Consider the following 62,861-nt stretch of genomic DNA (forward strand, 5'->3'; position numbering starts at 1 on the left):
ACGCAGAAACGGCAGCAGAACTGCAACCCGTTTTTATTACAGTGAAACGAACAAAGCAAGCGAGCAATTCAGCGGCATTTACTACATTCACAGTGTGCACCACCGCCTCCACCTAGTTCCAGAACGTCCCATCACCCCAGCACAAAGCGCCATACCCATTAGGCAGCCCCGGCAACGGCGGTCCCTGGACAGGCCTGGCCTGCGCCCCTCCCGCGGACGGCTGCTCGGTGGCGCTCCTGACGTCCACCCCCGTTGCTCCGGGGGTCAGGACCTGGCGCCTCCGCACGGCCCAGTCACCTTCCCCTGCTCAGCGCGTCCCTGCTCCGGACGTGTGGCCTGTGTCCCCCTCGGGGCTACATGGACAGGGCTGCTGCGAGCATCCGTGAAGGACCTGCTCAAGTACCTACACCTAGGGACGGAACTGCTGGTGTATATGGTAACTCTACGTTTAACTTTTTGAGGAACCTCCAAACTTTCCACAGCAGCTTGAACCATTCTACAAGGATGTCCAAGGTTCCAAGGTCTTCACATCCTCGTAATCCGACTTTTAAATCTAAACGTAAGAAACTTTATATATATATTTTACCTTAAATAGAAAATAGTAAACGAAGTACAAACCCTTAACTTTTTTTACATTTTCTCAAACCAGACATTAAAAAATCCTGCAATATACCATAAGGCACAGAATGAATATTTATTTATCGCAGAGGCCAAGCCTAAACTCATTTTATAAATACTGAAATGCAGGCCAGAAAAGTTGAAGCTGAAAGGGGCTTCCAGCCCGGTGGGGGCCAGGAGAGGAAGCACTGCAGCAGCACCCACGGCGCCAGCGCCAGCAGCGCCTGAGTCCGGAGGCCCGGGGGTTCCGCTGTCCTCTGGAGGGTGAGGGACTCCCACTTACAGAGGGAGAGCTACGGCTTTCAAGGGGGGGGCAGCACCATCCCGGCTGGAGGCCCCGCCTGCTCCCCCATAAGCCTTCCGGGCTCCACCCATGCCTGCAGGACAAAGCCCCTTAGGACAGCCCCGTCCCTTCTAGCACCTCGAGTTCTTCCTTCAAGTTCTTCCTTCAAGTACCGTCTAACACTTTATTCACGGTCTGGGAGGCAAAGGGCACTGGGGTTTCAGGGGCGGCGCTCCCCCAGTGGAGAGGAGGAAGGCCTCGGGCTGGGCTTCCTGCTTCAGCACGCCCGTCAGCAGGAACTCGGGGGAGAGGAGGGGCAGCCCAGCGCGCAGCGGCAGGGCGCATCGCCGCAAGTCCTGGGAGCACGTGATCACCACTCTCTGAGGCTGAGGAACGACAGGGAGCAAAGTCAGAGCCAGGTGGGAAAAAAGGTGTGAAAAAACCAGCCCGACAGCACCCTTAGGACTTCATTATTTTCTCTCTCCCAGGCTCAATTTCCTCATTTGTTTAAAAAGAAATTGCAGTATGTCTAACCTGATATTGGATAATTCTGTTCTATAATGGCATGTGGCACGCTGCACTGTCTAGGGAGCCAAAACAGTTAAGCCTCAATTTATTCAAGCTTTTATGTTAGCTGCGATTTCAGAAAATGGAGTCAAAAGAGGAACAAGATAAACGGCACAAGGGAGCAAACAGGAAAGCCCGGGCTGCGCAGCAGTCCAAGGACCCCGACCTCTTCCTTCTGCAGGTGTCACAGGCCCAGAAAAGGCTGGGCGGCCGGGGCTCCTCTCGGGCAGAGGAGACCTGAGAGAGAACCGGGCCAGGCGAGGACACGGGGCCCTGAACCGAACAACGCTAGAAAGACATTTTCTGACAGCTAGAGAAATTTTATTAAAGAAGTGAGTAAGAAGTAGTGACCAAAAAACGAGCATTAATCTTGTTAGGGGTCAAAAATGGCACTGTATTATGTAAGAAAATGTACGTGTTTTTAGAGATGTAATTAAGTATATAAGAGGAAAAATAGGAGGTCTGTGGTTTGCTTTAAAACACTTTAGCACAGAAAGTGAAAGGAAAAGAAAAAAGGGATAGAGTAAATGGGGAAAAATCGAAATATCTGTTGAATCTGGTATATGGGGGCTCACTGTGTTGCATTCTCTGTATTTGTGTATATTTGAAAAATTAAAAACCACAGCGCCAACACAAGCAAGCCCCCTTGGGATCCTGCACCCCTCTGCGCCCCCCTCACCCCCACTCTTCCCCTCCAGCCCTCGCCCCCCCAGCCGCACCTTGTAGGAGCACGGTGCCTCCCCAGCACCCCCCCCGAAGCACCTTGTAGGAGCGCTGCATGCTGGGCAGCACAGTGCCCCCCCCCAGCCATCCCCCCAGCCCCCCCCACGCACCTTGTAGGAGCGCAGCATGCTGGGGAGCATGGTGTCCCCCCAGCCTCGCCCCCCAGCCTCGCCCCCAGCCCCTCCAGCCCTCACCCCCCCAGCCTCGCCCCCCCAGCCTCGCTCCCAGCCCCCTGGCCCTCGCCCCCCAGCCTCGCCCCCAGCCCCTCCGACCTTGTAGGAGCGCGGCATGCTGGACAGCACGGTGCCCCCACAGCAGCTGATGATCTCCCCCATCTGCGGTGGTGGCGGCTGGACCCCGGGGGTCACATGAACCTCATAGCCCTGAGAAGAGGAAAGGGGCAGCGGTGAAGCTCCTGCGCGCAGGGCGCGCGCTTCGAGGCGCAAGAGCCTCACCTCCAACAGCCTTCGCTGCCGCGCGCGGCTCAGGGCGTCCCGCAAGCTGAAGCCGAAGGCCCGCTCCTGCTCGGGATCCGCCACCACGTACGCGTCCGGGGGCAGGAAGCAGCCGGCCTGGCGGGACTGAGAGCGGGCGGTGAGCCCCCGTGCGCCCCAGCCGGCACCCCCCCGCCCGCCCGTGCCTCACCTGGTACAGCCAGTCCAGCGAGAGGATGGGCAGGCCGCGGCCCAGCGCGCACAGGAACTTGACGGTGCGGCGCACGCGGTCGGTGACGAGGTGCGAGGCCTCGGCCACGGAGCCCGCCAGGCCGCCGCCCAGGGCCAGCACGGCCCGCTCAGCGCGGGCGTCCACCACGCCTGTGAAGAGGACCTGCGGGGGCCTGAGCGGCCAGCCCTGCCCCCGGCCCCCGCCCCGCAGCCCTCACCCCGCTCCTTACCCTGGGGGTGGCGGGCTCCAAGTCGGCTCTGGTCCTGCGCAGGCTGCGGCTCAGCGCGCCCTCGAGCTCCGGCTCTCCGTCCCCCCCGCCCCGCTTTCTCTTGCTGGGTGCCGGGACCACCGCGTCCTGCAGGGGAAGGTCCTGGCGGGCGTGTCCGAGCCCCCGCCCTAGCCCCGAGGCCCGGCCCACTCCTCACCTCTTCCCTTGGAGGCCCCTCTGTGGTCCCGTCCTCCCCGAGGGACTCTCTTTTCGGGGGGCCTGCCCTTGGGGGCCGCTTCCGAGGTCGGCCTGAATCCTCCATCTCCAGGGGCCTCTTGCGGCCCTGCGAGGCCTGAGGCTGGGGCTCTGGGGTGGACCCGGGCACGCCCACTGCCCCTGCCTCGAGAGGCCGCGCCTGGGGGGCTGCAGGCACAGTGGCAGGGGACCCCGCTGCTCTCACTGCTCGCCTCGGGCTCCTGCAGGATCGGGGCGCGGGCCCCGGGGGCGCACAGCCGGGCTCACCGGCAGGAGAGGTGGGGCGCCTGCATGCCGCAGGCGCCCTCCGGCCCCTGGCTTGACGGTCAAGCCCAGCGACACCAGGCCGGTCTGTAGGGGCAGGCGGCTGGCGTGCAGGGGCTGTGGGGGCCAGCACCGCCCTCACTGAGGAAGACCTCAGGGTCCTGCTCAGACCGACCTGAGCGGCAGACTCAGGGGTAGGCCGCTCTGTGGGGGTGGAAGGCGGGCGCTCCAGGGCTGTGGGAACGACCAGTTCAGGGGTCTTGACAGAGGACCCCCGCGTGCTGCCCCGGGCGGCCCGAGGTGCAGGCTCAGGGGCTGTAGGAACCGGTTCAGGGGTCTTGACAGAGGACCCCCGCGTGCTGCCCCGGGCGGCCCGAGGTGCAGGCTCAGGGGCTGTAGGAACCGGTTCAGGGGTCTTGACAGAGGACCCCCGCGTGCTGCCCCGGGCGGCCCGAGGTGCAGGCTCAGGGGCTGTAGGAACCGGTTCAGGGGTCTTGACAGAGGACCCCCGCGTGCTGCTCCGGGCGGCCCGAGGTGCAGGCTCAGGGGCTGTAGGAACCGGTTCAGGGGTCTTGACAGAGGACCCCCGCGTGCTGCCCCGGGCGGCCTGGGGTGCAGGCTCTGGGACTGTGGCCTCCATAGGTGCAGGGGTCTTGACAGAGGGCCTCCGTGTGCTGCCCCGGGTGGCCTGGGGTGCAGGCTCGGGGACTGTGGCCTCCACAGGTGCAGGGGTCTTGACAGAGGGCCTTCGTGTGCTGCCCCGGGCGGCCTGGGGTGCAGGCTCGGGGGCTGTGGGCTCCACAGGGGCAGGGGTCTTGACAGAGGACCCCCGCGTGCTGCCCTGGGCGGCCTGGGGTGCAGGCTCGGGGACTGTGGGCTCCACAGGGACAGGGGTCTTGACAGAGGACCTCCGTGTGCTGCCCCGGGCGGCCCGGGGTGCAGGCTCGGGGACTGTGGCCTCCATAGGTGCAGGAGTCTTGACAGAGGACCCCTGCGTGCTGCCCTGGGCGGCCTGGGGTGCAGGCTTGGGGACTGTGGGCTCCACAGGAACAGGGGTCTTGACAGAGGACCTCCGCGTGCTGCCCCGGGCGGCCTGGGGTGCAGGCTCGGGGACTGTGGGCTCCACAGGGACAGGGGTCTTGACAGAGGACCTCCGTGTGCTGCCCTGGGCGGCCTGGGGTGCAGGCTCAGGAGCTGTGGGCTCCCCGAGGGCAGGGGTCATTTCAGAGGACCTCCGCAACTGGCCCCTAGTGGCCTGAGATGCAGGCTCGGGGCTGGCAGGCTGCCGTGTGAGGGGGGTGGCAGGGCGGGGCTTGAGGGCAGAAGCGGACCCCGGAGAGGGAGTCACCCTGGAGGGACGCCGGGGCCTGACACTGGGCTCTGCCCCTGAGGGTGGGGGCCTCCCTGGGGCGCCCGGGCCCCCACCTGGCCTGGTCCTGGGAGCGGGCAGCCCTGAGGACAATGGAGGGGGAGAGGGGAGGGGCTGGGGAACAGCCTGCTCCCGGTTCTGGGAGGTGGCCCGGGGCTTGGGGCAGCCGGGGAGGGGGGCTGGGGTGTCAGGCGCTGGAGGAGGCTGAGCAGCTTCCGCAGGCTCCTGCTGCCCCTGGGAAGAGACAGAAGCCAGTGAGGGGCAGGGGCGGAGGCAGCGACCTGGCCGTGAGCAGGGGAGGGTGGGGGAGTGGGGGGTACCCCCGGCACGCGCTGCCGTCCACGGGGCGCGCAGGGCCAGGTGTGCCCCGGCACGCGCTGCCGTCCACGGGGCGCGCAGGACCAGGTATACTCCCGGCACACCCTGCTGTCCACGCTGCTCTCCCGTTAGGCTGGGACCTTCCGGGGAGAAACACGCTTTCTTCCCATGGACCTTCCCACAAGGCCAAGACAGTTCTCTTCACCGTGGATGACAGTGGTGAAGGGGAGGGCTGGGGAAGAGGGAAGAGACAAGACACTTCTTAACCAACCAATAGGCCAGTGAAGAGGTCACAAGAGGAGGGAGGAAACATCTTATGATGAATGAAAACAGAAACACAGCCTACAGGGCGCAGCCAAGGCAGTGCTTGGAGGGAAAGTTATAGCTCTAGCTGCTCACATTAAAAAAGAAGAAAGATCTCATCAGTAATGTACCCTCATCCCCTGAGGAACTAGAAAGAGGAGACTAAACTAAACCAGCAGTGAGCAGAAGGAAGCAAAGAGTAAAGATCAAAGATAAATAAAATAGAGAATTTTTAAAAAAGAGAAAAATCAATGAAACCAAAAGTTGGTTCTTTGAAAAAATGAATATAATTAACAACGCTTACTAAACTGATATCCCCTCCCCCCAAAAGAGGCAAGGAACTAAAATCAGAAACAAAAAAAAGGTGCACATTACTACTGTTCCCACAGAAATAAAAATTATAAGAGGATACTATCAAGTGGGATTTATCCTGGGAATGCAAGAGTGGTCAACATAAGAAATTCACTAGCGTAACACACACGAACAGAACAAGGGGGAAAGCCACGGTCATCTCAGGCAATGCAGAAACCGCATCTGACAAAACCCAGCACCCCTTCTTGATAAAAATATCCAGAAAGCTAGGACTAGAAGGAAACTTGTTCTTCACAATAGACAGCATGTCTGAGAAAATGACAGCTAACCATACTCAGTGGTGAAAGACTGACAGGCTTCCCCGTAAGATCAGCAACAAAAGAAGGATGTTACCACTGCTACTCCACATGGCACTGCAAGTTCTAGCCAAAGCAACTAGGCGAGACGAAGAAGTAAAAGGCATCCACACTGAAAAAGAAAAACTTTCCCTATTTGTAGGTGACATGACGCTATATAGAGAAAATCCTTAAAAATCCACAACAAAGCTTCTAGAGGTAATAAATTTAGCAAGGTAAATAGGTACAGGATCGTCCCATAAAAATCAGTATTATCTGTATATGTTATGAATGAGTAATCTAAAAAAAAAAATCAAGAAAACAATTCCATTTACACAAGCAACTAAAAGAACCAAATATCTAGGAATAAAGTCAACCAAGGATGTAAAGGAGTTGTATATGGAAAACTCTATAAAACATTGCTGGAAGAAATTTAAGAAGTCCTAAATAAACTGAAGGCCCTTCCGTGTTCACAGATTAGAAGACTAAGTATTGGTGAGGAGTCTACTCCACCCAAAGTGAATTACAGATTCATTGCAATCCCCATCAAAACTCCAACAGCCGTTTCTGCAAAAATAGAAAGGCTAATCATCAAACTCCTACGGAAGGGTAAGGGGCCCCAAGTTGCCAAAACCATCTTGAAAAAGGAGAATGAAGTTGGAAGAGTCACGTTTCCAGATTTTAGAACATCCTGCAAAGCTACAGTGATCACCCAGCACACGGCACGGGACACACACACCTACGCAGGGAAGTCCGAGGTGAGAGGAAGCCCCCACCCGGGACCAGCTGAGCCGCGAGGCTGCCGGGCCCACTCGGTGGGGAGAAGTCTCTTCAACAAGCCGTGCTGGAGACCCGGACGTCCACGTGCACAAGAGTGACGGTGGGCCCTTGCCTCACTGCATATACAAAACTAACTGAAAACGATCAAAGGCCTGAGAACCAGAAGTATAAAACTCCTAGAAGAGCCCACTGAGGAGCAGCTTTAGGACCTCATATTAAGTCATGGATTCACAGACTTTACACCAAAAGCATGACCGACAACAACAAATAACAGATAAACTGGACCTCATCAAAATTCAAAACTTTTGTACAGAAAAAGACATAATAAGAAGTGAAAAGACCACCTACAGAATGGAAGAAAATATTTGGGAACTATGTATCTCATAGTTTAGTAAGGGTTTACTACTTAGAATATATAAAAAACCGAAAAACAAAACACCTCCCACAACTCAGTAACAAAAAGACAAACAACCTAATTAAAGATGGGCGGGGAACGGAGAGGCCGTTTCTCTGAGGAGGAGGCATGGAAGGGTGCGACGCCCCTGCCACGGCGGGTGCTCCGCTTCACACTCACAGAGACCCGCAGGTGCTGATGAGGATGTGGAGGTGGGAACCCGTTTGCGTGCTGGTGGGAACGTGGAGCCGTGCGGAGCTGCCACAGACCACAGTCCCACGCTGGGTGTGGGGACCGAGGCTGGTGGCAGCGCTGGGCACAGCGGCCGGGGGTATCTGCCGAGGGGTGACCAGGTGGGCAGAACGGGGCGTGTACAGGCCATGGAAGGGGCAGAGGGACGGCTACTGTCTGGTCTCCCGTGTGCTAGAGGACGCAGGCTCGGAGAGACAGAAGGCAGATCCCAGAGCACCAGGAGGTGTGGGGTAAGGAGTGGGGAGGGAAGGCTTAACGGGCGTGGGGTTTCTGTGGGGATGCAAAGGTTTTGGTAAGGAATGGTGGTGAGGGTGGCACAACATTGGGAGTGTAATTAACACTCCTAAAATGTATACTTGAAATGGTCACAATGGGAAACATTATGGTCTACTTAGATTTCCACAATATAAATTAAAAAAAAAAAAGGAGGAGGAGAAAAAGTGACTTCCTTTCTGGTCAGGAAGAGGGAGACAAAACTTGGGGAGCAGACTTCATGGAAACCAAGGGCAATGGAGTAGAAGCAAACCAAGCAGTGGGTGGAAACAGAAGAAAACAGCCTACGCGGAGAAAGCAGCTCTCACCCTAGAAGTCTTCTTAGGAAGAGGCATCTTGCATGTTGAGCGGCCTAGACAAGAAGCAAAGACAAAGTGGCTGAGGTGTACGCAGCCAGGCCCCTCGTGTTCTTCTGCCCTTGGGCCCTCACTTACCTCTCCGCGGCTTCCTGGTGCTGACCGGGGCAGCCCTTCCTCCACCTGACCGGCTCCCAGGAGTTACCGGGGCGGAAGCCTGCCCCTGGGGGGCCCCTGGCCCCACTGCAGGCGCTGCCGGCGGGAAGGAGCCCTGCGTGGCCTGGGCCTGGCTCCGGGGCTCCGGCTCCCTGCCCTGAGTGCCTCTCTCCGCTATCGCTCTGGCGGGTTTTCCTTCTAAGCCAGCCGGCTCACTGTGGCTCTCGGGTGCTGGTCTCTCTGCTTCTCTCTCGATTATTTCTCTTCCAAGGGTCTCCTCTATTTCTTTCTCCTGTGTTTCTTTGGATGTGTCAGTTTCTGCCTTCAAACTCTCTCTGTCCCCTCCAGTATTTGCATTTTTCGTGTTTTTGTCCGACTCCTGTCGCTGAGACGCTCTGGCTAGGAGCTGTTGGTGCTCTCTTTCCTGCACTCTCCCGGCTGGTTCTCCCTCTCCTGGTGGCAGGTTCTCGGTTTCCCTCTCCAGTGACTCTCTCTCAGAGGTCGCCCTCTCTGCTGTTTTCCGTGGTGTGCCCGCATCTTTCCCTGTGGCATGCACCCCTCTGCTTTGAGACCCCAGCGGCTCTGTGTCAGCTGGGCTCTCTGGCTGTGGGTCTCGTGGCGTTGCCCTGGGTGGAGAGGAGCAGGGTCCGTGGGCCTCACGGGGGGCGGCACTGTGCTGGGCCTCAGAGGCCTCTGCCTCTCTCAGACAGAAGGGCTGCGTAGCCAAGACCTCCCATGGCTCATCCAGGGCACCTGGAAGGAGAGAGAGAGAGATGAGACAGGAGAAGGCTGAAAGACAGAACACTGAGAAAGGATGAAGACAAATTCACGAATGATCCATCTAAATGGGCTGTTTTGGTTCCTCGAGTAGTGAAGATTGAGTGTCACGGTGGGCCCTGAGGGGAGGGAGAGAGAGGCACAGCATGGATGGAAGCAGGGAACTAGGGGGCAGTGGAAGTGCTCCACAAGATCATGCAACGAAGGACATGCCAGCTTACATCCAAAGTGTGTGAAAGTCTATAAACTAAAATGTAAGCTATAATGTAAAACACTAGGAAACTAAATGGGCTGCTAAAAGGGGCTGCGAGTCAGGGTAATAGCTCTAACGTTGACTGCTGCCCTCAAGAAGTGAGACCATACCCTCCAATAAAGCCCGCACAGCAGCCCCTTAAAAAGCTACGCTAGTTGGACTCACAATGGCATTTGTTTTCCTGATGAGATGGACAAACTTTGGCAAAACAGTCAAAGAATATGAAAAAACCACGCGGAGGGAGAACACGAGAACGGAGGCCGCGCGGGGCGCAGAGGGGAGGGCTCCCTGTACCTGGGGAGTGGGAGCTGCAGGGGGAAGGACCAGCTTCTGCGGGAGGAGCGGATGGGAAGGCCTGGGTGGGCTCATCCTCCGTGTCCTGGACGGCTGCACGGGACGAGACGGCCTGAGCACAGCTCCGCCTAGAACCACGGGGTCCCACAGCCAGGCTCCCGCCCTCCCCACTCAGCCTCCACGCCCTCCGAGACCCGCCAGGAAGACCCCAGCTCCCACAGATGGCCTCACCTTCCAGGCTCCGATGCCCGCTCTCCACAAAACACTGGGTAGCTTGTAGGTCCAGATCTTCAGAATCTGGTGGGGGAGGAACGTAAGAACATAGAAAATCACCTCTGACCCTAACTCCTTACTGCATCGTGCCTGTTCTCCCCCGTCACGAGGGGTCAAGAGGGAGGAAGAAAGGCCGTCACTCACCATCACGGCTGTCTTCAGAGTCCTTGGTCCCCTGCACATGTGGCGCTCTGCCCCTTTCCAGGGGGGTCTGGGCTCCCTCTCTATGTGGCTGGATGGGCTCCCTGGGAGTGCCTGTTCCCACCACCAAACCTGTTAGGCTCTTCCTTGAGACAGGGAGAAGGTCCTGCTCCTCTTGCGCCACAGGTGACCCACCCTGGGCCCCCGCCTCAAGAGCTCTCTCCTGCTCGAGAACAGCTGCAGCCCACTCTGTCCCAGCATCCCCTTCTGCCGGACACTGGCTCTTTCTTACATCTGCCATGTCAGAGGCCGCTAAGGATGTGCCCTCCTCTGCATCCTCTCCACAGTCTGGAGGAAGCTGGGCCTCCTCTGGAGGTACCACCACAGGCAGCTTTGCTGGGCTCCCCTCTGCTCCCACATCCGTGTGACCTGTTCCGCCCTCAGGCACCTGCAGCTTCTCCAGACGTGTGCCAGCTGGCCCTGCTGGGACGTCCCCCTCCGCCTCCGTGCTGATGTCCACCATGGTGGAGGCGTGGCTTCTCTGCAGGCAGACCCCAGGCGAGCCCTGGTCTCCCACCACGTCCCCGTCACTGTCCCCAGGGGGAGGGCAGCTCCTCCCGGAATGTGCTATGGGAGCTCCAGCCTTGTCTGTGTGGCCCTTAAGGACTGACTGTCTCTTTTCTCCTGCGAGCCCTTCCTCCTCTATGTCTGTGTCACTGTCTTGCCCAGCAGAGGTCTGGCTTTGCTCCACAAGCACTCCTGGCCGGGCCCTGCCCTCTTCCACACCTGCATCTCTGCGCCCTGTGACAGCTCGGCTCTCCTTAAGGAGTGACAAAGCGAGTGCTGCTGAGACTTCCTCCTCGCCATCCGTGTCGCTGTCAATGACCACCAAGCATGGGCTTCTCTCCTGGGGGATAGCCGGCGGGGCCCCCTTCCCCGCTGCCCCACCACCAGCCAGGCTCTCCTGCGGATGTGCCAAGGGAGGTGCCCCAGGGCTCTCTGGGCCAGCTCCATGGAAGACCTGCCTCTTCTTCACAGGAACCATGGCCGGGGTTGCGGGGAGCCCCTCTTCTTCCACATCTGTATCACTGCCTGTGGAGGCAGAAGGCTCGCCCCCTTCCCAATGGACATCGGCTGGCCTTCCTGGAAGCTTGTCATCGTCCACGTCTGTGTCACTGTCCCCCTCTACAGGTTGGCCTCTCTCCAGAATCACCCCTGTAGGAGGCACCACCCTGTCTGTGGCACTTTTCATTTCTGTTTCACCGTCTGCCTCTTTCACTGAAGGCTGACTCCTTTCACGGTGGAGTTCGGCTGCGGCTCCACCAACCCCTGCAGGGGCATCTCTTCTGACAGCCGAGCTGGTGTCCCCTGATGCTGGCTGCTCGCCTTCATCTGTGTCACTTTCCAAGTCGAAGGCAAAGGGTGGCCCAGGGCCGACTGGGGCGGGGGGAGCCCCCTCGTCATCACTACGAGGGAGAGAAAGTTTCGATAGTCTGTTTCTCAGGAAGGGAGACTCCATTCACCCGAAAGCTCCTGAGGGCAGGTACTAGGTACTGTTTGCCTTTTTATCTCCAACAATTAGCATTCCACTTGGGACACCAGGGTGCTCAAAAGAAACTCAGCTGAGAGAATGAATATGTGTGATTCCCCAGGCCCAGATTCCATAATTATCTGCCAGATTCCAGTCCCAGGTTCTGCCCCCCCGCCCCAGAAGACACAGGCATCTGGCACTCACCTTTCTGGCACCACTGTTGCCAAAGGGGAGGACGGGGGCCTTGATTCTTTCACCACACACCTTTCAGAAAGAAAATCTGTCAAGAGTAGAAAGGAGCAAGCTGACAACTTTACACTCCCCATCCCTTTTCCTCACCCACCCTCCTAACATCACAAACTTACCTACTTCCTCCTCTGAGTCCTCAGCCAACAGCAGCCCCTGGGGTCGAGCTCCTGCTTGTACCCTGGGTGTCTCCTCTACAGTTAGGGGTCCTCGGGAGACAAACGGCAGGGGCACATCCAGACGATGGTACTGGCAGGGCAGGTCCGCAAAGAGAATCAGCTCCTGGTCTCTCAGACGATGACTCACCCCAGGGCTCAGGGCCTTAGGAGGCCGGAGGGTCTGAGTCCCATTGAGGCTCCCACAGTCCCGCAGGACAGGCGCCTTGTCAGAGGCCAAGATTTCAATCACTGCATGTTGCTTGGAGATGGACGGAAAAGGCAGGGCCACAGAGCAGTCAGGCATTCGGCCGACCACGTTCTTCCCGAGGTACAGCGGGAAATCTAAGGATTAGAGAGGCAGACGGGCTCCAGAGCCAGTCTTGGCCTGTCTGCTCCGAGGACAGTGTCCCCTTCAGGTTCGCCATTACTAGCTCAAGGTCCCCACTTGCACTGGGAAAATAAAAGGGTCCAGAACCTCTAGGCACAGAGAGTATCATATGTAACGTCTTATTCACATTCACTACCCCACCCACCCATACCAGGTCTTAATCCAAACCTCTTCATCTTCTCCCCCCACATAAAAACCACCCCCACTGAAGTCTATGGCACTGGACTCAACAACCAACTCAGTTAGCCCCTCTTCTCCATGCCTGGTGAAGAGTTTCAAGTCTCCCTGAACTACACATAAGCCTCCTGCAGCCCTCCAGACAGGCGGGCAGGGCCGACCCTGCAGTCCCCAGCACCCCTGACCTTTCTCTGGCCCATGGGCACTGCTGAAGACGTGCAGTCGCCCCAGGGGCTGCAGGTGACATCCCAGGGAGTCAGGGCACCGCTCTGCCTCCTCCTCTTCATCAACCTCCCAGTCTATAACCTGGGTATCTTCCATGACCTGGGGAGGAAACACATTACCACCTTCCTCATCACCGGGTCATACACACATCGGGGAAGAAACGGAGGCAAAACCGGACAGTTACGGAGATCGGTGCTTCTTTTTCTGTCAGTCATTCTCTTGTTATCTTTCTGAAGTGTTTCCCCCCAAAAATGTTTAGGAGGTACCAGGGAGTGAATCCATAACCTCATACATGGGAAGCAGGCACTCAACCACTGAGTTACACTCACTCCCCAAGAGAGCTGGCATTTGTTTGCTTGTTTTTCAGACATACTGGGGATCGAACCTGGGACCTCATACACGGGAAGCAGGTATTCAACCACTCGCGCTACATCCACTCCCCTCAAATATTTTTTATGATGACATAGAAGCAAAAATAAATAAGATGCGGTTCCCAGCACACAGATATATTTAAACATATGGACTGATCTACAGAAATAAGATTTTGAGAAACAATGCTTGACTTTATGCAACAGACCAGTATTTTTTCATCTTATTAAATTCTCTAGTTTTAAAATATTGATTTGCAACCCACTAAACTGATTTCACTATCTACTCTTGGATCACAACCCAGGATTTGAAAAACATCATTTTAAAGGGAACTAACCTTTGCAGAACATCAACTATGTGTCAGGTGTAATGGCCGTATGAGGGAGATGTTTTGGAAACGGAGGCTGACGCTATTAATAATTTGCTCGGGATAGCAAAGCGCGGAAGTAGATAGGAGAGGCATCCATGTATGCTTTCTCTACTTTACCGTACAGCTGCAGTGCGATCCACAGAACTGCACGGACCCTCACCGCGGCGGCCGCAGGAGGCCTGCTCTGAGCCAAGCACTCCTCTCCCACTTCACGCCGACGGCCCCCCTTAAGGCGGGAATCGCCTCCCAGTGCACAGACGACACGAGCCGGGGCGAGGCTGGGGCAAGGAGCTCGCCAAGACCAGCCCGACGAGGCCCCTCCGCTGCCCGGGCCTCTCCCGCTGCCTGGCCCCGCCGCCCGTTCGCGGGTCCCGCGCTCCCCGGCGCGCGCCCGTGCCACCCGGAACCACTTCCTGCCCCTTTCTGCCCTCACGCCCCCTCGGGGCAGGGCCAGGGCGCCCTCGCGGGGGTCGCGTCACTGAGCCTCGTCGGGAAAGGACACGCAGACCCAAGAAGAGGGGGCTGCTGGCGGGCCCCTCCCGAGGCGGGGGGCTGCGGCCCGCTGGGGGCCTAAGCTCGGGGCGGGGCGTCCGGCGCGGGGGGCGTCACCATCCCAGACGCCAACTTCCGAGAGCCTCCGCCCAGCGGCGCCGAGGCACGCCCTCCCGCCTCGGGGGACTCAAGATGGCCCCCGGGACGCCGCGAACGGGCCCCCACGACTCACCTACTTTGAGTCCCCCGCGCGCGCCGCCAGTAACGGCCGCCGCCCGGAGGGCGCGCGCGGGGCGGGGCGGGAGCGGCGCGCTGATTGGCTCCCGCTGCCGTCCTTCCCAGCTAGCTGCGCGCTGATTGCTGGAGCCTCCCGCGCGGAGCGGCCCCGCCCCGCCCCCGGGCGCGACGTGGACGGAAGCCGGGCGCCTGCGCGCGCAGAGCGGCGCTCCTCGATTGGGCCGCTCGAGGCACCGCCCACTCCCGCCCACCGCCCGCTTCCCGCGCAGATCTCCAGGCCGCGACCACAGAGTTTGGCGCCGGCTGCCCGCGGCGGGCAGAGGGGCCGCGGCGCCCGGCCTCGGTCCTCCCGGACATGGCGTCTGCTGACTCCTGAGAACGGGGCTCGCGCTGCAGTCGTGGCTGCGGGCTGCGCCGCGAACGGCCCGTGGGCGTGGCGTGGGGGACCGCGCTCAGCCGTGGAATTCCCGTCCTTTCGACTTGGCTCGTTGTGTCGATCTCATTTCCTCCCAGGATTTCGTCCCTGACGGACATTTTGAGGTCATTTTCCTAAAGCACGGCCCCAGGCGAACAGAGAGGACAGGGAGGCTAACCGCGCTGAAAGGTGGCCGATGCGTCCGCACCCTCCAGGGCGTGGGGCAAGGATGGTGAAGCCGTTTATTTCATTAGCTCACGCTAAGGCGCGGGAAGAATAGCAGCACTGTGAAATGCGTACGGTTTTCACAAATTTTCTCGTTTAGTTCTGACCACAGTCCAGGAAGCAGAACTTGACAAACGAGGAAACAAGCTCTGCGAAGCTCAGCGACTTCTCTAGGTTCCTGTAGCTAATGTAAGGTAGAAACAAATTGAAACAAGTCCTCCAATTCTAAGTTCTGGGCTCTCTCCTCTGCTACTAAATAGTGGTTTTCATTGTGATCATGCATGCCTTACAACACTTTAAAAAAATTCTATTTTAAGTGGATAGAGGGTTTTACACAACTTTATATCCCATTATTTAGAAGGTGACTTGAGAAATAAGTTGAGTCAAGTGTGGATTAACGATGACCTTGATATCACATCTCTTACAGTGCTTCCCACATTCTGTTGTTACTGTATCAAACTGGGAGGTCCTGGAAGTCAAGTAGCTAGCTGGCTTCTAATCATTTTTGTATCTCCTGCTTCTGGTCTGGTAGACACTTAGTGAAATGACTATCCGGGAACAAAGAGCAAGCCACTCGGACTCGGTCTCACCCAATTCCTCCTTACCAAGCAATCCCTCCTTTCTCTCCTCCCCCCACTCTCCCCAATTCTGGGGCTCTTGAAAGGCGGCAATGGCCAGCCACTTGGGTCAGCTGGCTACCAATGAGGTCAGCAAAGTGAGAAGCCACTGGGCTGCATCAAAGTATCTAGAGAAGCGGGCTGGGAAGACGCTCGGCCATGGAGCCCTATAGTTCCTTGTTTGACAAGAGAAGCAAAAAGCGTCTCCAATGCCCGCTGCGGCCCAGTCCCTCCTGGCCCGAGACTGCGGCTTCATCGGTGCCCGCTAACACCCTCCTGCCACCACCGCCCTATCCTGGAAAGTCCTCTTCGCAACGTTGTTTCTCTTTTGCAACATCATTCGAAAACTCCCCGGGAAAGGGGAGGCGGGCCATCCCCTCCTGCTCCCGGAGGCGCGGTGGCCGGGTTTGGGGTCAACAAAGGACCAGACGTTGGGTGGCGGGGAAGGGCGCCCCACTTCCTCCCAGTTTTCTGAGCCACGCGGGCATGGCTGGGGGAGCGCCCGGGCGGCGGGGAGGCTTCTGGGCGTGCCCGTCCCTCTTTGCAGCGCCTGCCACCGCCTCAGGCTCCCCAATTCCAGCCTCCTCCAAAACGCCCTTTCTGTTCCAAAACAAAACAAGACAAAACGAAACAACAAGGACTCAGGAATAAAGGAAAGCGCTGCGGCGCAAGGTCATCATTTTCCAGCCAAGGCAAAGCAGCGCCGGCCCCCGCCCCCGGGCGCCGCAGGCGGCGGCGGGGACAATAGAGGACTACATCTCCCAGGGAGGCCCGCGCCCTCCCCGCGCGCGGCGTGACCGGCCCCGGCGAATCAGGGCGCGCCGGCGGCCCCCCGCCCCCGCCCGCCGCGCGCCCCGCCCGCCCCCTCCTCCTCTCCGCCTCTCGCGCCTTCCTGCCGCCGCGTTCGGACCTCGCTGCTCCAGCCTCCGGGGCGCGCGCCATCCCGCCAGCCCGCCAGCCCGCCACCCGCCCAGAGGCGCCTTCGGCATCGCTCTTTTGCCCCGCACACCCCCCGAGGCGAGCAAACCAGTAAAAACCCATTTTAGCCATGAGGGAAATCGTGCACATCCAGGCCGGCCAGTGCGGCAACCAGATCGGTGCCAAGGTAAGGCGCCCCTGCCCCCCGGCCGCGCCCTTCCCGGGGAGGCCGCTGGGCGCCCTCGCCGCCCTCGGCGAGCCGGGACCCGGGCTGCGCGCACGCGGGCCGGGGCGCGCCTGGGCAGCTGGGGCGGCTCTTCTCGGCAGGTTCTCTTTGGGGAGGCTGTGGGAAGGGTCCTGCGGGCTCGGGGGCGGGAAGGCCGAGGGTCGTAGAGTGTTCTCCTAACGGTCCGAGGGCCGGGGAGGAGCGGCGGAAGCGGCCCGAGACAAAGCGAGGCGGGGCTGCCCCGGGCGCCGCGAGGGGCAGGGGCGCGGCCGGGCGGACCGCAGAGGGCGCCCAGCCGGGGGGCGCCGCCCGCTCCCCGAAACAAAAGGCTGGGGACCCCGCATGCCCCGAGCCCTGTTGTTCGAGGGGCGGAGGGATAGAAGGTGCGGGGTGCGTGCTCTTTCTTGCCCCTAAACGAGAGCCTTTTGCGGCGAGGACGGGTAAGGCACGAGGAGGGGTCGAAGGGGCCGTTAGGACCAGCTGGGGGGGCTCCTCGGCCACAGCCAGAGAAAGAGAAACGGGGCTGGAGCCCAATTCCAGGGCCGGGCTTTTTTTTTTTTTTTTTTTTTTTTTTTGCGCGCGGTTCCAGCGTAGCGGGGGAGGGGGCGGGAGGAAGTGCGGCTGCTACGCTGCAGCCGGAGGGCGGGCCCTGCGGGGCGGGGCGCGGGGACAATGCGGCCGCGGGGGCGCGCGAGCCCCGCCCACGCGCGACGCCTCCCGCCGTCGGGGCCCCGCGCGCTCTGCGGCTCGTTCCTCCGTCCCGCGGCCCTTTGTGCACGGCGTGGAGGGGCGGTGCCCGGCTTTGGCGGGGGTTGCCCACCCAGACAGCCCCTTGCCCAGCTCCCAGTCCCCCAGTCCCCATCTCATTGCTCGCCCCCGTTCCCCATCTCATTGCTCAGTCCCCCAGCCCCCCATCTCGTTGCCCACCCCCAACCCCATCTCACTGGCCTCCCCCAGTCCCCATCTGAATGCTCAGGCCCCCAGCCCCATCTTGCTGCCCGCCCCGGGTCCCCCAGCCCTTGTCTCATTGCCCCACTCTCAGTCCCCCAGACCCCCCCTCATTGCTCAGCCCCCAAGTCCCCCAGCCCCATCTCGTTGCCCCACCCTCAGTCCCCCAGACCCCACCTCATTGCTCAGCCCCCCCAGTCCCTCAGCCCCATCTCGTTGCCCCATCCTCAGCCCCCCAGTCCCTCAGCCCCATCTCGTTGCCCCACCCTCAGCCCCCCAGTCCCTCAGCCCCATCTCGTTGCCCCACCCTCAGCCCCCCAGTCCCTCAGCCCCATCTCGTTGCCCCACCCTCAGCCCCCCAGTCCCTCAGCCCCATCTCGTTGCCCACCCCCAGTCCCACAGCCCCCACCTCATTGCCCACCCCCAACCCCATCTCACTGGCCTCCCCCAGTCCCCATCTGAATGCTCAGGCCCCCAGCCCCATCTTGCTGCCCGCCCCGGGTCCCCCAGCCCTTGTCTCATTGCCCCACTCTCAGTCCCCCAGACCCCACCTCATTGCTCAGCCCCCAAGTCCCCCAGCCCCATCTCGTTGCCCCACCCTCAGTGCCCCAGACCCCACCTCATTGCTCAGCCCCCCACTCCCCTAGCCCCACCTCGCTGCCTGCCCTCTGTCCCCCAGCCCCTTCTCGCAGCCCACCCGGGACTCCAGCCTGCTGCTTTCCCTGTGGTGTAGTGCTGGGGGAGGGGTGGCAGGAGGGTGGGCGTCCGGCCCGGAAGCGCGACCCCGTGGCTCGGTGGGCTCACGCCGCTCCCCTGCAGTTCTGGGAGGTGATCAGCGACGAGCACGGCATCGACCCCACGGGCACCTACCACGGGGACAGTGACCTGCAGCTGGACCGCATCTCCGTGTACTACAATGAAGCCACAGGTATGGGCGAGGCCTGGGGGTCGGGCCTGGACCCTCCCACTTGGCCAGCTTCTTTCCTTCCCGGAGGAACCCCTCATCCCCCTTCCTTTCTTTTTTGGAGACCTTCCATTTGCTTTTTAATCCCCTCTGAAGCCAAAGCCCGCTTCTGCCGCCACCTGGTGGCAGGGCCCGGAATCGCAAGTCAGGCCCGGGGCCCTCCCGCCTTCCCAGCCTGCCAGTTCTCATCTCTCTTTCCCTGTAGGGGGCAAGTATGTTCCTCGTGCCATCTTGGTGGACCTCGAACCTGGGACCATGGACTCTGTTCGCTCAGGTCCTTTTGGCCAGATCTTCAGACCAGACAACTTTGTTTTTGGTGAGTTGATAGGAGGGAGCATCGTGTTCAGTTCGCTTCGGTGCAGGAGAATAAGAGGTTAGGAGGTAACTGTGGGAGAGCTTAGAGCGGGCTGTGTTTGGAAACGAGGTGTCTGGTGGCGGTGAGAGGTGCTAGCTGCCAGAGCCGGCGAAATAATTCTAAAGGGATGGTTTGCAGAGCTTGAAGGCGGTGCGCCGACCACACCTTAATCACAGTTGCTTCCCTTTCCAGGTCAGTCTGGGGCAGGCAACAACTGGGCCAAGGGCCACTACACGGAGGGGGCCGAGCTGGTGGACTCCGTCCTGGACGTGGTGCGGAAGGAGGCTGAGAGCTGCGACTGCCTGCAGGGCTTCCAGCTGACCCACTCGCTGGGCGGCGGCACGGGCTCGGGCATGGGCACGCTGCTCATCAGCAAGATCCGCGAGGAGTACCCCGACCGCATCATGAACACCTTCAGCGTGGTGCCCTCGCCCAAGGTCTCGGACACGGTGGTGGAGCCCTACAACGCCACCCTCTCCGTGCACCAGCTGGTGGAGAACACGGACGAGACCTACTGCATCGACAACGAGGCCCTCTACGACATCTGCTTCCGCACCCTCAAGCTGACCACGCCCACCTACGGGGACCTCAACCACCTGGTGTCGGCCACCATGAGCGGGGTGACCACCTGCCTGCGCTTCCCCGGCCAGCTCAACGCCGACCTGCGCAAGCTGGCCGTCAACATGGTGCCCTTCCCGCGCCTGCACTTCTTCATGCCCGGCTTCGCCCCACTGACCAGCCGGGGCAGCCAGCAGTACCGGGCGCTGACCGTGCCCGAGCTCACCCAGCAGGTCTTCGATGCCAAGAACATGATGGCCGCCTGCGACCCCCGCCACGGCCGCTACCTGACGGTGGCCGCCGTCTTCCGCGGGCGCATGTCCATGAAGGAGGTGGACGAGCAGATGCTGAACGTGCAGAACAAGAACAGCAGCTACTTCGTGGAGTGGATCCCCAACAACGTCAAGACGGCCGTGTGCGACATCCCGCCGCGCGGCCTCAAGATGGCGGTCACCTTCATTGGCAACAGCACGGCCATCCAGGAGCTGTTCAAGCGCATCTCGGAGCAGTTCACGGCCATGTTCCGGCGCAAGGCCTTCCTGCACTGGTACACGGGCGAGGGCATGGACGAGATGGAGTTCACCGAGGCGGAGAGCAACATGAACGACCTGGTGTCCGAGTACCAGCAGTATCAGGACGCCACGGCCGAAGAGGAGGAGGATTTCGGAGAAGAGGCCGAAGAGGAGGCCTAAAGCCAGCCCCGTCCCCTCGGGTTCTCCGTCTCTTCTGCCTTCTTCCTCGTCTGCCCCTTCCTCTCCCTCAGAATTTGCATTTTCTGCCTTTTTTTTTTTCCTCCCTTTTGAGGACGGGGTGGTTCTTTAATGGCGCCAGGCACGCAGTAGGCACTCAATAAATACTTGCTGTTTGTTGAATGTCTCTTCTGTCTTTCCATTCTGGGAAACCTATTTCTACCGTACTGGGTAAGCCTGTGTTTCCTTCCAGAATCATCAGCCCGGGGCGGGGAGTCGCCACAGAGGGGGTGGAGCTGACACTCGAGAAGAGTTTGGAGGAGGGGATCCAGGCCCCTTGGTGGTCTTCGGGCATTTCCTCCCTGGGCCCCCCAGCTTCAGGGAGGTGTACAGTATTATCCTCGTTTTTAGCTTCTCTCCCAGCTCTGTCCTGACCTCAGTGCCCTCCCTCAGGGAGGCTTCCTTCGCTGTGCACGGAGAGGAAGGGATTGCCCTGGGCCTCCTGAGCCTCCCCCCACAAGTTGCAGCCCCGATGTGGAAAGGTCGTCACCTGAGTGGGTTCCCCAGAAGAGGGGCCACAGCACCCCGTCATCTTTTCTGACAGCTTTCTCCTTTTGCTACTGCCTTGTTTTTTTACTATCTGTTTTTTCGTATTCTACACTTCAAACTATATTTTGTGTTAATCTTGCTTCTCTTTTTTTTTTTTTTCATATTGAAAATATGACGTTGCCCCAAGAGCCAAAAATAATAAACAGGAATTGAAAAAAGTTGCAAGAGGTGTTCTCATTTAGGGAGTGATGGTGGGGGGAGGCGCAGGTCCCTCGTTGAGCTTCGCACCCTGAGCAGCGGACCCTCGCCCCACCCCATCCTCGGTACCCAGACCTCCCCTCAGCACCAGTTCTCGTCAATCTAGGGCGGAAAATGGCAACTGAGATCAACGTCAGTCTGTCCGTCAGTGGCTCCCAGACAAGCAGTGTCCGCCTCTCCTGGGACGTGGCTGTTTCCAGGCCCCGAGCGGGGAACCCAGGTCTGCTGACCGACGTGCGCTGCACCTCCAGGGCTTCAGGCTGGCACTTCCAACCTGATCCTAACCCAGGAGCCCTTCCCTTCAGGGCCCTACCTGGTGCACTTGCCCCTAGGTGCACAAAGCTTTTCCTCAGCCCTATTCCTGGTAATTCTCAACCCTCCATTTCAGCATGTTTTCCTGACTAGTCAGATTTTGAAAAGCCAGGTCTGTGCGCAAGCAACTACTGCTTTTCTCCGGTTACAGAAAGCCAACAGGAGAGCAAGGGTGCAAGCTACATTGTAGCGTTGATCTTGCCTTGGTTCTGCTTTAGTAAGTTATGTGTTAACAAGTATCAGTACTTATTAACATTAATTTACTAGGCAAGTTGAAACTCTCCAGCCCCTGTTCCTTTCTCCATCAGGAAAGAGTTTGAGATCTCAGGCTGAGACATGTTTATTTAGGAAGTTAGGTGAGCTGGGTGGGGTAAGGGGGATAATCGGGGGGCCCCTGGGGGATGGGCAGCGGGGAGCAGGGGAAGGCAGCGACCCCCCAAGGCTGGGCACTGGCGATTTGGCAGGAGGCCTGAGGGTGCAGGCCCACGACAAGGGCACGCCCAGGCCACCGGCAGGATGCGACGGGGACCTCCAGGCCACCTGGAGCAGCGACTGGGCGCTGGTGAGAGCGGGGGACTCAGGCCGTTCTCAGAGGCTTGTGGTTCACCTGGCGGAAAACGGGGGTCAGTTCTGGGAAGCCAGGTGCTCGCAGGCCCCCGTGGGAACGCTGCGGCAAGCACACCAGGCCACGGGGTCTCCTCTTCCCAGCATGCCCACCTCCTTTTCTCAGAGCCACCAGGATCCAAGTACGACAAACAGCCCATCACCGGGGCGGGTGGAGGGGCCCCAAGCCCTGCTTGCCTCGACTCCTGGGCACCCAGTCTCCAACCGCCGGAGCCAGGGGGGCCGGGCGGCTCAAGGGGCTCAGGCGGCTCAGGGGGGCCGGGTGGCTCAGGGGCGCCGGGCGGCTCAGGGGGGCCCGGGCGGCTCAGGGGGGCCCGGGCGGCTCAGGGGGCCTGGGTGGCTCAGGGGGGCCTGGGCGGCTCAGGGGGGCCCGGGCGGCTCAGAGGGGCCGGGCAGCTCAGGGGGCCTGGGTGGCTCAGGGGGGCCCGGGCGGCTCAGGGGGCCCAGGCGGCTCAGAGGGGTTGGGCGGCTCAGGGGTGCCCGGGCGGCTCAGGGGCACCGGGCGGCTCAGGCTGCGGCCCACGAGGGCGGATGCCTGTATTTATTTAGCACCCACTTACACAGCTCTTCTCCGTGCCTGCATCACTCTCAACGCTTTGCAAACACTTACTCGGAGCCTCCTGCCAATCCAGCAGGGAAGTTACTGTTAAGAGCCTGAGTTTATGGAGAGGCTAGGTGGCTTGCCCAAGGTCACGCCGCGGGCACTGGAGCCGCATGCTCACCCAAACCGTCTGGTGTCAAGCCCGTTCTCTGAGCTCTGAAGCCCCGAGAGGCAGGGCCGTGCCCTGACTAACCGTCCACAGGGCTGGAGTTAGCTCCTCCACGGGTGGGGTGACCCCAGGCTCCAGGCAGGCTGCCAGGTTCACGGCCGGTGGCCAGGTCATCAGCTTACCTTGTAAAATACGGCATACCCCAAGGGAGTTTTGATTGAGAGAAAAATAACTAAACCATGCCTGGCACTGCGCCTGGCACACAGAAGGCGCTCGGTATTTGCTGGCCACCCAGGCCTCCTGGAGCCGTCCAGTGTTGGGCACACCGGGCCACGGCCAGGGCCCGCCCTCACCTGGGCGATGCTGACGCCCGTGAGCCGCTCCACGTTCTCCGGCAGGCGGCTCAGGATGTCCAGCACCTCCCCGGTCACTTTGGCGGCCCCCACGGCTCCGCTGCCACTGGACACCAGCGTGATCTTGTTGGCCGAGGTCAGGGGCCCACTGATCTCCTCGGCCACCTGGAGGAAGGACGCCTGCTGGGCCCCGGGTGTGGCCCTCGCCCCACCTCAGCCCGGGGACCCTGCCCCGCGCTGGTCACCGCCCCCAGCCCGCCCGCGCAGGCCCCTCGCGTCACCCCGCAGGCCCGGGCCCCCACGGCCCCCCACCTGGGGCAGCTTCTCCAGCAGCATGTCCAGCTGCGCGGCCTCCTGGTACAGCTGGAACGCTTCTGCCTTCTTGGCCATCTGCTCGGCCTCGGCCCGGGCTCGGGCCCCCACGGCGAAGGCCTCGGCCTCCCCGCGCATCTGAGGAGGGCGCGTGGCACCTGTTGCGGTCTCGGTCGGGCAGCGGAAGGTGCAGGACCAGACCCCGGCCCGGGGAAGCAGCCCTGCCCCTAGCCAGGAGCGCCACTCACCCGCACGGACTCCGCTTCTGCCTCGGCCTGCATGATCATCTGGGACCTGGGGAGGAGGGAAGCAGGAGGAGGGGAGCGGGGGGAGCGGGGGCAGGAGGGGAGCGGGGAAGGGAAGAGGGGGAGGGGGGAGGAGGGGAGCGGGGGAGGGAAGAGGGGGAGCGGGGAGGAGGGGAGCGGGAGGAGGGGGTCAACTCCCAGGCACGGGGCAGGGGCTCCCACAACTGGGTGCCTGGTCCCCAGGCCCCAGGGCTGCAGACGGGGGCGCTGGGTTGGGGGGTGCGGGAGGGGCCTCACTTCTCCGCCTCGGCCAGGCGCTCCAGCCGGTAGCGCTCCGCCTCGGCCGGCTTGCGCACGCGGGCCTCCAGCTCCTTCTCGCGGCGGGTGATCTCCTGCGCCTGCACGGCCACCTGCTGGGCCCGCTCCACCACCTGCACCTGCACCCGCTGCTCCTCGATCTGCTGCTTGGTCTTGGCCACCTGTGGGAGGCGCGGCGTCAGAGCAGAGCGGCACGGAACAGGCGGACACCGAACAGGTGGACACGGAACTGGGAGGACACGGAAAAGGCGGACAAGGAACTGAGTGGACACAACTGGGCAGACGTGGAATCGGGAGGACACGGAACAGGTGGACACGGAACTGGGTGGGGCATGGAAAAGGGTGGGCATGGTGACATAGAACAGGGTGGACATGGAACCAGGTAGACACAGAACAGGCAGGTGGACATGGGACAGGGTGGACACAGAAAAGGAGGACAAGGAATTGGGCGGACACAGAACAGGGCGGACATGGAACTGGGAGGACACAGAACAGGGCGGACACGGAATAGGGCAGACACGGAACCAGGCGGATGGAGAACCAGGCGGGACACGGAACTGGGCAGACAAGGAATCGGGAGGACGTGGAACCGGACAGACGTGAAACCAAGTAGACGTGGAACCAGGAGGACATGGAACTGGGTGGGACACAGAGCCGGGTGGGACATGGAACAGGGAGGACACAGTGACACAGAGCAGGGCGACATGGAACTGGGCAGACACGGAACCAGGTAGACAAGGAACAGGGCGGACATAGGACCGGGTAGACATGGAACTGGGAGGACATGGAACAGGGCGGACACGGAACAGGCAGACACGGAACCAGGCGGACGCAGAACCAGGCGGGACACGGAACCGGTAGACATGGAACAGGGCAAACACGGAACCAGGTAGACATGGAACCGGGAGGACATGGAACTGGGTGGGACACAGAGCCGGGTGGGACATGGAACAGGGCGGACACAGGACCGGGTAGACATGGAACTGGGAGGACATCGAAGAGGGCGGACACAGTGACACAGAGCAGGGCGACACGGAACAGGGCGGGACATGGAACAGGAGGACATGGAACTGGGTGGGCCACGGAAAGGGCAGACGTGGAACCGAGTGGACACGGAATTGGGTGGACTCGGAACAGGGTGAGGCATGAAACAGGGCGGACATGGCACTGGGCCGGGCCACAGAACAGGGGCCCACGTGCGAGGCTGGGGCCACACCGCTCAGCTGGTGCAGTGGCCGGGGGCTCGCCCGGATGCCCTGCCCAGGCCTCCAGCCCAGCGCTGTGCCCGGCAGCCGGCTTCGGGGCTGGGAGGGCTGCCCGGTGGGGCGAGGGGCCCTCTGCTGACGACCTGTTACCCCGCTCCCTCGAGGCCGGCCGGGCCACGTCCTGTCGCCTTCCACCTCGCACCCAGACCCTGCCCCACCGCTGTAACCCTGGTCCTCGCTGCTTCGACAAGCGACAGCCAGCTACTGGCCTCACCAGCTTTTGCTGGGGGGTGGAATCGGTCGTTCTCCTTTTCCTCGTTTGCAGACGGTACAAATTCAAAAGAAGTCCTCCCCAACTCTCCCCAAACCACCCAGCAACCCCAAAAGCGGCCTCTGGGCGTTCTCCGGGGACACGGCCACCTCCAGGGGCCACGGCCACCTCCAGGGGCCACACGCACTTCCTCGCACTGGGCAGATGCCGCGCCCAGGGCTCCCGCCAACACACTGGCGAGGCCGCGGGGCGAGGAGCACAACCTCCACCTCCATCCTCAGCGGGCCGCGCCGGGCCCTCAGGCACCCGCCGAGCCTGCTCCCCTGGAGGGGGGCAGCTGCACCCCGACCCCCATCTGCACACCGTCAGGACCGGAGTACCCGCCTCGCGCCGCGCACGGCCGCCATGCCGGGCGCCTTCTCCCTCCGTGACCCACCGCTCCTCTCCTCCTTATTGTGTCTGGGCCCACGTTAGGTGACGCTGGCCTCCAGCTGCTTCCTTGGAGTTCCACGCGGGCAACACGTTTTTTGAGATCTTGCTTCTCCGAGGCCTTTGTTTTGTCCTTCAACTTAATGACAATTAAGCTGTGTACATGCTGTCACGATGTTATTTTGAAGATCTAGATTTCTGCCCCCATGGTTCCCTCATCCATTTGCTTGGGTTTTTTTGGCTTATTTTCTGCTGTTGTTTTACTGTTTTTCCTTTAGGAGGCACCAGGAACCAAACCTGGGACCTTCCGTGTGGGAGGCGAGTGCTCGACTATTTGAGCCACATCTGCTCCCCTAGGTTCTTTTTTATCGCCCCCCCACCGGCCCCGCATTTTGTGTGCTGTCTGCTCTCTGTGTCCATTCGCTGTGCGTTCTTCTGTGTCTGTACAGTTACTTTATTTATTACCCCCCGCCCCTTGTGGCTTGTTTGCTGTCTGCTCTCTGCGTCCATTCACTGCACACTCGTCTGCATTTCTGCTTGTCTCCATTTTTGTTGCGTCACCTTGCTGAGTCGGCTCTCCGTGGCGCCCCGTCCGGTGGCACTCTGTGGAGTGTGGGTGAGCCTGCCTGCACAAGGAGGCCCCAGGACGTGAACCCAGGGCCTTCCACAGGGTAGATGGGGAGCCCAGCTGATTGAGCCACAGCCACTTCCCTCCCCTAGATTCTTGAGAAATCTGAAGTCATCTGATACTCGACCCTGTTTCAGGTTTGTTCTTTCTTTGGCAGCTTTCAGGTCTTCCTCTCTACCCTCAGTGTTCAGACACTTCGCAACAACACAGAGCTCTCTCACTGACGTTTCAGTCTAAAAACTTGTTAAGTCCTTCAGAACAGAAAAAAATGTTTGCTTTGTTTCACTGGTGATGTCCTCCCATTTCCTCTCTTCTGTGACATTTCCTGGACTGCTTTCTAATATTCTTTCCTAACTCTCCGTCTCTTTGTTCCATTTTCTGGGAGATTTATTGGAATTTCTATTCTGGTGTAATTTTTTTTTTTTTCATTTCTGACATCTTGTTAACTTCCAGGGCCTTTTCCTTTTCCAAGATTTATTTTTTATTTATTTCTCTCCCCTCTCCCCCCCCCCCCCCCCCCGTTGTTGGCTCTCTATGTCCATTTGCTGGGTGTTCTTCTGTGTCCACTTGCCTTCTCATCAGGAGGCACTAGGAATCTGTGTCTGGTTTTGTTGCGTCATCTTGCTGTGTCCGCTCTGTGTGTGCGGTGCCGCTCCTGGGCAGGCTGGGCTTTTTTTCGCGCTGGGCAGCTCTCCTTTTGGACTGCATTCCTTGTGGGTGGGGCTCCCCTACCTGGGGGACACCCTGCATGGCATGGCACTCCTTGTGCGCATCAGCACTGCGCATGGGCCAACTCATCACACGGGTCAGGGGGCCCTGGGTTTGAACTCTGGACCCTCTGTATGGTAGGCAGACGCTCTATCCATTGAGCCACGTTCACTTCCCTCTAGGACCTTTTTCTGTTCAGTTCTATGTTCCGGTTTACGGGATGTGAACTCTTATCTCTGAGGATATTCATGGGGTTTTTCTCTTTCATGTGTCCTTCTCTGCATAGCACGTGTCCTCTGAGTCGCTCTGCGTGGTGCGGTTTGGTTTCCATCTTCCTTGGTTGTCCACTCGGTCAGACAGGTCTAAACATGGAAGGGGGTCTGGCTTCAGGCGGCGGCCTCTGAGCTTCCCTCCAGGGACTCGGATGCGGAATGAGCTGCTTGTTCCTCTGGACTGGCCACGCCCCATGGCCTGCACGGCCACGCCCCACGGCCTGGGCCCTCCACGCCCCAGCCTGCACCGGCCACGCCCCACAGCTTGGACAGCCATGCCCCACGGCCTGGGCCCTCCATGCCCCCACGGCCATGCCCCACGGCCTGGACTGCCTGGATGGCCACGCCCCATGGCCTGGGTCCTCCACGCCCCAGCCTGCACCGGCCATGCCCCACAGCTTGGACAGCTATGCCCCACAGCCTGGACGGCCTGGACAGCCTGGATGGCCTGGACAGCCTGGACGGCCACGCCCCACAGCCTGCACGGCCACGCCCCACGGCCTGGGCCCTCCACGCCCCAGCCTGCACTGGCCATGCCCCACAGTTTGGACAGCCACACCCCACAGCCTGGACAGCCACGCCCCACGGCCTGCACGGCCACGCCCCACAACCTGGACCCACCATGCCCGCACAGCCACGCCCCACAGCCTGCACGGCCACACCCCATGGCATGGGCCCTCCACACACCAGCCTGCACTGGCAACGCCCCACAGCTTGGACAGCCACACCCCACAGCCTGGACAGCCATGCCCCATGGCCTGCACGGCCACGCCCCACAGCCTGGACCCACCATGCCCCCACTGCCTGCACAGCCATGCCCCATGGCCTGGACGGCCTGCACGGCCACGCCCCACGGCCTGGACCCACCATGCCCCCACGGCCATGCCCCACGGCCTGGACTGCCTGGACGGCCACGCCCCACGGCCTGGGCCCTCCACGCCCCAGCCTGCACCAGCCACGCCCCACAGCTTGGACAGCCATGCCCCACGGCCTGCATGGCCACGCCCCACGGCCTGGACCCACCACACCCCCACGGCCTGCACGGCCATGCCCCAGGGCCTGGACGGCCACGCCCCACAGCCTGCAAGGCCATGCCCCATGGCCCGGGCCCTCCACGCCCCAGCCTACACAGCTATGCCCCACAGCTTGGACAGCCACGCCCCAACCTGCATGACCACGCCCCACAGCCTGGACAGCCACGCCCCACAGCCTGCACGACCACGTCCCACGGCCTGGACAGCCACGCCCCACAGCCTGCACGACCACACCCCACGGCCTGGACTGGCCTCACCCCACAGCCTTCCTCCCGCTCCCGTGCAGGGACCAGGTCCCAGGAGGGCGCCAGCCATCAGCTCGAGGGCATGGCCACCGGCCACACCAGCCGCTACCATGGCCTGCCGGCCGTGAGCTGGGGCGGGGCCAGGAGGGGCCTGGGGGCCACGGTCCTGCTCTCCACCAGGTCCACGGGCTCGGCTCACGGCCGCCTTCCTCCCTGCAGCTTCCCCTCCGCAGGCTGAGCCTTCAGCTGTCCCGGGCCTGCTCTCTCTTTTTTTTTTTTTTTTTAAAGATTTATTTATTTAATTCCCGCCCCTCCCCTGGTTGTCTGTTCTTGGTGTCTATTTGCTGCATCTTGTTTCTTTGTCCGCTTCTGTTGTCGTCAGCGGCACGGAAAGTGTGGGCGGCGCCATTCCTGGGCAGGCTGCTCTTTCTTTTCACACTGGGCGGCTCTCCTTACAGGGCGCACTCCTTGCGCGTGGGGCTGCCCCACGCGGGGGACACCCTTGCGTGGCACGGCACTCCTTGTGCGCATCAGCACTGCGCATGGCCAGCTCCACACGGGTCAAGGAGGCCCGGGGTTTGAATCGCGGACCTCCCATATGGTAGATGGGCGCCCTAACCACTGGGCCAAAGTCCATTAGCCCCATGTTCTGCCTTCCAGAACATTCTGCTCCTCTTCTTGAGGTCTGACTTTTTAAAAAACTGTGCCATGTGGTTTTAGCCAAGTTTTAAGAGGGAGTGCAGTTAGCTCATTTATTCACTCTGTCATCTTCCAGCTGACCGCTCTCCTTCCTTCTCCTCTCTTTACTTCCCCGGGGCAGCCAGGCTGGTCTTCATAAAAACATAAACTAGCCATGGCATCTCCTGTTTAAAATCCAAAAGCTTTCCATTGCGCTTTGCTTCTCTCCCACGTCTCCGTCACGCCGCCCAAGCCGCGCGTGGCCGGGCCCTGTCCTCCCGAGCTCACAGCACCCGCCCAGGACATGCCCGTCCCTCGCTGCCTCGCCTGGCGCAGCAGGGGCCTCTCCACGCGGGCTCCTTTGACTAAAGCTAAGTGAGTTCACCAGCTGGTGCCTCAGCCGCACTGGCTACGTTCAAGTGCTCGACCTCACAGCCCAGACACACACGTTTCTATCGCTGCAGAAAACGCCTCCAGGACCCCCCTGCCTTGACCCACGACTGCACAGTGGGCTCCCCTCGCCTTCAGGGTTCCTCTCAAATATCGCTCGCTCGCAGGAGTGTCCTCGGACCACCCTCTAGCTCCAGTACCAGCCCCACCGCTTGCACATCACGTGCTTTTCTTCCCACAGCACTGAAACACTTGCCGTAATCAGGGCCTGTGACCTGCGTTACCCAGGAGGCCCCGGGAGAGCAAGAGCCTTCTCTAGCTCACTTGCACTAGGTCCCACCTCCAAACCCCGCCTGGCACGTAGCGAGTCACCAATAAAAGCCGAGCCCTGGATTGCCCAGGCCAGGAGAGCTCTGCTTAGAAGGTTTCCAGGGAGCACACGGACCCCCAGGGCTTCTCTCAAAATGCAGTCTCACCAGGACGGGCAGGGCCTGAGGCTCTGCTTCCCCACAGGCGCCTCGTGGCGAGCCCCGAGGCCCCGCACACCCCGACGGGCCCACGGGCGCCCTGCGGCAAGCCCCGAGGCCCTGCTCACCCCGACGGGCCCACGGGCGCCCCGCGGCGAGCCCCGAGGCCCTGCTCACCCTGACAGGCCCACGGGCGCCCCGCGGCGAGCCCCGAGGCCCCCTGCACGCCGACAGGCCCACGGGCGCCCCGTGGCGAGCCCCAAGGCCCTGCTCACCCTGACAGGCCCACGGGCGCCCCGCAACGAGCCCCGAGGCCCCGTGCACCCCGACAGGCCCACGGGTGCCTTGTGGTGAGCCTGAGGCCCTGCACACCCCGATGGGCTCACAGGCGCCTCGAGGCAAGCCGCAAGGCCCCGCTCACCCTGATAGGCCCACGGGCGCCTTGTGGGGAGCCCCGAGGCCCCGCGCACCCCGACAAGCCTCCCGGGAAGGTGATGCCTCTGCACCACCCCAAGCAAGGCTGATTTCCTCACGTTCCCGCCCTCTGGGTAACGGTCTCGGTGCTCCTTGCGCGATCAAGGATATTGCACAGCTCGCGTTGCAGCACCCAGCGCTCTGGTCCCTTTGCTTCCGCACCCCCTTCTTTGGCCCCAGGGCTCCTGCTCAGCCCAGGGGGGTGGGGGGGCCTCCATGCAAACTAGAGAAAGGTGTCCTCTCCCCGGGTGGACGCAGACCCGTGCCGGAATGCGCAGCTCGGCTGGACGTGGCGCTGGGTCACCGCCGCGGTGCGCTCGTGCACGGCACACCTGCTCCAAACACGCTCAGCCCACTCATGCTGTCCTCCCCTCGGTCCTCGGCCCCCCAAAACCTCTCCTCTATGGGGGTGTTGGGTCAGAAACAGAGAGCCTAAACGAGAGGGTCCAGAACAGGACGTAACAAACAGGGGTGGCCCGAGAGGGACGGGGCAGAGCGGAGACCACGGCCACGTGCTGACCTGCAGCTGGTAGGCCAGGTCGGCCTGCGCCCGGCGCGTGTTGACCTCGATGTCGTAGGCGGCCTTCTTCAGCTCGTAGTCCCTCTGTGCCTTGGCCATCTCGATCTCACTGAGGTACTGGGCAGATACCTTCTCCTGCTTGGCTTTGGCCTCCTGTCCAGGCAAGGTCAGGTCCAGGCAAGGTGAGGCAGAAGGGGACGGTGAGCAGGCTGAGTGGGGAGTCTACTCCATCCCCACCTCCTGCCCGCCGCCTGGGGGGCCCTCGCCCGGATCCCAGCATCCCCCCAGCCTCCGCCCAGTCCACGTGGCCCCCCCTCAGATCCCAGCGACCCCCCCCACCGCCTCCGCCCGGCGCCCCCTCACCTGGATCCCAGCACCCCCCTGGCCTCCGCCCAGCGCCCACGCGGCCCCTCACCCAGATCCCAGCGCCCACATGGCCCCTCGCCCGGGTCCCAGAGCCCCCCTCGGCCTCCACCCAGTGCCCACATGGCCCCTCACCCAGATCCCAGCGCCCCCCGGCCTCTGCCCGGCACCCCCGCGGCCCCTCACCCAGATCCCAGCGCCCACATGGCCCCTCGCCCGGGTCCCAGAGCCCCCCTCGGCCTCCACCCAGTGCCCACATGGCCCCTCACCCAGATCCCAGCGCCCCCCGGCCTCCGCCCGGCGCCCCCGCGGCCCCTCACCCGGATCCCAGCGCCCCCCGGCCTCCGCCCGGCGCCCCCGCGGCCCCTCACCCGGATCCCAGCGTCCCTCTTGGCCTCCGCTTCCCCGATCCGGGCGTCCTTCTGGACCTGCGCGGTGCGCGCCTTGCCCAGGGAGTGCAGGTAGTCCTGTGCAGACAGGCAGGGTCAGCGTGCCCGGGGGCGCGGGCTGGGCGGGGAGGCCCGCGGCCGCGCGCACCTGGTCGTCGTGGATGTCCTTCAGGGTGTAGCTGACCACGCTGATGCCCATGTTGACCAGGTCCGACGAGGCCACTTTGAAGACCTGCTCCGAGAACTTCTGCCTGTCCTTGTAGATCTCCTGGGAGCGAGCACCGGGGAGGGACGTGAGCTCCCGAGCCCGCCGCCCACCGCGCCCGCCTGCACCCCGGTCCCTGCCCGCCCACCTCCACGGTCATGTGCGCCATGATGGCCCGCTGGTGGCCCTCCAGCGTCTCCAGCGCGATGTGGGCGATCTCGGCCTCCGTCTTCCCCAGGAACATCTGACAGGCGGCCGCCAGCATCTCCTTGTTCTGCCCCTGGATTTTCACCTGCGGCCAGAACGGGGCAGGAGGCTGCGGTGGTCCCAGGGAGGGGCCGGGGGCCAGGGACGGGGGGACAGGCAGGCCCTGGAAGCCTCACCTGGGCAATGCCAGTGACCGAGATGGGGACCCCGTGGCGAGTGTAGACCTTCTCACTCTTGACGTTGAGGGTGAGTGTGTTGAGGGAGATCCTGGGGAGAGAAGGTGCGTCCACTGAGAGGGGAAACGAGGGCGGGGGTCTCCTCAGGGGCTCCGGCCTACCTCTGGATTTGCTGGACGCAGGGCAGGACAAAGACTCGGCCTCCAGCCACCATCACCGGGGGGCTTCGGCAGAAACCTGGGTGGGGGGCACAGTGACTGGCAGTGGGCGTTGGGAGCTGGAAGTGGGGGCCTGGGGAACTGGGGGGCGCTCCCACTCCACCAGGGAGGCGGGGCGCTGGCCACTGGGCCCCAGGCACAGGCAGGTGGGATGCCGCGGTCATGGCGAACGGGGCTTGGCGCCAGAGCCGACAGGGTGCGAGGGGACCCGGCAGAGGCCACGCGGGCGGGGGCTTGGGGGTCGCCGGCTGGGGAAATCGGTACTTACCGGAGACCACCATGGCCTCGTTTGGGCCACAGGTGAAAAACATGGTTTCGGGTGGAGCTGGAGGAGAGGGGGAGAGCCTCTGCAGACCCGGCCCTTCCCTCCCCGCCGCGTCACCGCGGCGCTGCGCCCACCGCTGCCCTCTGCGCCCACCGCTGCCGCTCTCCGCGCCCACCGCTGCCACTCTCCGCGCCCACCGCCACCGCTCTACGCACCCACGCCTGCTACGCACCCACGCCCGCTAACGGCCTTTGCCGTGAAATCCCGCACCCACAGCCCGCTAAGGACCTTTCCTGGGAAATCCCGCAATTCCACCGCCCCTCCCTCCCGCGCGCCCACGGCCTTCCGCACGGGCGGTTTCCCCTCGTCTGATAGCGCCCTCGGGCGAGCAGGGCCCCTCCCCGCGCTCTTCCGCCGGCCCCGGCCCCGCTCACCTCCCCCGGGCCCGGGCCTCGGGCAGGCACGGGGCGCGCAGGGACAGCGCACGGCGCCCTGGCAGCTCGGCTCGCGCCCCGCACCCGGCCGCACCCTGGCGCTGCGGCTGCCGCGACCCCGCCCCGCGGCCCGCCCCTTTCCCGGCAGGCCCCGCTCGGGTCCGCAGCCTGGCCCGGGGGGCTGCCTGGCGAGCCCGGGCCTCCCTCTTCCCGCGCCCGCCGCGCTCCGCCCCGGAAGGCCCGCCCCGCCCCGCCCCGGGAGCTCCGAGGGCGCCGCGTCCTGCCGCCGCGCGGGGACGTTGCTTCATCGCGGACTCGCTGGGGAACCCCGGGCCACCGCCGCCGCCGGGCGCCCGCCGCGCGCCAGGAAAGCACAGACGCCAGCTGGCATAAACCATGTTTATTTGTGTTCACAGAACATACGGGCGACCCTCGGCCCCGCAGCCACCCCTCGGGGGCAACTTCGGGGAGCTGGAAGGCCACGGACCTTATCCGCAAGGGTCCGCTGGGGCCTCACACAGTAGGCCCCGCGGAGCTGAGATGTGGGGGGTGGAGCGTGTCGCCCCTAAACCCACGACCCGCCCCACCCTAGACTCGCAGGCAGGAAGTCCTCCCGACCCGGCGCCCACCGAGCGCCCCACCGGGAGACCCTCGTTTGCAGCGCGGGGTGCCGTGTTCCCCCGCGCATAAGTTAAATAAATATTCCATGCGCCCCTCCATCACCTGGGGACATACATAAATAACAGATAAATAGTAGTTAAAAGGACGAGCAATAAATTAACGATGGCTTCTCCCCAGCCCGGCCCGGGCGGGGCAGGGCCGAGCGCGCCCCGGCGCCCGGCTGTAGTGTTCTCAGTCCGACGGCACGCGCGCCCCAGGCCCGTCGGGTTTCTCAGGATCTCCCGGTTCTCCGGGCGGGGGCAGGGGGCCGGCTAGAAGGCGGCCGGGTGTTGCTGGATCAAAGCGCTGAGGTCGAGCGCGTAGTCGGAGCGCTCGGAGGTCAAGTTCTGGGGTTCGAGGACGAGCGGCGCCGGGCTGGGCGCGGGGGGCGCGGGGCTCGGCGTCTCCCCCGGCGCCACGGTCGCTGGCACCCCTTCTTCGGCCGTCAGGATCTGGCAGAAGACGACCGAGAGCAGGACGAGGAGGAGCCTTTTGGCGGGGTTCGCGTCCTGGGCTGGCCGCTGGCGCCGGACCTGAGGGGAGAGACGGCAGCGCCCAGGTCAGGCCGGGCCCCGGCGCCGGGGGCACCGGGCGCCCTGCGCCGCCGCCCGCGCCGGCCCCACTTACCACGCGAGGGTAGAGGACCCTGCGGCTGCGCTTGCGGTGGCCGCGAGGGGCGCTGGGCCGCCTGGAGGGGGCCCCCGCGGGCTCCGGGAGGGGGTCGAAAGTGAAGACTTCGGGGCCGGAGGCCCGCCGGGGTCTCGGGCTGGTGGGGGTGACGGGCGTCGGGGCCTGCTCGACGGTCATGGTGGCGAAGGAGCTGCGGGAGCGACACATGGCGCGGGAGGAGCGGGGCGCAGTGAGGCGCGCGGCGGGCCCCGGCGCTTAAGAGGTCTCGGCCCCGCCCCGCGCCCGCCTCGCGGTTGGCTGCGGGCGGCTGGGAATTCCGAAGATTGTGCAAATGGGGCGGGGACCTGCTGTGCAGCCCCGGGGCCGCGAGGTGGGGTGAGTGTGCGCTGGGCGCGGGGCGGGGCGGGGCTGCGGGCACCTGCCCGGGCGCGCGCCGCTGGAAAGGGCCCCCGGGGCCGCCCAGGGGAAGGGCACGCCAGGCCCTTCACGGGCGGCCGCGGAGGGCTCAGGTAAGGCAGCCCCAGCGCGCCTGGGCCCCGCAGCAGCCCCTGCACCCACAGGCTTGGAGGGCGCGTGGAAAGCAGCTCCCTCCCCAAGAGGAGAGGCGTTTCCAAACGCGCGGGAGTCCACTGGACTCCGCCTGCTTCGCGCCCTGGAAGCGCCTTCACGCGCCAAGCGCACCCGCGCGCACGCGGCAAAGAGCCGAGTTTCCTCAAAGACCCGCGCAAAGGCCAAAACTCAGGCCACGGGATTTGCCCTTGGGGTGGATAAATCACAACCCCCGGTGAAGAACATGTACCAATGTAGCAATGGGCGTGATTCAAGTTAGGGCCGCATTTTCCTTTCCATGATCGCCAGAGAGAGACAGCTGCTCGTGGACACCGAATTTAACACCTGAGCACCCACCTGTGCCAGGCACGGTGGTAAAGGGTGGGTGAGGGTACAGGGGTCACTTTCAACGCAGCTAGACAAAGCCGCCCCTCAGCCTTGACACGGGGAGGGGACCACGACCCGGAACCCTGATTCAAGGATCGCAGGAAAACTCAGACTCACCTCTTATCTGGTGGGCCAGTGGCGCTTGAGTAGTGGGTGGGGTATGAAAATGCCAGTGTGAGAAAGAGAAATAGAATCCACAAAGACCTCCCTGGAAAAGTACAGGACGTGTTTGGGAAACTGCAAGAAAAACAATCTGAGTTAGCTTCCCGTAAAGGGGCAGTGGGAAGGACAGTGGCTGGAAGGCGGGGGGCGGAGCGGGCAGTGGGAGGCACTGCTGCTGCGACCCGGGCTGGCTCTGAACGGGGCAGCTTGGGCCTGGAGGGGCGTGCCCGGCGGGCCCTGGCTGGGGCGAGCGGGCCCTGGAGGGTCTGGGAGATGGTCAGCCGGCCACGGGCACGGAGCTCCCTGCCGCGGTGGGCAGAGCGGGCTGGCCAGGCGAGGCCTCCCAGCCTCAGGGCTCCGGCACTGGGCAGTGGGTTAGGTGTTGGGGGCAGGGGGGATGGAGGCTGCAGCAAGAGGGTGAAGGGACCCGAGGTGGCCCCGGGATCTGAAGTCCATCGGCTCAGGGCCGTACGCCGGGGCGCAAGGTGGCTGCCTGGGGACCCCTTCTCTTGCAGGCTGCTGCCCGCGCTGGCTCGTGGAACCCACACGAAGCCTCGCACTTGGAGGTCGCTCGGTAATCTTGTTAAACAAGAGGTGGAAAGGCAGAGCTGTGGGTGCGGCCGGCCTGGGTCACCCAAGCTCACGGGAGGATTCCCGGGCAGCCTGCGGCACCTTCAGCCAAGGACGCCTGGGACGCACATTCGGGGCTAACGCCGGGATGGGGCTTGGAATGCTCTTTATCACGGGAGGGCCTGTGTGTCACTTTAATTTACATCCCCGTCCTGTTCCGCACACTCGCTTTACACACCTGCTCCGCTCACAGGCACCGCCTGTCTCACACCTGCCTTCCCCGCAGGCCGCCGTGCTTTTTGCTTTCTCGCGTATGACGCACCATTTCCCATGGCAGCCTCTCCAGTTCACGTTCAGCCTGTCAGTTACACTCGACTGTCCCTCGCCGTCCTTTCACTCTCGCCCCAAGCACAGCCAGCCTCCCTCCACGGCAGCACGAAGCCACCACGAACGCGTGGCAGCTCCCACGTGGGTGATCCGCACGCACAGCCACGGCCTGGCGGTGAGCAGTGGCAGTGGAAGAAAACTGCTTGGTGGGAGGGAAGGAAGCCAGGGCTGGAATGCGTGACTTGTTTATGATGGAAAATTTCTCCAGGGCGTCAGGCAGGGGAGGGGAGGGAAGTGAGAGGTCAGGTTGTCCGGCTGAGCTGTCCCCATGTCCTGGCATGGAGGAGGGGAGGACAGAGCCAGCCCAGAGAGCGCAGCTGGCGCCCCTCCTCAGCCTGTCCAGCCCCCGTTCCTGCTCGGCTCAGACCTGCTCTGTGCCCCCCACCCCCCACGCAGGGAGCCAGGGAAGGTTGGGGTGACTCTTTCAGCCAAGGGAGGTGCAGGAGAACAAGGCGAGGCCAGAGTGCGCCAGCGGCTGAGGCCAGGGCTGCACCGGCTCCCACCGCCCTGAGCCTGGAGGAACCGGCCCTGCCCCCTGTGCGCTCCAGCCCTGCGGCTCCCCGTCTCCTTCCTGCCTACCGGGGGAGCAGGGGCAACAGGACACGGGAACGTAGCCATCAGGCCAGCTTGTCCTCCCGCTGGCCTCTCCTCTTGACCCCAGCCCCCCACCCCCTGTCCCTTGTTTGTTTTCCTCGTGGTTCTGACCACAACGGGGATGGTTTCTGTGTTTGCCTTTTGTTGTTTATCTCCGAGTAGACGACGGCGCTTGCCTCTCTGCCCCTGGGCCTGTCGCCGCTCCTCGGCCCCAGCAGGGCCTTGATAAACACTCGTGAATAAGCACACGGCTTGGAATCCGTCTGCTCTGCGGAGCTAACGCTCACCCCCAGAGGTGTCTGTTTAGATAGCGATGTCCCTTCTCAAAGAGGACGCTGGGGTGCTCGCCTCTGGCGCGGGGCCGAGCAGCGGCCGGCGGGGCAGCCCTGGCCGGGCCGTCGGGGGTCCGGCCCGTAAGAGTTCACTTAGGGCTCCGCCGCCCACCCTCCTGGAACCGCGAGTCTAGAACGGAGGACAAAGGTAGTGAGGGGGGGAGGGAGAGTGAGCAGGGAGGCAAACGTGCTTGGAACGGGTGTGCAGAAGGGGAAGCCGAGCTGGGGGCAGGGGGGGCCTGCCGGGTCCCCGCTCAGGGATGACCGCGGGCGCTGCTGGCTGCACCTGCCTCCAGCCGACGCCCAGAGATAACCGACAGCAGCCACGCGCTGACTTGGGATGGGGCGGAAACCTCATGCATCACCGTCTAAGGGCGTTGGGGGACCTGGGTTGCGGGCCCAGCGCTGCCCCTTGGCCACTGAGCCAGCGTGGGCCGGTCACTTTCCGTCTCTGAAAACCCCAGTGAAGAATGGGCACGTCGGTCGAGAGAACCCAAGCCGCTGCTCCAGGCTCACGGTGGGCCGCCCTGACCCGGAGGCCTTCCAGTAAGATCAGGGGACCGCGCGGCGCGGAGTCCAGCCGCCAACCGCGGGCAGGGCCGAGGAGAGAAGGGCTGGGCGCCCCGATCGCCTCCCTGGCCCGGGCGTCCGGCCTTTCCTTTTGCCCGGCGAAGCAGACTCCCACCTCCTCCTCCTCGTTCGCCCAGAGGTGGGGCTGACCCTCGTGGCATTTCAGCAGGAACAAGTCTTGCATTTCAGCAGGAACAAGTCTTGCCAGAGGCGTGGGGTAGGCACTGTGACGAGTTCTCAGACCCGAGTTAATAAATGACCCCGAGCTGTTCTTTGGAAGGCGAAGACCGGGCCAGAGCAAGGCGGTTTCCAGCGGCGCCGTGTCCCTGCCCTGCTGTGCCCTCAGCCCCGCCAGCCCGGCCTGGCCAGGCTTCCCGCGGCCTGTGGGGTGGGCAGCTGGGGAAAGAGCCGCACCCCGCCCCACACCTGCTCTCCCACCGTCGCTTCCCGGGGCCCTGGGTTCTAGCTCCTCCCTGGCCTCAGTTTCCCCACCAGAGTACGCCTCCACGAGAGCATGTGTTTCTGCGTCACCGCGCTCGCTGCGCTGCTTTTGGCGCCTACGCCGCTTCCCAAGCAAAGCCTAGAAGGATCGGGCTGTTCCCCACTGGTGCCACGGGGCCTTGGGAGAGGGCGCCTGAGCACCAAGTCTGAGCCTAACTGGGGCAGGGGCGAGGGGCCCGCCACCTCCCCGGAGGCCGGCAGTTCCGCCACGATGCTGCGCGCGTGGCCCTGTCCAGGGCAGGGCTGGGACGAGCGGCTCTGAAGCCCCGGTGGCTCAGGAGCACCTGGGGCCGAGCCTCCCTCCGCTGCCCAAGCAGCCCCCCCACAGCCTCTTCTTCCGGCTGGGGGGCCTCTCGGGGGAGGCGGGGTGCGACGGCCCAGCGGAGGGGATGGCGTGCGAGGACGCGGCTTACTCAGCGCCGCCTCGGCCCTGAGGCAGCCTTCTGGAAGGTAGGAGCCAGGCGTGACTCAGAACCAAGTTAGGGAAAAACAAGCTCACTGGCTGGCGGCAGCCCCCTCCCACCAGGCGGTCCGTGAGCTCAGGAAAGAGGAAGCCGGGCGGCTCGGCGGCCCCCCCCTCCCGCTCCCTCGTCCCTCACGATTCCCGGGCGCGTCCGGCCCCCCACGCTCACGCTGGCCCCGGGGCAGCCCCGGCTTTTCCCCATGACGGGCTCAGTTGTTTCCCCGGGTTGGGAATCCGGCCCAGAAGGGGGCCGGGAAGAGCCCGCGTGCGGCCACCGCGTCCGAGGGGCCCGCTGTGACTGCGCATCCCTGGAGGAGCCTGTGGCGGCCCTGGGAGCTGCCTGACCACCGGGAGTGCCCCGGGGAAGGAAATGGGGTCCCTAACTACCGGGCACCTGCCCCCGCAGAGGCGCGCATCCTAGTGGCCCCACTTCCCCGGCACTTTTGGTCCTTAGGATGCCCCGTTGCCAGAAAGGCGTGTTGTATTTGGGAGGAACGATGGCGGTGGCGCCCCAAGAGCCCCCCGCCCCCTGTCCCTGCTCCTGGCTTCCTGCTCTCAGCCGGGCACGGTGATTCACACGCGCTGCGGCTTCTGGGTGGGGCTCCATTGTGCAGGCGCGCCGTCGGCCTAGGTTCACGCGCGGCGTGGGGCACACTCGGCGGCTGGCAGGAGCGCGCACACGTTCACCTGAGCCGCAGAGCGCCGGTACCAGCGCCCCCCGAGCGCGTGCTGCGCGCGTCACCTGAGCCCGGAGCTGGGTGTCCACGCGCCTCCTTCGGAGGTCGCCGTGCTGGTTTCCAAGCGACGTGCGTTCTCCCCTCTGACGGGGCCAAGGCAGGGCAGCCGCGTCCGCGTGGATCCTCGTAAATTCCTGCGGGAAGCCGTGTCTTTGTCAGGGGACAGGCTCCCGCTCAGGTTTCCTTCAGGCGGCGGGGGCGGCCGGAAGCAGCTGTCTCATGGGTGCCCGGCTCCAGGCAGCCTGAGCCTCGGGTGCCGCCGGCCGCAGCCCCCCTGTGGCCCCAGCACAGCCCCTCCTGTGCAGACTCCCTGTGTAGACTCCTATGGAGATCCCTGTGGAGACTCCTGTGTAGACTCCTATGGAGACTCCTGTGTAGACCCCCTGTGGAGACCCCCTGTGGAGACCCCTGTGTAGACTCCTGTGGAGACCCCTGTGTAGACTCCTATGGAGACCCCTGTGTAGACCCCTGTGTAGACTCCTGTGGAGCCTCCTGTGTAGACCCCTGTGTAGACTCCTATGGAGACCCCCTGTGGAGACCCCCTGTGGAGACCCCTGTGGAGACCCCTGTGGAGACCCTTGTGTAGACTCCTATGGAGACTCCTGTGTAGACCCCCTGTGTAGACCCCCTGTGGAGACCCCTGTGTAGACCCCTGTGTAGACTCCTGTGGAGACCCCCTGTGTAGACCCCCTGTGGAGACCCCTGTGGAGACCCCTGTGTAGACTCCTGTGTAGACTCCTATGGAGACTCCTGTGTAGACCCCCTGTGTAGACCCCCTGTGGAGACCCCTGTGTAGATCCCTGTGTAGACTCCTGTGGAGACCCTTGTGTAGACTCCTATGGAGACTCCTGTGTAGACCCCCTGTGGAGACCCCCTGTGGAGACCCCTGTGTAGATCCCTGTGTAGACTCCTGTGGAGACCCTTGTGTAGACTCCTATGGAGACTCCTGTGTAGACCCCCTGTGGAGACCCCTTGTGGAGACCCCTGTGGAGACCCCTGTGTAGACTCCTGTGGAGCCTCCTGTGTAGACCCCTGTGTAGACCCCTGTGGAGACCCCTGTGTAGACTCCTATGGAGACTCCTGTGTAGACCCCTGTGTAGACTCCTGTGTAGACCCCTGTGTAGACTCCTATGGAGACTCCTGTGTAGACCCCCTGTGTAGACCCCCTGTGGAGACCCCTGTGTAGACCCCTGTGTAGACTCCTGTGGAGCCTCCTGTGTAGACCCCTGTGTAGACTCCTGTGGAGACCCCCTGTGGAGACCCCCTGTGGAGACCCCTGTGGAGACCCCTGTGTAGACTCCTGTGGAGACTCCTGTGGAGACCCCCTGTGTAGACTCCTGTGGAGACCCCCTGTGGAGACCCCTGTGTAGACCCCTGTGTAGACTCCTGTGGAGCCTCCTGTGTAGACCCCTGTGTAGATCCCCTGTGTAGACTCCTGTGTAGACCCCTGTGTAGACCCCCCTGGCCCTCAGTGCGCCCTTCCTGGCTCCACACAGTCCCGGCGGGGGCTAAAGCGGCCTGAGCAGTGCCTGGGGGCACAGCGCTAAGTGCTCTCTCGATTGGCTCATGCATCCTGTCCCCACTTCACAGGCGAGGAGCTGGGGGGCTGCGGGCCGCTCACCCATAGGATTGTGGCACCAGGAAGGGATGGCGAGGATTAAGCCTGGGCCCCCCACTGGCCGGAGCCCAGGCCCCTCGCTGGCCGGAGCCCAGGCCCCTCGCTGGCCGGAGCCCAGGCCCCTTGCTGGCTGGAGCCCAGGCCCCCGCTGGCCGGAGCCGGCCTCCTCCTGACGGCCTGGCTCAGTTCTGTGTTCGGAGTCATTTATTTTCCCGAGGGGAGGGCCTGCCAGCCCCGTGTCCAGGCGGGGTCAGCGCAGGGGCTTCCCGCGGCAGCAGGGTTCAGCTGCGGCTGTGCTGGCGGCCCCCGTGATCCAGTCTGAGATCCCGGGCGTCGGGCTCGCCGCCCCAGCTCTTTGCGTCTCTGGGATTACGCTCCTCTGCTTGCCCGTGCGTCTCACGCCTGCACTCGGAGCTGGCTGCACGCACACCCAGGGCAGGGGCCCGGCCGGCCCTCTGGCCTCCTCAGCGCTGGACACCAGGCCCCGGTCCTAACCCGCCCGGCGCTGTCGGGGCGGCCAGTGCGGCTCCTCTTGGGAGGTGGCGTGGAACCAGAAGGCACCGCAGGGTCCTGAGGCCGTTCCGAGAAGACCCCGTCTCCCCAAACAGGTTCTGAGCTCTCGCAGGCGAGGGCATGGTCCACGAAGGCTCTGCAGGCCTCAGGCAGGGCCCGCACGTGCCGGGGGCTCGCTGGATTTCAGCTGAGTGAATGAGCAGAGACCCCGGCTCTCTGTTCTGCTCACGGGTAGCAGGGGACCGTTTAGATTAGTTACTGTGAATTAAATACAATACAGTAAAAAATTCAGTTCCTCCGTTGCCTCAGCCACGTTTCCAGTGTGCAGCCGCCTCGTAAGGCTGGCGAGCCCTGGCTAGAGGGAGTGGATGTGGAACGTTTCCATTTCACAGAGAGATCCGCCCTGGGCTGGGTTAGATGACCGCAGCGAGAGGAGGAATGCGGCCCGGGGCTGAAGCTTAGAGCAGGCTGGTGGTTTAGTCTGCCCTCAACACTTTAAAAATAGTCAAGATCTGCGGAGCCGGTGGAGCTCAGGGTGAGCGTGAGCTTCACATGTACGAGGTCCCAGGTTTGCTTCTCCAAATCAATAAATGTAATAAACAATGGTCAAGATCAGTCCTCTCTCGTTACGTTTTTAAAAACTTTAATTTGAGGGAAACGGACTTTGGCCCAGTGGTTAGGGCGTCCGTCTACCACATGGGAGGTCCGTGGTTCAAGCCCCGGGCCTCCTTGACCCGTGTGGAGCTGGCCCATGTGCAGTGCTGATGCGCGCAAGGAGTGCCCTGCCATGCAGGGGTGTCCCCCGCGTAGGGGAGCCCCACGCGCAAGGAGTACACCCATAAGGAGAGCCGCCCAGCGCGAAGGAGGGAGCAGCCTGCCCAGGAATGGCGCCGCCCACACTTCCCGTGCCGCTGACGACAACAGAAGCAGACAAAGAAACAAGATGCAGCAAAAAGACACAGAAAACAGACAACCGGGGGAGGGGAGGGGAATTAAATAAATAAAAATAAATCTTTAAAAAAAAATTTAATTTGAAAAACTTTCAAACATAAGGACAATCACAAAAGTAATATTAGCCCATACAGAGAACCCCAACATATCCCTATCCCCCCAGATCCACCAATTTTTTTTCTAAGGAGGTACCTGGGATTAAACCTGGGACCTTGTCCGTGGAAGCAGGAGCTCAGCCACTTGAGCTACATCCACTCCCAGATCCGCCAGTTTCGGCATTTGCCAGGGTACCTCGTCATCCTCTCTGCATAGTCTGTTGTTCGTCTGTTCGCCTGTCATCTGCCCGTCAACCCGTTTTCTGAGCCCTCGAATGTGTGAGCGCACTCACGCTCCTTGACACTGGTACGAGCAAGGACGTTCACTTCCGTCACCGCTTGAGTCCAGTCATCAGCTTCAAGAAAGCCGACAGTCTATATTCCGTTTTTCTACATATGTCCCCAAAACGTCCTTTTGGGTCTTCTCTCCTCCCTTATAAGATCCTGTCCAGGGTCACTTACTGCGTTTAATTATCACTGCCGCTTTAGTTGCTCATTCTTTTTTAAAACTGAGAACATATTACAGCATTTGCGTCCGTCTCCACCCCTCCGAGGCAGCGCCCGCTTTGGGGAGCCCTCACCACCTTCCATCCTAAGCCTTTCCTGTCTCCCAGACAGAAGCCCTGCACCCACTTGGCATGAACTCCCCACCCCCCGCCTCCCATCCCTGGCTCCCTGGGCTCTAGTTTTTGGTCTCTATGAGCGAATATTCCCAGGTACTGTCTTTGTATTTATCATGGGGCTTAAATCGAACGTCCTAAATCTGTAGCCCTTTCGATAGCTTAGTTACGACTCAACTAAGTATCATACGCTAACTGTTCCTCTACCCCCTGTCGCCCCACTTTCATGTAGTTCTTACAGATGGAATGGTTTTATGTTATGAGTCCTAAACCTCTGATTTATCATTATACTTTATAAGTTTGCCTTTTAGATGCTGTAGCCAGTAAAAAGTGGAGTTACCAACCAGAACTACAGCAGTACTGGCGTTTCCAGTTTCCCATGTTGCTGCCGTCACCAGAGATCCCTGTTTCTTCGTGTGGCTTCGATCGACTATCCAGAGCCCTTTCCTTTCAAGGTGCAGACTTCTTGGCGTCTCTTGTAGGACCAGCCTAGAGAACTCCTTCAGCTTTTGTTTACCTGGAAGTGTCTTCATCTCTCCCTCATTTTTTTTCTCTCCCTCATTTTTTTTTTTTTTAAGATTTATTTTTATTTATTTAAAATTCCCCTCCCCCGGTTGTGTTTTCTGTGTCTTTTTGCTGCGTCTTGTTTCTTTGTCCGCTTGTGTTGTCGTCAGCAGCATGGGAAGTGTGGGCGGCGCCATTCCTGGGCAGGCTGCTCCCTCCTTTGCGCTGGGCGGCTCTCCTTACGGGTGCACTCCTTGCGCGTGGGGCTCCCCTACGCGGGGGACACCCCTGCATGGCAGGGCACTCCTTGCGCGCATCAGCACTGCGCATGGGCCAGCTCCACACGGGTCAAGCAGGCCCGGGGCTTGAACCGCGGACCTCCCATGTGGTAGACGGACGCCCTAACCACTGGGCCAAGTCCGTTTCCCTCTCCCTCATTTTTGAAAGACAATTTTGCCAGATAGAGGATTCTTGGTTGGCAATTTTCTGCTTTCAGCTCTTTAATATGCCGTTCCACTGCCTCCTTGCCACCGTGGCTCTAATGAGAAAGCAGCACTCGAGCTTACTGAGGCTCCCTTATGTGACATGTTGCTTCTCTTTATCTTTGGATTTGACAGTTTGATTATGAACTGTCATGGTGCCAGTCTATTTGGTTTATCCTGTTGGAGTTTGTTGCGCATCTTAGATGTTCATAATCATGTCTTTCGTTAAATTGGGGAGCTTTCAGCCACTGTTTCTTTGTAGTCTCTGCCTCTTTCTCCCTCTCTTCTCTGGGACTCCCACCGTGCCTGTTTGTGTGCTCGATGCTGCCCCACAAGTTCCTCAGGTTGTGCTCACTTTTCTTCATTCTTCCTTCCTTCTGCCCCTCAGAATGCATGGTTTAAACGCTCTTATCTCCAAAGGTCACTGATACCTGCCTCTGCCACTTCCAAACTGCTGCTGAGGCCCTCAAGGGAGTTTCAAAAAAGTTCTGTTAGTGCGACCTTCAGCTCTGCTTCATTCCTTTTCATAACTTCTCTCTCTACTGATATTTTCTTTGTGTTCACCTATCATTTTCCTCATTTCCTTTAGTTCTTTGTCCATTTATTTTCCCTTGAACGCTTTGGACATATTTAGGAGCAATATTTTTTTTAGATACTGGAGGTTGGGAATTGAACCCAGAACCTCATATGTAGGAAGCTGGTGCTCAACCACTGAGCCACATCTGCTTCCCTGAGTTGGTTTTTCCATTTGTTTTATTTGTTGTTTATTTTTGTTTTTTGGGGGGAGGTACCAGGCATGGAACCTGGAACCTCCCATGTGGGAGGGGGGAGCTCAACTGCTTGAGCCAAATATGCTCCAGGAGCTTTTTTAAAAAAAATAGGATTATGTATTATTTTTTTTACATTTATTTCCCACCCCCACCCTTGTTGTTTTTGCACTCACTGTGCTGTGTCCATTCATCTCCCTTTGTTGCGTCATCTTGCTGCACCAGCTCTCCAGGGCGCCAGCTGTCAGCTCGCCCTCACCAGGAGGCCCTGGGCATCAAACCCTGGGCCTCCCATGTGGTAGACAGGAGCGCAACGCCTGAGCCTCATCTTTCCCAGGAGCATTTTTAAAAAGTCTTTGGTAGGTCCCAGGTCTGGCCCCCTCACCCGTGGTTTCTCAGGCTTTCATCTTCTCTTTCACCTGGGCCATTGCGTCCTGGTTTTGTGTATGTTTTATAATCTTTTGTTGAAACCCAGACATTTTGACATTTTAAAGTGTTATTGCTGGTTTAGACGCGGAGGCACCTGTTCTCCAGCTTGTGTCCGGCTAGCGCCACGACAGAGCGTTCCCTGAACGTCCCACCACCACGGGGAGGAGAGAAGGCGCCTCTCCCAGTCTGTGCAGGTTGGCGTGTGCAGGGTCCTCCTTCAGGGCTCGTCCGTGCAGTGTGGCTGGAGAACAGCTCCAGGCAGAGCGCAGGGCCTTGCTGAAGCTTGCTGCACACACGTGTCTCCTTGGGCGGGCACGCGGGCCCTAGGAATTCCCCAGGTGCATGGATAGAGACAGTTTCCTCACGGCTGGAGCCCTGCTCTCCGTGTCCTTCAGCCAGCGCTTCCTGGCTGCTCCGCCAGCTTCTGTGGGAGAGCTCCAGGCAACTCGCAGGGCCGGGTCTGGGGTGCGAATCCCGCCAGCCACCAGACAGACTGGGCTGGACAGATATGCCCCCCGGCACGTGCATGGGGCCCTCTGCCGCCCCAAGACGGGGACCAGCGCCCGTTCTGGTCCTGGTCGGAGGGGCTGGGCGGGGGCGAGCCGGGCTGCCACGAGAGCTGCTGCTTTTAACTTGCCTTTTGGGTGCCTGGGTTCCCGCAGGCCTTACGTTTTTCTGGAGCATTCCGCTGGTGGGCGCGGAGCCCCGGAACATCTTCCTCCACCATCTCGACTGGGGAGGGGTCTCCTCCCCCGCGCTGACATTCGGAGGTCTGGCAACCACTTCAGAACTCTCTTATTAAAAAGGGGAACCTAATTCTGATCACACCCGTGACCCAAACTTCTGCGAAACGGAAGACAGGAGGTTGAAGGGGGAGCTGGCAGGCGAGCGCGCCGGGTGCCGTGGGAGTTGCAGAGCGCGCCCGCCAAGGGGCGCGACCCCCAGCCCCAGCAGCCCGGCGCCACAGGGCCAGAGAAGTAGGGTCTCATACTTGATAAACTCAGAACACTCGTAGGTCGGCCGTCCAGCGTGTTCCAGAAGGAGCAGTGGAAGGCAGAGAGGCCTGGAAAAGACGGGCCCCGCATGTTCCTAATCCTGGAAAGGACGGGCCTTGGCGCATTCCTAATCCGGTTAAGTAAGAGGCAGAGGGTGCGAATGAGCCACGCTTTGGGGTACGATAGAGCTGCCTAGGGCTTTCCCTCTTTGGGAGATTGCACAGGGCTGTGACAACGTCAGGCCAGTGGAATGTCGGTGCAGAAGGGAGACATTCCAGGAACGGGAGGGCTGAGCTCACCGGTGGGGGCGGGAAGGCTGCTCTTGCTGCGGCGGCCAAAGGCGCCGTCTGATCATGGCCCCTGGCTTCCCCAACGGCAGCTTGTCAGAGTCTCCATGACTTGCGGTTTTTGGGGTAACTGCTGATTCATTTTCGTTTCTAGAAGATGAAGTGCTGCCTGCCAGTGCTTGGAAGCATGTGTCCTTGTTCCGGTGGGCCATCCAAACGATCAACCTGGGAATGCACACGCTGGTTCCTGGTGACTCTGGAAACGCTGAGCCGCCTGGGTCCTCTAGATGGACAATGGCTGGTGTCGTGGTTATCTGACAGCCCTCAGTGCGCATCCCCCGCTACGTCGCAAGCCCCGTAGCTGGCACTCGGGGTAGACGACTTCCGCTCTGTCCACAGCTCCTGCAGAGCACAGCCCAGACAGCGCCAGCCCTGCGCTGACCGGCAGCCCAGGTCCTCCCGACCAAACTGCAGGCGCTTCCCCGCCAGCTGAGATTTAGGAATGTCCTTCCAAAGCTGCGCTCTGTGCCTCGCCTTCCTTCAGTTTTCCTAAACTTCTGCTTTTCTTTTCATAGCGTTTGAATTTCTTTAGTTCTAAGCCACAGAAACTAACTGGCAGATTGTGGCTAACCTAAGCAGAAAAGTAGAGTATTGGGGGGATACTTGGGTAGCTCACAGAATCAAGGGCAGGCTAGAGCACCTGGCTCGGAAAACGCAGGGGCCAGGGAGGCTCTGGGGATTAGGTGGCAGGAATCGACGGTTTACCCCGACTGCCAGCTCAAAGGCACGAGCCACAGCCAGCGTTTCCTTCCTTCCCATCCGTGGTCAGTATTCGAAGGCCGAGCTGGACTGGTCACCTGATGTGGGTAACAAGTATGTACTGTGTGGCACGGCGAAGGGGACACCTTCACTGACAGCCGTTAGTTGCACACAGGTGAGTGCCCAGAGGCACACAGGTGAGTCCCCAGAGGCTCTCAGGTAAGGCCCCAGAGGTTCTCAGGCGAGGCTCCCAGAGGCTCTCAGGTGAGGCCCCAGAGGCATACAGGTAAGGCCCCAGAGGCACACAGGCGAGGCCCCCAGAGGCACACAGGCGAGTCCCCAGAGGCTCTCAGGTGAGTCCCCAGAGGCAGACAGGTGAGTCCCTAGAGGCAGACAGGTGAGGCCCCAGAGGCACATAGGTGAGTCCCCAGCTCCGTCGGCTGTTACCTGAGCAGGAAGGATGGGAGGGATTTGGTGCAGGACACCAAATCCCAGGAAATAGCCACATCACCCCCATTTTCTCTTCCTGAGCTTCATTTCCCACTTTTTCTATTATGCATAATAGGTACAGCCAATGTCTCTTCCAAAGCTGTGAAAAAAATATGTAAAAATAAACCTGCCTGAAAAAAAAATAATGCAAGTCTATATCTATTAACATTCACTGTGCTTGGTTGCAGTGGGAAGTGGCTAGAAATTGAAGACTTGCTGAATCTAATCCAGAAATAACCTAGGATGATGGTATCCAAACTATGGATCGTCTGTGAGAAAAGGCCATTCGACTTAACAATAAATAAATGAATAAGTAAACAAACCTGCCTGAGCTGGAGCTTTTCACATGGGGCTCCTGTTTGGAACGATGGAATGTTTTGCTAAGGGAGGACGGTGATGGTAGCTTAACACTGTGAATGCAGTTAACAGCACTGAAATACATACGGGATGTGATTGTAAAGGGAAATGTTAGATTGTATATGTAGTGACAGAATAAGCGCTTTTAAAAAAACCCCGTGGTGGGAAGCGGCTGTGGCTCAGTCGGATGAGCTCCTGTCTGCCGTATGGGAGGCCCCGGTTCACGTCCTGGGGCCTCCTTGTGGCGGCGGGCTCGCAGGCACACCGTGGAGCGCTGCCCGGCCCACAGGCTCCATCCGTCCTGCAGATGCCGTGGAGAGCTGACTCTGCAAAAAGGTGATGCAACGAAAAGAGGGGAGACAAGCAAGAACACAGAAGAGCCGGCAGGGAATGAACACAGAGAGCAGACAGCAAGCAAGCTGCAAGGGGGGAGAGGAGATAAATAAATGCAGACACAGAAGAACATACAGTGAAATGGACACAGAGAGCAGACAGCATGCAAAAAGTCGCAAGTAGGAGGGATAAAAGAGAAAAGCAAAAAAACCGGTGGAACTCCACTACACAATGAACCCCAAGTTAAACCATGGCTTTAGTAAGCAGTACAGACGGAAATGTCCGTTCTTTAGTCGTAATCAATGTTCCACAACAACGCAGAGTGGTGGTGGGTGGTACATGGGAATCCTGAAGGCCTACCCTCTGCTAAAGGCCTGTCCCCCTCCTGAAGGCCTGTCCTCCTGAAGGCCTGTCCCCCTCCTGAAGGCCTGTCCTCCTGAAGGCCTGTCCCCCTCCTGAAGGCCTGTCCTCCTGAAGGCCTGTCCCCCTCCTGAAGGCCTGTCCTCCTGAAGGCCTGTCCCCCTCCTGAAGGCCTGTCCTCCTGAAGGCCTGTCCCCCTCCTGAAGGCCTGTCCTCCTGAAGGCCTGTCCCCCTCCTGAAGGCCTGTCTGAAGGCCTGTCCCCCTCCTGAAGGCCTGTCCCCCTCCTGAAGGCCTGTCCTCCTGAAGGCCTGTCTGAAGGCCTGTCCCCCTCCTGAAGGCCTGCCCCTCTCCTGAAGGCCTGTCCCCCTCCTGAAGGCCCGATATCCTCTGAAGGCCGCTGGCTGCACACCTGGGCTCTGCCTGTAGCCTCACCTCAGCTCACCTGGGCGTGTCCTGTCTGTCTCGTCCAGGTTCCTGCTGACTCTTGGGTTCTCCCGTGACTTTCCTTTAGAGGCCCTGCCCTCCTCCAGGGGAGCCTCACCTTCCCTGAAAGCAAAGCTGCGGGACGCCCTGTCTACACTCGCAGGAATGCAGGTTAAGATCTCTCTGAGGCGGGCACGCGGTCCCACCTGCCAGGAGCAAAATGCCAGCTAAAGAAGTGCCTGATGGAGGCGGTGAGGCTGGCGCAGCAGGCCAGGAGCAGGTCCCGGGTGTGAAGGGATCCGTGCGCCTGCGGAGGGAGCGCTGGCGGCTGGGAGCTGACCCCTTTTGAGACGCCGTCTCAGGACTTGCACCTCTGCTTGCCCCGGCAGCTGTAAACACTTCCCCACACTCTGGTGCATCCTTTCGTTTCTTTCCTTCACAAGGTGTGAAGGGCAGTGTGTCATTTAGGACTAAGCTCAGCTGTGAGTGACCAGGAAAAACGAATGCACGTGCGATGGTCGGAAGCTGCAGTGTGGTCTTTTTAATTACTATTTATTTTTCTCCCCTTCTCCTCCTGTGCCCCGCCCCCATTGTCTGCTCTCTGTGTCCGCTTGCTGTGCGTTCTTCTATGTCCGCTTGTATTCTGGTCAGCAGCACTGGAATCTGTGTCTCTCTTTGTTGCGTCATCTTGCTGTGTCAGCTCTCCGTGTGTGCGGCACCATTCCTGGGCAGGATGCACTTTCTTTTTTTTTTTTAAGATTTTTATTTATTTATTTAATCCCCCCCCCCCTTCCCCGGTTGTCTGTTCTCTTTGTCTATTTGCTGCATCTTGTTTCTTTGTCCGCTTCTGTTGTCGTCAGCGGCACGGGAAGTGTGGGCGGCGCCATTCCTGGGCAGGCTGCACTTTCTTTCGCGCTGGGCGGCTCTCCTTACGGGTGCACTCCTTGCGCGTGGGACTCCCCTACGCGGGGGGCACCCCTGCGTGGCAGGGCACTCCTTGCGCGCATCAGCACTGCGCATGGGCCAGCTCCACATGGGTCAAGGAGGCCCGGGGTTTGAACCGCGGACCTCCCATGTGGCAGACAGACGCCCTAACCACTGGGCCAAGTCCGTTTCCTAGGATGCACTTACTTTCGCGCTGGGCGGCTCTCCTTACGGGGCGCATTCCTTGCGTATGGGGCTCCCCTACATGGGGGGGTACCCTGCGTGGCACAGTACTTCTTGCGCGCATCAGCACTGCGCATGGGCCAGATCCACACTGGTCAAGAAGGCCCGGGGTTTGAACCCTGGCCCTCCCATGTGGTAGACGGACGCCCTAACCACTGGGCCAATTCCACTTCCCTGCAGCATGCTCTTAAATCTGACCCACCCCCAGGCGGGAGCCTCTTGTAACAGGCCCTTCTGACGCGGGGACTTCGGCTCAGGCGGGTCTTCAGCCTCTAACTGGAGCCCTTGACATGAGAACGAAATTCAGACACAGAGAGAAAGAGCCACGAAGCCAGAAGATGACCGGAGCCCGGGGAGAGGGGAGAGCCCGGGGCCCGCCGCACACTGGGGCCGAGGAGTCCGGGTCGCAGCACCCGTCCTGGGGACGAGAGCGTCGCCCGGCGCCGCCCAGCCTGGCCGTGTTCCTCAGCCCCAGGACTGCGGCTTCAGGGGTTTATGGAAAGGCCCGGCTGACGGCATGAGCGGAGCAGCGTCAGCAAGCCAGCGCAAGGGCAGCGCAAGGGCAGCGCAAGGGCAGCGTCTGCGTAGAGCAGAGGCTGCACAACAGGAGTTCTCGGCTCCTCGACAGCAACGAGGGCTGCACAGCCGCGCTGACTCACCACCCGTCCTCAAGACGCCGTTCTCGCCCCAGGGCCCATGGGGGCTGCCCCAGCTCCCCCTTCCGGCCGGTAGGAAAGAGAGGAGCTGAGAACCACAAGCTCCTGCTCCGGCCAGCGGCCAAGGCCTAGGTGGACGCAAGGCCGCTTGGGGGGCCCGGGAATGCGCTCGCCCGGGAGCCCCTGCCCAGCTGGAAGCTGAGAGGGGAAGGGGGGTACGGGGCACGGCTGGCAGCCCACGAAGGGCAGGACTCAGGAAACTGTCGAGCTGAGGGGCAGGGTGTGACGGGAAGGGGAGCTGGACGGGAGATCTGAAACACTGGAAGATGCGGTCCAGCTAGGGGGCTGCAGCAGACCCCAGCGGGGTCCAGCAGACAAACCGAGGAGCTTTCTCGGACGCCCTGGAACGGAGGCGCCCGTCTGGGGGGCAGCTGCCTGTGGGCGCCGTCCAGGACCTTCACTGAGCACCAGGAGGCGACGTCACAATCGGTGCGAGGTGCGGCCTGGGGCGGGAGCCAGGGCGAGGACCGGGCAGGCGTCTTCGGGGAAGGGCCCCGGGACGGGCTGGAGGGACCGGGAGGGCGAGGCTGGAGCCAGGACGGCCCCGGGACGGGCTGGTGGGAAGGGGAGGGCGAGGCCAGAGCCTGGACCAGCAGGCGAGAGCAGGACCCGCAGCCTCAGGGAGCTGGGGAGGAGCTCTGATTCGTAGGTGTTTGAGATCGGCCGACCCGAAACAGAGCCTGGGACAGGGACTTTTATTATTTATTTTTACGGCAACGTCACAAATGGCTCAGTTAACCCAAGACGACAGGAAATCCGCTGAGTCCTTGTTCTGCTCGTTCTCAGTCCTGAGGGATCGGGGACGCGCCGCGGCAGCTTGGGGCCTCGGGGGCCTCGGCATCACGGGCACGGGAGGGGCCGTTCTCGCAGGCTGGCCTGCCTCTGTTGGTTGTCCGGGGCAGGCCCGGGCACGGGAGGGCGCAGGCTGGCGGCTGACCTGCCGGGTTCAGCGGGGAGCAGTCCGAAGGGAAGCAGACTTGGGCAGTAAACGGAAAAGTCCAGCTTCAGTGGGAGAAGCGGAGGAGTCACGCCGAGCCTATCTGCAGACGCGCAGGACTGTGCAACCGCGGAGTCTCTCCCTGCGTTCCCAGGGAGCCGCGGGGCGCGTTCCTGTGGCCGTGCCGCTCGCCTCTGGGTCTGGACATGGGCCGGGGGTTTGTTTAAGGACTTACTGGAGGAGGCCGGGGAGGGGGGAGAAGGAGGATAGGAAGGGGGCCGCGGCCGGGCAGGGCGGGGGCTCGGCGTCCACCGAGGCCACGGGAAGACTTGAGGCTCGGAACGTGCTGCCCCGAGGCCCGGTGCACCCCGAGGGCTGATCAGAATGTCTGGGACAGTGTGACCCAGGGCAAATCTCTGGAAAGGGGGAGCTGCGTGTGTCGTCAGACGACGCCCTAGCTGGAGGTGAGGGCCCAGCCGGGTAAGAGGATCCGGTCAGGAGGAGCCCGAGCACCACCCGTTTCAGCCGGGAGATGCGGACCCCGTCTTGGGGGGGGCGGAGTTGAGGACGCAAAGAAGAAAGGGCTCGGCAAGGACGGCCGGGGGCCCAGAAGGTCAAGACGCTCACAGGAAGGAACGGACCAGGGTGACCCTGCGGCGTGGGCACCAGGCGGTGGGCAGACGAGAGGGAGCGGCTCTTCTTCAGAGGCTCTGGCTAGAGGGGCAGCGCCAGGGGAGGGGGTGGAAAGGACACCGATGAGTCAAGCAAAGAGGAGCGGCGTGGAGGGCACAAGGGAGCTGACCGCGCAAGATGGCGGGAAGTCCAGGGAGGACAGGGGTCGGGAGAGAGCGAGGACGAGGGAAGTGGACTTGGCCCAGTGGTTAGGGCATCTGCCTGCCACACGGGAGGTCCATGGTTCAAACCCTGGGCCTCCCTGACCCGTGTGCAGCTGGCCCATGCGCAGTGCTGATGCACGCAAGGAGTGCCCTGCCACGCAGGGGTGTCCCCCGCATAGGGGAGCCCCACACGCAAGGAGTGCGCCCCGTAAGGAGAGCTGTCCAGCGTGAAAGAAAGTGCAGCTTGCCCAGGAATGGCACCGCACACACGAAGAGCTGGCACAGCAAGATGACGCAGCAAAAAGAAACACAGATTCCCGTGCCGCTGACAAGAATCCAAGCGGACACAGAAGAACACACAGTGAATGGACGCAGAGAGCAGACAACTGGGCTGGGAGGAGAAATAAATAAAAAATAAATCCAAAAAAAAAGAGTATTAGGCAAAGTGGGGTGCAGTTGGTTCGTGCATTGTCTTCGTCATTCGGAAGTTGTTGGTGACCCCTGAGGGAGCGTTTCCCAGCAGGACAGGTGAGGACCCCCGGAAGCCTCGCCGGCCTGCCCTCTGACCCCTCCCTTCCGGCCGCTCAACGCCCCCGGGCGCTTTCTGCTGGCTGACCCTGTGCACCTTCTGGTTGACCCCTTAGGGGCTCTGTGTGCCTGTTGCGCTGCCTAACAAATGACCCCAGACCGTGAGGCTCGAGGCTCGGTGTGTCCACGGTCCCGTGGGCCGGCGATGGGGACAGAGCCAGTGGGGAGAGCCGGCCTCTGCTCCGGGGCGGTCCCCGGGGCTGGTGCGGCGGGGGCCCTGCTCTCGCCTGGCGCTGGCTGCCGGCCGTCAGCCTGCGGCCTCCCGCCCCGTCCGGGAGCCAGGCAGGCCCGTGTTCTCCTTATGACCCAGCTTCCCGCGCAGGTGCAGGGGACCTGCCCACGGGGCTGGCTGAGGTGAGGCGGGCCGGGCGGGAGGCGCGGCCGCCCTCGTGGAGCAGTGCGCCACGTCCCGCGGGCGCGGCCTTGGCTTCCTAGGGGTGGCTCCTCTGGGCACCAGCCCTCGCGTCTCAGACTTAGGGGCGCGGGCAACCGTCTTCTCCACTCCGCACTCGAGCCTTCACCAGTGCAGCCCCGCGCGAGGGCTGGAGGGCAGCCTCTTCTCTGCCCTCTGTTGCCCACATACTGCCGCCTAAACCAGCTGTTCTACCATTTCACAGTCAGAGAAACCGAGGCTCAGAGGGGCAAGGGGCCGACCAGCCGGTGGGCAGTGGTACCTGCTGGGTCGACGCTGCTTTTAGTAAATAAGTAAGTCGATAAGTCAGTAGATCAATAAGTCAATAAGTAAGTAAATAAATAAGTGAATAAGTAAATTAATAGGTCAGTAAGTCAATAAATAAATATATAGGGAAGTAGACTTGGCTCGACGGATAGAGCGTCCGCCTACCACATGGGAGGTCCAGGGTTCAAACCCAGGGCCCCCTGGCCCGTGTAGTGAGCTGGCCCATGGGCAGTGTTGATGCATGCAAGGAGTGCGCCCATAAGGAGAGCTGCCCCATGTGAAAGAGAAAGTGCCGCCTGCCCAGGAGTGGCGCCGCACACACGGAGAGCTGACACAGCAAGATGACGCAACAAAGAGAGACACAGATTCCCAGTGCCACCGATAAGAATAGAAGCGGTCACAGAAGAACACGCAGTGAGTGGACACAGAGAGCAGACACCTGGAGGGGGGAATGGGAGAGAAATAAATTAAAAATCTTTTAAAAAAATGAGTAAATACATAAGTCAATAACTCAACAAGTCAGTAAGTCAATAAGTAGTAAAAGCTTGCGGCCTCCACGTGCACAGAAAGCTCCCAGAGGTGGGGCTGCCCTCTTGCACCTTCACCCCACCTTCCCTGCGGCCTCAGTGCTGCCTTCACGGTGTTGCCATGGCACTTCACGGCGTCCTCACGGCGTCTTTGCTGCCATCTTCACGGTGTCCTCACTGCGTCCTCACGGCGTCTTCACTGCCATCTTCACAGCGTCCTCACGGCGTCTTCGCTGCCATCTTCACAGCATCCTCCTGGCGTCTTCACAGCGATTCGGGAAGCGTGGCGCTGGCCTGGTGCTGTGGCCGAGGCCGCTCCGTGGCTGCCGGCCGGCCCTGGTCCGGGCACAGGTGACTTTCCCGCCTTTTGCGTGTCCTCTTGTGGGCCAGGGCAGGGCCTCCCCTGGACTCCACTGCCAGGAGGAGCCTTCCGGGGCTCAGAGGGCGGCTCCAGGCCCCTGGGACGTGAGAGGAGGAGCGCGAGAGGCAGTGAGAGGCGCCTACGTCCACCGCCCCAGCCACGCCCACCGTGGAAGCTTCCTGCCCCAGGGAGTCCCTGCAGCGCCTCGCAGGTGGCACTGCATCCGTCAGGGGCAGGGGAGCGAAGGAGCTGCCCCGAGAGCGCGCCAGGCCTCCACCTCCCAAGCCTGCTGTGCCCGGGCACCCCCAGACCAGTCTTTGACTTTATCTCTTCCGAGACGTCCCAGTGAGCCACGTCTGCAACCCCCTGGAAACCACAGCCCCACCGTGGAGACAGGAAGCACTGGCCCCGCCGGAGCCCAGGGTGCGGGTGACCCGGGACCCCGTGCTCGGTGCAGCTGCCCGGGCCACGGCTCCCCACGCCAGCCGGGGGGCTTCGCCCTGGACCCCGCCCCGCGCCCCTCTGCCACGGCCACACCGGCTCTCCCTCACAGCCCGGGGAGCTCTCACGTCCTCGGCGGCCAGGGCCACGCCGCCTGTCCCTCGCAGCCTGGGGAGCTCTCGTGTCTTTGGTGGCCAGGGCCACGCCACCTGTCCCTCACAGCCCGGGGAGCTCTCGTGTCTTTGGTGGCCAGGGCCACACCGCCTGTCCCTCGCAGCCCGGGGAGCTCTCGTGTCTTTGGTGGCCAGAGCCACGCCGCCTGTCCCTCACAGCCCGGGGAGCTCTCGTGTCTTTGGTGGCCAGGGCCACACCGCCTGTCCCTCGCAGCCCGGGGAGCTCTCGTGGCTTTGGTGGCCAGGGCCACACCGCCTGTCTCTCGCAGCCCGGGGAGCTCTCGTGTCTTTGGTGGCCAGGGCCACGCCGCCTGTCCCTCGCAGCCCGGGGAGCTCTCGTGTCTTTGGTGGCCAGAGCCACGCCGCCTGTCCCTCACAGCCCGGGGAGCTCTCGTGTCTTTGGTGGCCAGGGCCACGCCGCCTGTCCCTCGCAGCCCGGGGAGCTCTCGTGTCTTTGGTGGCCAGGGCCACACCGCCTGTCTCTCGCAGCCCGGGGAGCTCTCGTGTCTTTGGTGGCCAGGGCCACACCACTGTCCCTCATAGCCCGGGGAGCTCCCGCGTCCTTGGTGGCCAGGGCCACGCCACTGTCCCTCGCAGCCCGGGGAGCTCTCGCGTCCTCAGTGGCCAGGGCCACGCCACTGTCCCTCGCAGCCCGGGGAGCTCTCACGTCCTCAGTGGCCAGGGCCACGCCACTGTCCCTCGCAGCCCGGGGAGCTCTCGCGTCCTCGGTGGCCAGGGCCACGCCACTGTCCCTCGCAGCCTGGGGAGCTCCCGCGTCCTTGGTGGCCAGGGCCACGCCACTGTCCCTTGCAGCCTGGGGAGCTCCCGCATCCTCGGTGGCCACGGCACGCCACTGTCCCTTGCAGTCCGGGGAGCTCCCGCGTCCTTGGTGGCCAGGGCCACGCCACTGTCCCTCGCAGCCCGGGGAGCTCTCCCGTCCTCAGTGGCCAGGGCCACGCCACTGTCCCTCGCAGCCCGGGGAGCTCTCGCGTCCTCAGTGGCCAGGGCCACGCCACTGTCCCTCGCAGCCTGGGGAGCTCCCGCGTCCTTGGTGGCCAGGGCCACGCCACTGTCCCTTGCAGCCTGGGGAGCTCCCGCATCCTCGGTGGCCATGGCCACGCCACTGTCCCTTGCAGTCCGGGGAGCTCCCGCGTCCTTGGTGGCCAGGGCCACACCACTGTCCCTCACAGCCCGGGGAGCTCCCGCATCCTTGGTGGCCAGGGGCCACACCACTGTCCCTCGCAGCCCGGGGAGCTCTCTCGTCCTCGGTGGCCAGGGCCACGCCACCTGTCCCTCGCAGCCCGGGAGAGCTCCCACGTCCTCAGTGGCCAGGGCCACGCCGCCTGTCCCTCGCAGCCCGGGGAGCTCTCGCGTCCTCAGTGGCCAGGGCCACGCCACTGTCCCTCGCAGGCCTGGGGAGCTCTCGTGTCCTCAGTGGCCAGGGCCACGCCACTGTCCCTCGCAGCCCGGGGAGCTCCTGCGTCCTCAGTGGCCACGGCCACACCACCTGTCCCTCGCAGCCCGGGGAGCTCCTGCGTCCTCAGTGGCCACGGCCACGCCACTGTCCCTCGCAGCCCGGGGAGCTCTCATGTCCTCAGTGGCCACGGCCACGCCACTGTCCCTCGCAGCCCGGGGAGCTCTCATGTCCTCAGTGGCCAGGGCCACTCTGCCTGTCCCTCGCAGCCCGGGGAGCTCTTGTGTCCTCAGTGGCCAGGGCCACGCCGTCTGTCGCTCGCAGCCCGGGAGAGCTCTCTCGTCCTCAGTGGCCAGGGCCACGCCGCTGTCCCTCGCAGCCCGGGGAGCTCCCATGTCCTCGGTGGCCAGGGCCACGCCGCTGTCCCTCGCAGCCCGGGAGAGCTCTCTCGTCCTCAATGGCCAGGGCCATGCCGCCTGTCCCTCGCAGCCCGGGGAGCTCCCGCGTCCTCGGTGGCCAGGGCCACGCCGCTGTCCCTCGCAGCCCGGGGAGCTCCCATGTCCTCGGTGGCCAGGGGCCACGCCGCTGTCCCTCGCAGCCCGGGAGAGCTCTCTCGTCCTCAATGGCCAGGGCCATGCCGCCTGTCCCTCGCAGCCCGGGGAGCTCCCGTGTCCTCGGTGGCCAGGGCCACGCCGCTGTCCCTGGCAGCCCGGGGAGCTCCCGCATCCTCAGTGGCCAGGGCCATGCCACTGTCCCCTCACAGCCTGGGGAGCTCCCGCGTCCTCAGTGGCCAGGGCCACGCCGCTGTCCCTCACAGCCCGGGGAGCTCTCATGTCCTCGGTGGCCAGGGCCACACCGCTGTCCCTCGCAGCCCAGGGAGGTCTCTTGTCCTCAGTGGCCAGGGCCACGCCGCTGTCCCCTCGCAGCCCAGGGAGGTCTCTTGTCCTCAGTGGCCAGGGCCACGCCGCCTGTCGCTCGCAGCCCAGGGAGGTCTCTTGTCCTCAGTGGCCAGGGCCACGCCGCCTGTCGCTCACAGCCCGGGAGAGCTCTCGTGTCTTCGGTGGCCATGGCCACACCACCTGTCCCTCGCAGCCTGGGGAGCTCCCGCGTCCTCGGTGGCCAGGGCCACGCCGCTGTCCCTCGCAGCCCGGGAGAGCTCTTGTGTCCTCAGTGGCACCTCCACCGACCTTGGACCAGCCGCAACCAGATCACTGTGAGTCACCCACACCCGCAGGGCCCCTGCCCCCAGTGCTCACTGCTCCCCCACACAGGAATTACTCACTGCTTATGTCAGCGGCCCCGGGACATGCCCCCCACGACTCGCTGCTCCCACGTCCTTTATTATCCTGTTTAAACCAACCAAGTCTTTGTTTTCTTCCTGGTGATTAAAATAACACGGAAAATCTGTGAAAGACGAAATGTATACAGAGAAAAAAACGAAAAGTACCTGGAATTCCACGCCCAAATACAGCTGAGGCTGTGCGGGCGGCTCCCCTCTGGCCGGCCGGGCGCGCCTCTCATGCCAGCCCGCCTGCGCAGACCTCCTCCCTCATCCTGAAGGTATTTCCCAGCCCCCCACACACTTCCTCGTGGCCTCGCACGCCGGGTGGCCGTCCACCTCTCCTGTGTCTCGAGTCTGTCCACCTCCGGCGCTGGCCGCAAGCTGCCTGAGCCCCGGGCGCTCCCCCCGTGAGCCTCGCGCCGCCGTGCGTGCGCAGGAAGCTCGCCCCGAGCGCTGCCCTCCCTGGACAACCTGGGCCCTGCCCTCTCAGCGCCTCGAAATGACCCGTTTACAAAGACAGCTCGTGCCGGCCAGGGGCCTCACACCGTTCTAGGACGCGGGACGCCCGGGCTCCCCGAGGGGACAGGAAGGGGCCTCCCATCCCCCGACAACGACGACCGTCAGGCGCGCCGCGCAGCGCGCAGGGGAAGCACCCCAAACCAGCCCGAGGAGGCGGCTGATGTTCACGGCAGGACGGTGGGCCTGGGCGGCGCCACGGGGCCAGCAGTCCCGGCTCTCCTGGCAGAGCGGGAGAGAGAGTGACCCGACCAGAGCCACTGGGCGTGCTTTGGGCGGAGCTGGGACTAAACTTCCATCCTGAGCGCTCGGCTCCTTCCGCGGTGCCTAGAAGGCCTGGGGTCTCCTGGCGCCCCTTCCCCTCTAAGCCTCAACGCCTGCTGGTCTCGCCAGGCTCTGCGCTGTTCCTCACCTCCTCGTCGCCGCCCGCCCCGTCCCTCTGCTCCACTCTCGTCCGGCTCACACCCCTTCTCCACTTCGCAGGCAGGTGGAAACCGGAGCACGTGGCTTCCCACCGAGCTCTCGGGAAGGGGTCCACGGCTCTCCCCCACCTCCCAGTGAGGATGCGGCCGTCTACCCGCCCCTGCACTCGTCCTGGTCCCTGCAGCCCTGCCCCTCGTCCCTCAGCCTGCCCACAGCGCGTGGACGTCATTCTGCCCGCTTCCGCCCAAATCCTCCGCAGTGCCTGGCGCCTCTCTGGGAGAACCGGCCGCTCCCCTGAGAACTGGCCCCTCCGGGCCACAGCCGTGGGGTTTATGTCCCCCTGGGTGCCAGGGTGCAGGGCGACGCCCGCCTCCTGCCATGCTCCCGCCTCCTGCCCCGGCTGGTCCTCATATCCTGCCTGGGAGACCCCTGAGCGAATTTCTCGAGGGACTCGGCTCTTGTCTGCTCCACGACTAACGTAGCTCCGTTTTTGTTTTTTTTTTCACCCATATATCCTTTATTCAAATTCACCAATTGTTAACATTTTACCCCATTTCCTATTTTTTTTTTTTCACCACATGGACTATAGTTTCTCTGTAGTTAACACTCTCCCCTGGTACATTCAGTGGGTTATGGCAGGATATATAGTATCCAGCATCTGACCCTGCAATATCATTTAGGACAACTCCAAGTCCCAAATATGTCCCCACATCACATCTCTTCTTCCCACTAGGGAGTAGGAAGTTGCCCTCAGCAACTACTGTGGTCACTTTCTCCCCATCAATGCTACAATTTCTTCTGTTATTAGTCACAAAAGTTTTATAGTAGAATATCAGTAAGTCCACTCTAATCCATACTCTATTCCTCCATCCTGTGGACCCTGGGATGGTGATGTCCACTACAGCTCTAAATAGAGAGGGGCTTAGATCCCACATGGCTGATGGATGCAATTCTCCTGCTTGCAGTTGTAGGCACTCTTGGCTCCCTGGTGTGGTGGTTGACCTTCTTCACCTCCCTGTTAGCTGACTGGGTAAGCCCAATAAACCAGAGTGTAGGAGTTGCAAGTCTGCTGAGGCTCAGGACCTGGCTGGCACATGGACAGTCCAGAGATTCAGGTCTCCTGAGTATACACCAACCCAAATGCCAACCACAGGTCCCGTAAAAGTAACAGAAGAGGCATGTGTAGAAAGGTCACATCTGAGTCCAACTCCATCACACTCAGGAGCACAAACTCCAAAGTAGGGCCCCTGACATGGCCCTGAGCTGCAGCGTAGCTCTGTTTTGCTGCCCGCTCTGGCCGTCTCTCTGGTTTGATTTGCCACCTGCAAGCCTCACTTTAACGATGGTTTCCAGGAGGGCCCTCCTGGACGCCGCGCCCTGTGCTGTCCCGGCCTCCCTCTCGGCCTCTGTACGTGCTTTTGTACGAGTCACAGCTGCTGGTTCCTGTCTCCTCAGGACGGCAGGCCAGTGCCGGGCACTGAGCAAGACCGGGGCGCAGCAGCTCACGTACTGGCCGCTCAGCTGGAAACTTCTCCGAAGGAGCCGCCTGTTCCTTTCTTTTAATTCCCTCCCTGGTCCCTCCAGGAACCATTTCACAAGTGCTCATTATTTACTTCCCGGCAGTAACTTTCCCAAAGCCAGGCGTTTGAAGTGACAAAGGTAAAAGGTCTGTCCCTGGCAGGGCACTGTGAACTCGCTGGTTTATTTACCTGCGGACCTAGCGTGACACAGTCTATCGGGACTGGAGAAGCAGTGAAGACTTCTCCTCCTCGCCCTCCTCTGCCTGTTTCCTTGAAGCCGGGGTTTCCTGACCCCTGAGGGGCTTGGTTTTTCGTGTTTTAGTAGGAAAAGGAGGACTCAGGCCGGATGGGGGCTCGGATGCTGGGTGGTGGCCTGGGGCGTGGACGCCGGGCCGCTCCTCCCACTGCTGGGACCCAGGTCTGGCAGAAGAGGGGTGCAAGCAGCACTGCGGGGGACACCTGGGCGGGGCGCTCTGGGGGGCACTTCCGGGCCTCGGCCTGTCCCCCCAGCCAAGGCCAGGCCAAGGCCTGGAGATGCCCTGAAGTGCTGCACTCTCCCTCTCCGTGTGCCTAAAATAGAAAGCCGGGGAGCGGATGTGGCTCAGCGGTCGAGCGCCTGCCTCCCACAAGGGAGGTCTCGGGTTCGGTTCCTGCTGCCTCCTAAAAACAACAAAAACCCACGAACAACAAGCAAAGCAAATGAGGAAGCCAACTCAGGAGAGCCACCGTGGCTCTGGCTCGGGGGGCGAGCGCCAGCGTCCCCAGACGAGGTCCCAGGTTCGAGCCCTGGTCCCGCAGGTCAGCCCCACCCACGGCGAGCCCCGGGCCGTCTCCTTGGAGCCGTTTGTGGACAGAGTTCCAGGACAGCAGGACGTGCTCGTGCCTGGGCCTGGGACAGGGCTGGATAAAGGCTCCTGCTTCACAGACCGTCCCTGGGCTCTGTGCCAGGTGGTGACTTCACAGCCACAGCGGCGCTGGTGCGAGTCCACCTCGGGGAGCAGCTGCACGCTGAGGACTTGTCCTGAAGGCCGCGGGCACCTGGGCCCGGCACTGGGGGCTCCCAGCCTCCACCTGCACTGCTGAGAGGGCGGCTGGAGGGCGGGCACGTGGTCTCCGGGCAGGTGGAGGAGGGAGGAAGATGGTGGCAGCGTGGAGGGCTGGGGTCACCACTGCGGAGGGCTCACCACTGTAGAGGGCTGGGGTAACCACTGTGGAGGGCTGGAGTCATCGCCGTGGAGGGCTGGGGTCGCCGCTGTGGAGGGCTCACCACTGTAGAGGG

At 62.0% G+C, this 62,861-nt stretch overlaps 4 protein-coding genes and 1 long non-coding RNA gene across 19 annotated transcripts; 2 read left to right on the forward strand and 3 right to left on the reverse strand.

The window, feature by feature from the left end:
• Window positions 1–670: 670 nt before the first annotated feature.
• On the reverse strand, window positions 671–14,756 carry MDC1 (mediator of DNA damage checkpoint 1). 14 transcript variants are annotated; one of them, XM_058285505.1, is made up of 16 exons: window positions 14,299–14,496; window positions 12,796–12,934; window positions 12,007–12,387; window positions 11,846–11,921; window positions 10,897–11,576; window positions 10,114–10,224; window positions 9,928–9,993; window positions 9,697–9,789; window positions 8,355–9,125; window positions 8,229–8,272; window positions 3,283–5,187; window positions 3,087–3,212; window positions 2,837–3,019; window positions 2,647–2,772; window positions 2,464–2,574; window positions 671–1,287 (listed from the first exon to the last, which is right to left on the reverse strand). In XM_058285505.1, exons 2-16 carry the CDS (start codon window positions 12,929–12,931, stop codon window positions 1,090–1,092), a joined length of 5,007 nt encoding a protein of 1,668 aa, XP_058141488.1. In that variant the 5' UTR covers window positions 12,932–12,934; window positions 14,299–14,496; the 3' UTR covers window positions 671–1,089. The 14 variants fall into 14 exon arrangements, with proteins under 14 accessions (XP_058141488.1, XP_058141481.1, XP_071067149.1 ...); XM_058285498.1 differs by having other exon boundaries at window positions 10,114–11,576; window positions 14,299–14,494; XM_071211048.1 differs by having other exon boundaries at window positions 10,114–11,576; window positions 11,846–11,905; window positions 14,299–14,479.
• Window positions 14,757–16,026: 1,270 nt separating this feature from the next.
• Window positions 16,027–20,401, forward strand: TUBB (tubulin beta class I). Its single transcript, XM_004455553.5, has 4 exons — window positions 16,027–16,665; window positions 18,472–18,580; window positions 18,822–18,932; window positions 19,164–20,401. Exons 1-4 carry the CDS (start codon window positions 16,609–16,611, stop codon window positions 20,219–20,221), a joined length of 1,335 nt encoding a protein of 444 aa, XP_004455610.2. The 5' UTR covers window positions 16,027–16,608; the 3' UTR covers window positions 20,222–20,401.
• Window positions 20,402–21,661: 1,260 nt separating this feature from the next.
• Window positions 21,662–33,632, reverse strand: FLOT1 (flotillin 1). Its single transcript, XM_058285507.2, has 13 exons — window positions 33,478–33,632; window positions 33,047–33,103; window positions 32,722–32,797; window positions 32,561–32,651; window positions 32,326–32,469; window positions 32,121–32,240; window positions 31,955–32,050; window positions 31,221–31,373; window positions 23,879–24,060; window positions 23,585–23,630; window positions 23,337–23,474; window positions 23,025–23,189; window positions 21,662–21,944 (listed from the first exon to the last, which is right to left on the reverse strand). The coding sequence occupies exons 2-13, from the start codon at window positions 33,087–33,089 to the stop codon at window positions 21,915–21,917; spliced, it is 1,284 nt and encodes a 427-aa protein (XP_058141490.1). The 5' UTR covers window positions 33,090–33,103; window positions 33,478–33,632; the 3' UTR covers window positions 21,662–21,914.
• A 230-nt stretch (window positions 33,633–33,862) lies between these two features.
• Window positions 33,863–36,768, reverse strand: IER3 (immediate early response 3). Of its 2 annotated transcripts, XM_058285508.2 has the most exons (4): window positions 36,674–36,768; window positions 35,821–35,940; window positions 34,765–34,957; window positions 33,863–34,670 (listed from the first exon to the last, which is right to left on the reverse strand). In XM_058285508.2, exons 3-4 carry the CDS (start codon window positions 34,942–34,944, stop codon window positions 34,410–34,412), a joined length of 441 nt encoding a protein of 146 aa, XP_058141491.1. In that variant the 5' UTR covers window positions 34,945–34,957; window positions 35,821–35,940; window positions 36,674–36,768; the 3' UTR covers window positions 33,863–34,409. The 2 variants fall into 2 exon arrangements, with proteins under 2 accessions (XP_058141491.1, XP_004455611.1); XM_004455554.5 differs by lacking the exons at window positions 35,821–35,940; window positions 36,674–36,768 and having other exon boundaries at window positions 34,765–35,014.
• Window positions 36,769–36,887: 119 nt separating this feature from the next.
• On the forward strand, window positions 36,888–39,017 carry LOC131275386 (uncharacterized). Its single transcript, XR_009182850.1, has 2 exons — window positions 36,888–36,937; window positions 37,219–39,017. It is a non-coding gene; the product is annotated as an uncharacterized lncRNA (long non-coding RNA).
• Window positions 39,018–62,861: the final 23,844 nt, after the last annotated feature.

The sequence above is a fragment of the Dasypus novemcinctus genome, chromosome 22, assembly GCF_030445035.2.
Source record: "Dasypus novemcinctus isolate mDasNov1 chromosome 22, mDasNov1.1.hap2, whole genome shotgun sequence".
NCBI lineage: Eukaryota > Metazoa > Chordata > Mammalia > Cingulata > Dasypodidae > Dasypus > Dasypus novemcinctus.

What these genes read in the sequence shown, in the direction of transcription:
- MDC1 (XM_058285498.1), bottom strand. Translation starts at nt 12,931, where the DNA reads ATGGAAGATACCCAGGTTATAGACTGGGAGGTTGATGAAGAGGAGGAG. An exon ending in TGCCCATGGGCCAGAGAAAG is followed by an intron (nt 12,388 to 12,795) that starts GTCAGGGGTGCT and finishes TCTAATCCTTAG; the next exon opens with ATTTCCCGCTGTACCTCGGG. An exon ending in CTGCAGCTCCCACTCCCCAG is followed by an intron (nt 9,126 to 9,696) that starts GTACAGGGAGCC and finishes CTCTCCTTCCAG; the next exon opens with GTGCCCTGGATGAGCCATGG.
- IER3 (XM_004455554.5), bottom strand. Translation starts at nt 34,974, where the DNA reads ATGTGTCGCTCCCGCAGCTCCTTCGCCACCATGACCGTCGAGCAGGCC. An exon ending in GGGTCCTCTACCCTCGCGTG is followed by an intron (nt 34,671 to 34,764) that starts GTAAGTGGGGCC and finishes CTCTCCCCTCAG; the next exon opens with GTCCGGCGCCAGCGGCCAGC.
- TUBB (XM_004455553.5), top strand. Translation starts at nt 16,609, where the DNA reads ATGAGGGAAATCGTGCACATCCAGGCCGGCCAGTGCGGCAACCAGATC. An exon ending in GTACTACAATGAAGCCACAG is followed by an intron (nt 18,581 to 18,821) that starts GTATGGGCGAGG and finishes CTTTCCCTGTAG; the next exon opens with GGGGCAAGTATGTTCCTCGT. An exon ending in ACCAGACAACTTTGTTTTTG is followed by an intron (nt 18,933 to 19,163) that starts GTGAGTTGATAG and finishes TTCCCTTTCCAG; the next exon opens with GTCAGTCTGGGGCAGGCAAC.
- FLOT1 (XM_058285507.2), bottom strand. Translation starts at nt 33,089, where the DNA reads ATGTTTTTCACCTGTGGCCCAAACGAGGCCATGGTGGTCTCCG. An exon ending in CGGTCACTGGCATTGCCCAG is followed by an intron (nt 32,470 to 32,560) that starts GTGAGGCTTCCA and finishes TTCTGGCCGCAG; the next exon opens with GTGAAAATCCAGGGGCAGAA. An exon ending in CGCCTGGCCGAGGCGGAGAA is followed by an intron (nt 23,631 to 23,878) that starts GTGAGGCCCCTC and finishes CCTCCTCCCCAG; the next exon opens with GTCCCAGATGATCATGCAGG.